The 72,089-nt window shown below is 34.5% G+C and overlaps 4 protein-coding genes, 1 long non-coding RNA gene and 2 pseudogenes across 13 annotated transcripts; 5 read left to right on the top strand and 2 right to left on the bottom strand.

Annotated features, from left to right (window-relative positions):
• The first annotated feature begins 1,913 nt into the window (after positions 1 to 1,913).
• On the top strand, positions 1,914 to 4,150 carry LOC120149104 (polygalacturonase 1 beta-like protein 3). Its single transcript, XM_039161998.1, has 2 exons — positions 1,914 to 2,049; positions 2,181 to 4,150. Exons 1-2 carry the CDS (start codon positions 1,999 to 2,001, stop codon positions 4,005 to 4,007), a joined length of 1,878 nt encoding a protein of 625 aa, XP_039017929.1. The 5' UTR covers positions 1,914 to 1,998; the 3' UTR covers positions 4,008 to 4,150.
• Positions 4,151 to 27,988: 23,838 nt separating this feature from the next.
• LOC120148920 lies at positions 27,989 to 29,970 on the top strand. Its single transcript, XM_039161880.1, has 3 exons — positions 27,989 to 28,217; positions 28,335 to 28,453; positions 29,754 to 29,970. The coding sequence occupies exons 1-3, from the start codon at positions 28,048 to 28,050 to the stop codon at positions 29,771 to 29,773; spliced, it is 309 nt and encodes a 102-aa protein (XP_039017811.1). The 5' UTR covers positions 27,989 to 28,047; the 3' UTR covers positions 29,774 to 29,970.
• Positions 29,971 to 30,434: 464 nt separating this feature from the next.
• Positions 30,435 to 32,650, top strand: LOC120149005. Its single transcript, XM_039161940.1, has 4 exons — positions 30,435 to 31,288; positions 31,368 to 31,556; positions 31,627 to 31,718; positions 31,808 to 32,650. Exons 1-4 carry the CDS (start codon positions 30,524 to 30,526, stop codon positions 32,457 to 32,459), a joined length of 1,698 nt encoding a protein of 565 aa, XP_039017871.1. The 5' UTR covers positions 30,435 to 30,523; the 3' UTR covers positions 32,460 to 32,650.
• An 8,886-nt stretch (positions 32,651 to 41,536) lies between these two features.
• Positions 41,537 to 51,458, top strand: LOC120149010 (RNA-binding protein 25-like). 9 transcript variants are annotated; one of them, XM_039161944.1, is made up of 8 exons: positions 41,537 to 41,554; positions 45,886 to 46,430; positions 47,560 to 47,807; positions 47,921 to 48,064; positions 48,776 to 49,124; positions 49,335 to 50,015; positions 50,111 to 50,700; positions 50,955 to 51,458. In XM_039161944.1, the coding sequence occupies exons 2-8, from the start codon at positions 45,950 to 45,952 to the stop codon at positions 51,204 to 51,206; spliced, it is 2,745 nt and encodes a 914-aa protein (XP_039017875.1). In that variant the 5' UTR covers positions 41,537 to 41,554; positions 45,886 to 45,949; the 3' UTR covers positions 51,207 to 51,458. The 9 variants fall into 9 exon arrangements, with proteins under 9 accessions (XP_039017875.1, XP_039017874.1, XP_039017877.1 ...); XM_039161943.1 differs by having other exon boundaries at positions 48,776 to 49,160; XM_039161946.1 differs by lacking the exon at positions 41,537 to 41,554 and adding an exon at positions 47,015 to 47,059 and having other exon boundaries at positions 46,277 to 46,430; positions 47,538 to 47,807; positions 48,776 to 49,160.
• A 4,156-nt stretch (positions 51,459 to 55,614) lies between these two features.
• On the top strand, positions 55,615 to 56,051 carry LOC120149023. The gene is made up of 3 exons (XR_005518422.1): positions 55,615 to 55,650; positions 55,752 to 55,793; positions 55,897 to 56,051. It is a non-coding gene; the product is annotated as an uncharacterized LOC120149023 (long non-coding RNA).
• A 7,344-nt stretch (positions 56,052 to 63,395) lies between these two features.
• LOC120148945 lies at positions 63,396 to 65,563 on the bottom strand (annotated as a pseudogene).
• A 2,509-nt stretch (positions 65,564 to 68,072) lies between these two features.
• On the bottom strand, positions 68,073 to 71,147 carry LOC120148987 (annotated as a pseudogene).
• Between the last annotated feature and the right edge of the window lie 942 nt (positions 71,148 to 72,089).

The following is a 72,089-nucleotide window of genomic DNA, read 5'->3' as shown; positions in this document are numbered from 1 at the left end:
TTTCATCTCATTAATATAAAATTTATAACTTCGTCAGTTTATAGCTGAAATCATCAATAATTTAAAATACAAACATCAGATAAAATACTTTGGGTCATTCATGCCCTAAAATTATTAATAAAACATTTATATAAACATTATAGAAATATTCTATAATCAAAATTAAATCATACTTTAAAAATAAATCATGTGAGGTTGGCTTATCGCAAGTATTCCTTAATCAGAATAATTAAATAAATAAATTGCATTCACCTGGTAATGTCTCACTAGTAAACCTTTTACTCTCGTACTTGATACTTTGCTTTCAACTCAATTTGATCACAATATTTATCACAATCTTGACAAAATCATACACAAACACAATATTTAACACAATCTTGACAAAATCATAAACAAACACAACATTTAACACATATGTTAGTATTGTATCAACATAATCCAAATCCAATACTAAAATCCACAAATTACATTCAATACTTGTTCGATATAAAATCACTTTACTATTCAATAACAACTTAAACATTTCCAAAATAAATTCTCAAATTCTTTATATTATCATCTTCATCACTAATCCACTTAACTTTCACAAACTTTACATTTTAACCACAACTTATAAATTCTTTTAGAATTCATCCAAACTTTTCCAATTAATTCATAATGATCCTTCACCATTTTGTTCAATTCAAATCAATTATTAAAATTTCCAACATTGAAATAACATATTCAATCTAGTACTTCCACTTTTACAAACTTACAATTAAATCCCAAACTTCTTAGCCTATTCGAATTAGCCACTAAAAGTTCCCAAACTTGCAAAGTTGACCCAAAACAATATTCAAACTTAAAATTCAGCATCCAAGTATTAATTTCTAGCATTGAACACTCAGAATTTCACTTTTACACATCAATGTCCCATAATTCCAAAAACTTGCAAAATGGTCCTTTTACTATCACAATTTTCCAAATTAATCCAAATCAAATTCCAAAGCATGTAAAATTCCTCTAATATCAATTATAGACTATAGGAAATTTTTAAATATTTTCCCCTTATTTCTCTTGGCATGGTCGAACCTACTTAGTGCAATAGGGCTTGGTTTTCATTCAATTTCAAGCATGAATTTAACTCCCTATGATTAAATTCATGCTATTATAAACATCCTAACCTCAAATTCGATCAACATGTAGTGTCAGGATATGGATTAATCAAGGATATAGATGTATCTAATTAGCAGGGTATAGTTGGATCAACTTTACTGTCAGGATATGGATTACACATGAATATAAGTGTACCTAATAAGCAGGCATTGTTCGATTCGTGATTGCATAATTGAAATTCATTGAAAAAGGTTTGAAATTAAGGTGCAATATTACATTGGTAAAATATTCATTAAAAAACTTTGAAATTAAGATGCAAATTGCATCAAATTAAAGTGGATGGGAAACGCACGGTGATCCATGCATATTTGCATGTGTCGTATGGACTCTAATGTGTCACCCTCAATATTATAGCAATTACCCTATTTAAGAAAATAATCTCACGCAAATATTATTCAAGCTAATAAAAAATTCAAATGCATTATCTAAAGTGTAAAGAATAAAAAATATTAGTGTATATTTGTATTAGATCTTGTCATTATTTAGAATGATATTTAATGATGGGATAAATTATTTGTAATATTTTTCTAATGATAATAAATTTTAAAATTTTAAAATTTTAAAATAATATATTTATTATTAAATTCATAATTAAATGATATGTGTGTACTTTAGCTTAACCTAAAAATTAAAGCAAATAAATAGTACTGGAAGTGGAGAGATTATAAGCAATCCACCGTCGTCAATCATCATCACTGTCTTCACTTCACTGAACCAAAGAATTTTCCTCCTTTCATTTTCTTTTTCCATAAGTTCTCTCTCTTTAAACGCAACAAAACAAAACAAAACTTACAAACTTTCTTTCTCTCCCTCTCGAAGACGCTGAAAAGAAAAACACTGAAAATGCTTAATCTATGGACTTGTTTCTTACTTTCCTTTCTCTCATCCTTCAGTGTAAGCAAATCTATTGTTTTCCCTTTTTTTTGTCTTTTTATTATTCCGGGTATTATGTTTATCTATTTTTGTCTGTTGATTGAAACTTCGATTAAGACAGTTTTTTTAATTGTAATTTTCGGACAATGCAGGTTTTGTTCGGCGGTGTCGGTGCTTCTTTGGTGTCGGAAAATCCATTTACTCCAAAGGCCTCCGTGATTCGTTACTGGAACAACGAGATCCGCAGTGAAATACTCAAAACCCATTTTTTGCTCTCCAAAGTTTCGCCGCTAACCGCCGTCGACTCGGCCGGTTTTTCTAAACTGGCTGCCCAAAACGACCTTGCTTCCCGTCTCCCTTCTTTTTGTTCCGCCGCCAAACTATTTTGCTTCCCTGATTTATCCCCGAGTTTCGAGAAGCACACCGGAGATGTAAAGTTCGCGGTCTACGCCATCAAGAATTTCACCAATTATGGAACGGACCGACTCTCTGGAGTTGACTCGTTTAAGAACTACTCGGAGGACAACAACGTTGTCGTCGACTCGTTCCGCCGATACAGTCGGGACTCGGCGGGCCACAAGGAACAATTCTCCAATTATGCTAGTGAAGCCAACGTCGTGGACCAGAGCTTCAACACCTACGCCACCGATGCCATTGGCGGTTCCGGAGACTTCAACAACTACAACAAAGAAGTCAACAATCCCAATCTCCGTTTCACTTCGTACTCCGACGACTCCAACGGGCACGGGCAGATATTCACACAGTACACCGAGAATGCCAACGCCGGGAACGGGCAGTCATTCACGAGTTACGGGAAAAACGGTAACGGCTTCCCTAACGACTTCAGTAGTTACGGGAAAGGAGCCAATGTGATAGGGTCAGGATTTTCTGGTTACGGGGAATCAGCCAACGGGGCGAATGACAGTTTCACTTCGTACGGATTCGACTCCAATGTTCCGCAAAATACTTTCAAGAGTTATGGAGACGGCGGCAATGCGGCGGTCAACAGTTTCTCAAGCTACCGCGATCAAGCCAATGTGGGTGACGATTCTTTCCAATCGTACGCCAAAAATTCCAACGGAGAGACGGTCGATTTCTCAAACTACGGCCAATCGTTTAACGAAGGAACCGATAAATTCACAGGGTACGGCCAAGGAGCGATGGGCCAGTCCATTGGGTTCAAAATCTATGGAAGAAACAACACTTTCAAGGATTATTCAAAAAAGGGTATCACTTTCAGTAGATACAACAACGAGAGTTCCTCTGAAACTGCTCAAGTTAAGGCCAGTGGCAGTGTCATGAATAAATGGGTGGAGCCGGGCAAATTCTTCCGGGAAAAGATGCTGAAGCGAGGGACGGTGATGCCAATGCCGGACATAAAAGATAAAATGCCAGAAAGGTCGTTTTTGCCCCGGACCATTGTTTCAAAATTACCGTTTTCTTCCTCCAAGATCGATGAATTGAAACGGATATTCCGGGCGGGGGCTAACTCCACACTGGAAACCCTAATGCTCGACGCCTTAAAAGAGTGCGAGCGAGCACCGAGCCCCGGCGAGACCAAACGGTGCGTGGGATCGGTGGAGGACATGATCGACTTCGCCACCTCGGTTCTGGGGCGGAACGTGGAGGTTCGTACGACGGAGAGCGTTAAGGGGTCGAAGCAGAACATAAAGATCGGAACCGTGAGAGGAATCAACGGTGGGAAAGTAACGAAATCGGTTTCTTGTCACCAGAGTTTGTACCCGTATTTGCTTTACTACTGTCACTCGGTTCCCAAGGTCCGGATATATGAAGCGGATATTCTGGATCCGAATTCAAGGGAGAAGATCAATCACGGTGTGGCCATCTGTCATTTGGACACATCTAGTTGGAGTTCGAATCACGGGGCATTCTTGGCTTTGGGTTCGGGTCCGGGTCGGATCGAGGTTTGCCACTGGATTTTCGAGAACGATATGACTTGGACCATAGCTGATTCGTAAGTAAATTTGGTTGAAAAAAAAACCTTTGGCTAAGATAACTTAGCCAATGATGAAATTATGAATTTGTCCATTTTGTTTTTTTTTCTCTACTTTAGTTTAAGATTATGGAATGCAATACAGAAATATGAATTATTTTTTCTTTTCCTTCTTTTGATGCTTTAAATATGTGAAGTCGAAGATCAAAAGATACGAGTGAATTTTATGAAAATTTGTAAAACATGTAAATGCATAATTCATTTCCATTTCTGCAAATATGAACAATTCCTCCAAAGAGACCCCATCAATCACTAAGAAGTGCACGTTTTCCACTCTGTTCCTTCGGCTTTTCACTTCTTGGATGAATTATCTACCACAACAATCAATCACAGTCCCCATCAACCATCTTCCCATAAACTTCAAAACTGGATGCCAAGTGTTTGCATAAATGCTGCTGAGATAGAATCTGGAAGCGAATCTCGGCCCTGTAATTCCATGGGGTCATTCCATTATTCTCAAGTTGATGCTTACAAAGCCTACATAGGTTGTGACTTTATTGAAGTGCTTTGGTTGCGTCCATTTGAGCCACTCATGGCATCGGTTACCAAACGGTGCAGTGTTCCATGCCATTAAATTGGTAGGATGGGGTTCATTTAAAACACCATCCTATACTAAGAAAACTTCACCACTCCTTTCCAACATTATTGTTAAAAACTACATGCATAAAAAAGCCAACGTCCCCATGCCCCACACTATCTTTACGGAACCTTTCCACTCTCTTCTCCAACCACTCTATTCAATTATTATCAATACAAAAAAAACCTCCTAAAAATTCATATTATTAAAATCAGGATAAATTATTACAATGCAAAAATGTATGAATTGATTATCAATATATATATATAATTAAAAGGAGAAACTTAGATAACTAGGCTAGATGACACAATAGGAAGGTCTCTACTACGAAGATCTTGATTGTAAACCGGAGAAGCATGGTGAAGCATCTCAAATTGTGAATGAGGAACGTATTTGGCCAGAGCATCCACTGGACGATTTGCTTCTCGTGGGATCAAAGTGAAGTCAATTACCCATCTTAGTTGTTTGAACATTGAGATAGCTCGAACTAGAGCCAAAGGGATAGAGTGAGCATGAGTAGCATTGAGAGCTGATATGGCTCGAGAGTAATCCGATTGTATCTGCACCAATTCGAAACTTATATCATATTAAATTAGTACAAAAAAATGACACAATATTTACATATAATGAAACTTCGACATAAACTCGTCTACTTTACCAATATAATTAAGGTCTCACATTATTTACACATGATTAAACTTTAACATAGGTTCATCTACTTTACCAATATAATTAAGGTCTAAAAGTTTCTAAAATAACAAACTAAAAATAAGGATATCCTGATGGAAAATTGTAACACCCCCAACCCGTACTCGACCCGGATACGAGTCCGAGGTGTCACATTGACCATTCAAAGCATATACTTTTATAAAAAAACCATAGAAAATTTAAAACTTCTATTCTATAAAGTAATTCTTTTACATAAATATGTTTAAAACCTTAACAGACTCCATCAGAGCGTACATATATAATGACTTAGTTACATGCCAACATACTAAATTATATGACAAGATATACTTTACAAAATATTTCTGATCTGAACTTTGCGCGGAAATATGCTGCTTTACGGATCCGAAGCTTGATCTTCTGACTTATCCACACCTACGTGTAAGACACTTACACGCTAAGTCATAGACTTAGTGAGACATGTAAATACATAAAGTAACTAACAAATGCATGAACATCTTATGTAATACACATTATACTTATATACCTATTGAACTCATCACTAATATGTTTATCCTTACTTATTTCCTTGTCATTAATTCAATTCCATCATATGAGCATATATTGAACATAAACATATAATATAATTTCAAAACACAACAATACATGAATGATTACTATGATTATATCATACATAACCATATAACATCTCATATCACCACTATACTTATGCACTTGTTACCATTATTATCATATGATCCTAACTTATCACTTATACATATCACATATCACATATCACAGGAAACACACATATCATTATATCAAATTATGTTTCTTTTCAAAGCCCATGCACACTATTGAGAACTTAAGGTATGTGAGTACCTAGAGGTTGTGCACAATACTGTCACCACAACTCGTATAAATCCCATTAGGGGTGCGTAGAATTTGTCCCGTAGGACCACAGTGTCCCGAAGGACCACGTAGACCTTCGACTCTTGGCATGCCAACTATACCTATAGCTCTCATATTATATAACATGGGCATTATTATTTATCTTCTTACATATTCACGTAGGCACATAGTTCACTTTCACATAGCATATTTCCATGTAATTCACATTCACTTATCACATAGCTTTTCACTTTTACTTGTATTCCTTTTCACATAGTTCATAGCCATGATTGTTATCTCACAACACATTTTCGCATATACATGTTCTCATACAACCCCTTCATTCAATTATAACATCTAATCTATCTTATTATACTAACATGTATTCATATCATTCATTTCACATACATAACATATCATATAACATTCTAATAGAAACACATATGAGTCATATTATTTTCACATATATTTTATCATATATCTCATGATCACATGACCTATTATCATAAATATATGCATTTACATAGTTCACACATAAATATGCATTCAACAATTAGACATATGCATTTACTCATATACCATACATCTAACACCATATCACTACATGTTTATGCTTTAGTACTCATATCGTATAATATCAAAATTAGACTCATCACAAGTCTTAATTCCTTAACATAACGTTCATTTACTATCATGTACTCACCTGGTCTCAATGAACACTCTTAAGTTCTTGTTTTCTTTGAGTATCTTACTCTGCCGACCTATCCGAACTTTGCTTTCGATCGATGTCTACACAATCATATATTTATACTATCAGTATCCCATTGATATACTATAATCTATAATTTCTTAGACTGAAAGAAAGATTTATTTCATTTCCTATTGAAGTGCATCGGTACATTCTACCATGTATCGATGCATCCCTTAATATGTGGATCGATACACTACCCATGCATCGGTACACAAATCACCTTCGATGTTTTACTCTTAAGGGGGTGCATCGATGCACTCCTCATGCATCGATGCACTAATGGCATTCGATGTTCATTTATTTAAGAGTGCATCGGTACACATTAAATGTGCATCGATGCACACAACCCAGAAATTACCTCTTGAGCATGAAAATGTCTTGTTTTGACCCCCAAATTCTACTTATTAATCACTCCTTATACCTTAAAACTTATCTATACATATGTAAACCTTCTTATAACACTATAACACTTTACCATCTCTCATAATTCACCATAATTCTTGAATTAAAGAATTTCATCAAATTTTCCATGTATTCTAAATTCAATTCTATCACCTTTAACTTCTTAATTAACCCATTGACAAGTCAAATTCATCCTTAGAACTTTAAAAACCTTTCTATAACAAAAGTTCATTTCTAAACTCTTAATAGAAATTTCTTTCTAATTCTTTCCTCTTGGTGTTTTAAGCTTATATAACGCCTAATTATTCCAACCCAACCTATAAATTCCATAAATTAACCAATTAAATCAACTTACCTTTGGGAGTTAGAGTTGGAGCAACGAGAGCAAGAAGAAGAAAGAAAGAAGATAAGCTTCTGAAGCTTTTTCCTCTTTCACACGTGTTATCTCCCTAAATAAGGGAGATAAAATATCTTCCAAGCTAAATTACCATAAAATCCTTGAACTATCAATTTTCCTAAATTGATCCCCAAATTTCTAAAATTCTCATTTTAGTCACTGACCCGGATTTCAGGATGTTACAAATCTCCCCCTCTTTTAAAGAAAATTCGTCTTCGAATTTTCACTTTACCTCAAATGAAGCAATCCTTTATAATACTCAACAATTCTTATATTACCCTTACTATTAACCTTATACTCATATACAGTTCTCCTTCGATACTCAATATATATATATATATATCTTTCTTACTTACTCCATAAACAACCTTCATACAACTTATTTACTTGGAAACCATATACTATTAATTCTTAACAATTCATTATTTTTTTCTTCTACTCAAATCTTTCAATTATCTCTCTAAGTACCACTTATTGGATACTATGTTGATTCCCAAATCTATTAACACCAAACTATTTTACCACGATATTGAAATTTACCTGCCAAAATCTCTGGATCATCGAAATCTTCATCAGTCCTTAAATTATAAACTTGTGCAGTTGGTTACATATCATGTTGAGTGAATGAATTCGATCGATTCCTTCTACGACCTCTACCTCTATTTTGTTGAGATACCATAGTAGATCTTTCTCTTTACATCGTCTTCTCAGTCATAAGTGGACAATCTTGTATAAAATGTCCAACATCCCCGCATCTAAAACAAGCTCCGGAGATTACTCTACATACCCCTGTATGATTCTTTCCACAATATGAACATTGCCTGACTTGACTGAGATTTGATCTTCTATCAATAAAAACATCTGATTCCAACATATCATGAGTTGGAGAATCCCATTCTCTATTTTTCTTGGATGGAGAGGAGCTCGACGAAGCACTCATTCTTTTGGACTTCTGAACTTTATGTTATTTAAATATTTCATTCTGAGCTCTCTCTAGAGCTTTAGCTCAATTAACTACTTCTTGAAACGATGACAAATTCAAGGCTATCAACAACTCTCTTAGCCTAGGCGCAAACCCTCCACAAACCAGTCACATACATCCTTCTCAGTCAGAATAAGCTCAGCAGCAAAATGACTTAACTTATTAAACTCGCATTCGTATTCATACACTGTATAATTCTCTTGCTTCAAATTTATAAATTCTTGCTTCATATGTCTAATATATTGGTCACCAATATACTTACGATTGAATTCTTCCAAGAAGAATAACCAAGTCACTTGATCACTTCTTAATCTCATGGTGACATTAGTCCATCATATTCTAGCTTGTCCCCTTAACAAAGAAACTATTCCATCTAATTTTTCCACATCAGAACAGTGGAGCCCATCCAACATAATCTTAACATCGTTCAACCAAAGATCCGCAGCAATCAGATCTTTCTCAACTTAACCTTTAAACTCAGGTGATCCTAAACATTTCAATTCTTTAGCTATATTCATTCGAGGAGCTGAGGGCACAGAGGGTTGAAAACACGACAAAATAACATTTAACGTCCTGAAAAATAACCCTCGATCTCTCACTGGTACTTCTGGAGGTGTTCACTCTTCACCATGCCTGGCCAGGGGCAGATGAATTGCTACTACCCTCAAGTCTATTACTTCTCATTTCAGTGCGAGGACTTTCATGATCAGACATCTATTATACAACCATATAACTTTATTAGAAAACAACATACTCATGACTCTATCAGATCAGAAACTTTCACTTTATGTTGGCATGTATACTTTTTCAAAATACTTTTGACTTCGGTTTGAGCCTAGAATCGGCTAAACCTTAGCTCTGATACCATTAAATGTAGTACCCCTAACCTGTACCCTTACCCGGATACTAGTCCGAGGTGTCACATTAATCATTCAAAGCATATACTTTTATAAAAAACCATAGAAAATTTAAGACTTCTATTCTATAAAGTAATTCTTTTATATAAACATGTTTAAAACCTTAACAGACTCCATCAGAGCGTACATATAAAATACTTAGTTACATGCCAACATACTAAATTATATGACAAGACATACTTTACAAAATATTTCTGATCTAAACTTTGAGCGAAGATATGCTGCTTTACGGATCCGAAGCTTGATCTTCTGACTTATCCACACCTACGTGTAAGACACTTACATGCTAAGTCATAGACTTAGTGAGACATGTAAATACATAAAGTAACTAACAAATGCATGGACATCTTATATACCTATTGAACTCCACTAACATGTTTATCCTTACTTATTTCCTTATCATTAATTCAATTCCATCATATGAGCATATATTGAACATAAACATATAATATAATTTCAAAACAAAACAATACATGAATGATTACTATGATTATATCATACATAACCATATAACATCTCATATCACCACTACATTTATGCACTTGTTACCATTATTATCATATGATCCTAACTTATCACTTATACATATCACATATCACATATACCATTTCACAGGAAACACATATATCATTATATCAAATTATGTTTCTTTTCAAAGCCCATGCACACTATTGAGAACTTAAGGTATGTGAGTACCTAGAGGTTGTGCACAATGCTGTCACTACAGCTCGTATAAATCCCACTAGGGGCGCGTAGAATTTGTCCCGTAGGACCACTATGTCCCGAAGGACCACTGTGTCCCGAATGACCACTATGTCCCGAAGGACCACGTAGACCATTGACTCTTGGGATGCCAACTATACCTATAGCTCTCATATTATATAACATGAGCATTATTATTTATCTTTTTACATATTCACGTAGGCACATAGTTCACTTTCACATAGCATATTTCCATGTAATTCACATTCACTTATCACATAGCTTTTCACTTTTACTTGTATTCATTTTCACATAGTTCATAGCCATGATTCTTATCTCAAAATACATTTTCGCATATACATGTTCTCATACAACCCCTTCATTCAATTATAACATCTAATCTATCTTATTATACTAACATGTATTCATATTATTCATTTCACATACATAACATATCATATAACATTCTAATAGAAACACATATGAGTTATATTATTTTCACATATATTTTATCATATATCTCATGATCACATGACCTATTATCATAAATACATGCATTTACATAGTTCACACATAAATATGCATTCAACAATTAGACATATGCATTTACTCATATACCATACATCTAACACCATATAACTACATGTTTATGCTTTAGTACTCATATCATATAATATCGAAATTAGACTCATCACAAGTCTTAATTCCTTAACATAACGTACACTTACTATCATGTACTCACCTGGTCTCAATGAACACTCTTAAGCTCTTGTTTTCTTTGAGTATCTTACTCTGTCGACTTATTGGAACTTTGCTTTCGATCGATGTCTACACAATCATATATTTATACTATCAGTATCCCATTGATATACTATAATCTATAATTTCTTAGACTGAAAGAAAGATTTATTTCATTTCCTATTGAAGTGCATCGGTACATTCTACCATGTATCGATGCATCCCTTAATATGTGCATCGATGCACTACCTATGCATCGGTACACAAATCACCTTCGATGTTTTACTCTTAAGAGGGTGCATTGATGCACTCCTCATGCATCGATGCACTAATGGCATTCGATGTTCATTTATTTAAGAGTGCATCGGTACACATTGAATGTGCATCGATGCACACAACCCAAAAATTACCTCTTGAGCATGAAAATGTCTTGTTTTCCCCAAAATTCTACTTATTAATCCCTCCTTATACCTTAAAATTTATCTATACATATGTAAACCTTCTTATACCATCTCTCATAATTCACCATAATTCTTGAATTAAAGAATTTCATCAAATTTTCCATGTGTTCTAAACTCAATTCTATTACCTTTAACTTCTTAATTAACCCATTGACAAGTCAAATTCATCCTTAGAACTTCAAAAACCTTTCTATAACAAAAGTTCATTTCTAAACTCTTAATAGAAATTCCTTTCTAATTCTTTCCTCTTGGTGTTTTAAGCTTATATAAGCTTTCTTTAAGCTTATATAACACCTGTCGTAACCGGTTTTCGTCCGGGCACGGATTTTTTTTACTCGGCGGGAAAAGTGATGTGAATAAATGGTTTTCAAAATATTTTGGGAGTCGCCATCGGCCTTTTGGGTCAGGTAGGTCGAATACCTAAAAATCATCTTTTAAAAGAGTTTTTAACAAAACATCGATTAAAAGATAAACTGATCTGCGTTTTAACCAAAAATTCGTTCTTTTTAATAATAAAAAAGGATTCGTGGTCGGTTACGTTTAGGGAAGGATTAGCACCCCTACAACGCCCAAAATTGGTACTTTATTAATTATAATTTGTCTCTATTATTAGAAAAAATTCAAGGATATATTTAATTTATAATTCTATTTAATTTAAATTTATTACTATAATTTTAAGAAAATATATTAATATATACCTTTATTTTTATAAATAAGATATTTATTTAGTTAGAAATATCAGAAAAGGGCTTCTAGTTGCTTTAAGACAGCTCTTTTCTTAATATTAATAAATAAATAAATGTTAATAAAACATTTATCTAAAAATAATTAATATATGATTTATAAAATTAGGACATTTATTTATTTAAGAATATCAGAAAAGGACTTCTAGATATTTTAAGACAGCTCTTTTCTTAGATATTGAAAAATAAATATATATCAAAATATGTTTATTTTTCTTAAAAGTAATTTATAAAATTAAATTTATAAATAGGATTTTTATTTAATAAACAAATAGAATAAATAAATAAATTATATAAATATATTTATATAACTTAATAATAATAAAATAATCATGAAGATAATAATTTAAACATATATTAAACGTAATAATAAAATAAAATAATAATAATTAAAATGAAAGAAATTAAAAGTAATAATATTAAAAACTAATGGATCATATTCATAAATATATGAACTTAAAAATGTAAAAATAATAAAACTTATGGTTAAAATTAAAATTATATAAAATTTAACGATCAAATTATAAAATATAAATATTTAAGAGACATGGTTAGAATTATCATAAAATATAAATACTAGTAGTGTAATTAACCATTATTTATTTAATCAGCGATTAAAATAGAAATATTAAAAGTATTAGGGACTAAATGTGATATTTATACTAAATATATTATTTAATACTGGTAAGGATTAAAACATAATAAAATAAAATTCGAAGATTGAATTAGAACATTCAGTAGTTAGTTTCAGTGACTAAAATGAATAATTACAAAACTCGGATGGCTACAGAAAGGGTTTAGCCATACATGTAAATTACGCATATACCCCTTCCCAAAATGACGTCGTTCGGGAAGGGATATATATACCCCTTCATAGCTGGCCCGAAGGGCCAGCGGCCTCATTCGCTCGTTTCTCTTCTCTCTAACTGAGAGAATTCTCTCTCGGTTCTCTCTTCAATTCCCTCATCTGAGGGAATTCCGGCAGCCGTACTCCGGCGCCGACTACCACCGCCGGCCACCATCTCTGGTGGCCGGAAAATAAAAAAAAACCTCAAAGGATAGATCGGCACTACCCAAAACTGTTTCTGCCCTCTGTTTCCCTTAAAAGGTCCCGGATTTACGTAGATCTAAAAAACTACCTTCGGTTTTTCGGTCCTCCGGCGACGTTTGGTATTCACCAGCAAGGTAAGTTTTTTTCTTTTTCTCGGCTGGTTGTTGTTGTTGTATATGTTGTTGTTTGCTCTCGTGTTTCTCTGTTTCCCAGGTTGCCCTCTCTATTTTTTTGTTCTCTCCGGTTCTTTTTTTCTTTTTTTTTCTGTTACAGGTATGGTCGATGGCTTTTATAGCCATCAACGGTGTGGCTCTCGGACCGGTCTCAAATGGTGACCCTAGGTGAGTCACCGAACTATGGTGGTGACTCACCATAGGGTTTCAACGTGGGCCAGAAACGAGGTGCTTCTGGAGTATTTTGTTGGTGTCGTCGTGGTACTGGTGTGTCGACAATGGCGGTGGAGGCATTGACAGTGGGGCATTGGACCACCTGGCAGTGAAGCGACGGTTGGAAGCTTGGAGATAGCTGAGGCGGCGCCGCGTGGTTGCCCTAGGGTATCATACCCTAGGGTTTTCGTCTGGAAGCATCAGGACCGTTGGATTTTGGCCAGATCCAACGGCTGTGAGCAATGGCGGCTGGGGCATGAGATGCGAAACCTTAGTTGGGTTTTAGGGTTTATGTTGGGCTTCTGTATCTGGGCCACATTATTTAGGCTTGCAAAATGGGCCTGAGTTCTTGTAATTGGGCTTTGTAATATTTAATAATATTAATAACAATAATAATAATAAATAATGATAATAATAATAATAAATGAAAAATTAGTGTTTACAGCTGCCCCTCTTTGCTCATTCTTATTTTAACAAGAATAGAGCAAAGACGAAAAAACAATAATTTTTCATTTGACTTCTTTTGAGTAAAACTGAAATGTTAAAAACATCATTCCAGAGGTCTTAAAAACATCATGCACTGCAGGACTTACAGATGACCCTAAGGCTTTGAAAACATCAAAAAGCTCCCGAAGGCTTTTTGGAAATATCATGCACTGCAGGACTTACAGATGACCCTAAGGCTTTGAAAACATCAAAAAGCTCCCGAAGGCTTTTTGGAAACATCATGCACTGCAGGACTTACAGATGACCCTAAGGCTTTGAAAACATCAAAAAGCTCCCGAAGGCTTTTTGGAAACATCATGCACTACAGGACTTACAGATGACCCTAAGGCTTTGAAAACATCAAAAAGCTCCCGAAGGCTTTTTGGAAACATCATGCACTGTAGGACTTACAGATGACCCTAAGGCTTTGAAAACATCAAAAAGCTCCCGAAGGCTTTTTGGAAACATCATGCACTGTAGGACTTACAGATGTAGGAAATAGTTTAATAAGTAAAAAAAAAACTAAGGAAATCGTTTTCTTACTTTTCAACAATTTCATTTTAGAAAAGATAAAATGAGAAACTATGGAAATCATTTTCTCATTATTTTTCAAAATAACAACATCAAAAAGCTCCCGAAGGCCTTTTGGAAACATCATGCACTGCAAGACTTACAGATGTGGGAAATAGTTTACTAAGTAAAAAACTAAGAAAATCGTTTTCTTACTTTTCAACAATTTCATTTTTAGAAAAGATTGAATGAGAAACTAGGGAAATCGTTTTCTCATTATTTTTTCAAAATAACATGTTGATTGGGTAAAATGCCCCAATCTCAAGATAATGCTCATTTTTGTGGATTGCATCCATCTCTTCTTCAAATGTTTAAATGATTCTTGTATTTGTGGTTTTGAATACCTTCTTCGTGTAAGGTATTTTTTTATCATGAATCTTCTTGTTCTTCCGAAGATCTATAAAACTTCATGTTTGAATGCACTCAGATGTATCAATGTAATGCATTGTCTATTGTGTAAATGATATTCTTATGAATGCATGAATGTTGATGCAATCTTCATTTGACTTCAAAGTGGTGAACTTGGTCTTCCTTCACTTCATCATTTATTGTCAGGGTTACCTCTGGATATCAGTATAGAAACTTATGCTATCAAGCTTGCATTTCTGTAGAATCATCTGATCAACTTGTATCTTTGCGTCTTCTTAACTTCATTTAAGTCTAAGAAGAAATGTTTCATTTGTGGAATTCTTGCCGTAGTCAGAGCTATGACCTTGATGTCCCATTTTGTCTTTGGTAACACCGACTTTCTTTGTCTGGACTTGTGTAGAAATCCCATAAAGCTTTCATCTTTGAAAAGAGAATATATCATCTTTAAAAAGAGAATCTTTCATCTTTGAAAAGAGAATCTATTATCTTTGAAGAATGTAGATGTAGATATGCCTGACTCAGCAGGGATTAATTAAGGGAGTAGAGTTTGTTCTGATTTGACTCATGAAACACATCATAAGGAGATTTATTCCAATTCCTTTCATGTCTCCACATTTAATTGATTCTCGAACAAGGCAACTTGAACCATATCATATCGAGATGCTTAACCACAACCTGTCGTTCAACTAGTTTCTTGTTGTTACAATTTCAGCTCTCCATCTGCGGAAAGAAATCTTCATCATATTTCATCTTATAATCTTGAAGTTGAAGAAGACAAACTTCATCTTGGATCAAAAATTGAAACCATATGATCACAACATTGGTTCAACACCATAATCACTGGTTCGTAAAACATTTGACAATACATTCATCTTTTCCTGTGGTTTCTGTCGAGATGTAAAACCTTTGAAAACACATTCTTCCTTTCTTGTAGCTTCTGCTCAGATGTTCGTAAAGTATTTGACAACACATTCATCCTTTTCTGTGGCTTCTGCTCAGATTTCTCAATTATTGAAGCTCTTTGCATAGTGTTCAAAGTTTTTTTATGATATCACAAGATCACTTGAGAACAAAACTCAGTGGGGATACAAGTGAGATGTTGGTATGACTAAAAAGTTGATCAAATTCACGATATATGCTAGTGTCGAGTTGAATAAAAGATACCAACTGATCTAGATATCATCTTGGGCAAGGGCAAGTGTGATATTGATCACATTTTCTTCTGTAATGAGCATTGTAGGAATTAGAAACACATCAGTTATAGGGGCCATGTACAGAAAGAGGTTCATGGAATTCTTGTCGCTGGGAATGAAACACCCATGATAAAACCAAAATAGATGAAAACTCAGTTCACTCTGGCTAGCAATGATGATCCCAATAACAACGGGAATAACAGTAATATAAGTGAGAGTCGAGTCTCCATTTTTAATGTCATTAAGTAAGCAAAAACTGATGTGAAAAACAGCTTCATAATCCCAACAGTATGGTTGAAACTAACTGCCAGGAACCTGAAAGAAATATTTTCAATTATCACTGATGAAAAATTCAAAGCTGAGATCTTGAGGAACTGAACCCTGGATCGAGTAGTCTACCTGGGGACCATCTTTATTCATGCAACCATGATGTAGCTTAATAAAGAACACATTGTTATGTGACACATGGTTAAAAAGATTAGGTATTTGAAACCATACTTGCTGAGTAGATATTTGTTCAACAACATGATCATAATGTAACTGTCTGATGAACGAAACAATTATGTATAGTCAACTTGACTGTTTATTGTTTCACCATTTTCATTCTTCATATTTTTCTGTCTCATTGGAAATATCTGCTCAAGTCAATGATTTTTAACACATGATGATGTGGGCCTTCAGCATGCCCCAACATTAGCTAATATAAGTGTTCAAAATGCATCAACAGTCCTGATTCTGATTGAAAGGGCTTTCAGCATACCCTAGCATTTTGTTGATAAATATTCAGAATACTTCAATATTCCTGATTCTGATTGAAAGGGGTTTTCATCATGCCACAACCTTCGCTTCTTGTTAATTTGAGCATTCAAAATGCCCCACATGGATCTGTCTGAAAGAACCTTTAAAATACCCCAACATTTGCTGATACAGATGTTAAAAGTGTGCTCAACATTATTTATTGTTGAGATGAGCCTCCAAGAATGCCCAAATATTCATATTGCTATGAGCTTTCAAAATGCCCCAATATTCTATTTCTGGTTGAAATGGGCCCTCAAGATGTCTCTCTAGATCCGTCTGAATTGGGCTTTCGAGATGCCTCAATTTTCTATTTCTGGTTTACTCTCGACGTCTGTTTGACTTGAATATCATGATCCCTACAAGGTTCAATTTTGACAATGCACTGTGGTGGATACTTGTGGCTTTATTCGTGCTCCAAATCTGTTTATTTTGAATACTCTCATTCTGGTGTCACTAAACAGCAGTATTGTCAGGTAACTGGAAGAATTCTCTTCATGTTGTCGCAAACTTAAGAAGTACTCAATCATTCTGACAGAAATGTCTGAGATATGTGTCTTCTAAATGAAGTGACCATTTTATGTATCTAGAGGGATTTAGTCAGACAGAGCAGTATAAATAGCTTGGTAATTCATTCCAGGCTGACACAGTGGCTTATCATCTTTCAGTGAAGCCATCTCTGAAATATACTTTTCTGTGGGAGAGAAGCCAATTTATGCAAACAGTAATCTGATACAATAGCAAGATTACATATACAGTGGTACAAGTTCATCAAAAATCCACACCCATGCAACATGTTGATTCTGATAACAACTCATCTGATTATGAAGCGATCTTTCATGATGATTTCACAGATATTTGATAGTTCTTCTGATACCGAGGAAATCCTGAATTCTGATTCTAATGAGGAGAGTAAACTGTTATACTTGACAAAAATGGGATTCTCAGAGGCTGAGGCTTCAATAGCCATGGAGATATGTGGTCCAGATTCATCAATTGCAGAGTTGACAGATTTTATATGTGCTGATCAAATGGCTAAGGCTGCTGACGTACTTCTTCTAGTAGAAGGTAGGAATTCATTATACAATGACCCCAATTACAAGCAAAGGCGAAACTTGGGCTATGATTTTTGAAAAGGGAGAAGCAGAGGAAGCTTGAAAAGAAGCTTCTTAATGAAGACGATCATGCAGTTCATCTTTCAATTTCAATGATTGGTTATGGGATTCCTACCGAACCAGATCAGATAACTCAAAGAACATTTCCAGAAGATGCTATTGGGTCTCCTTATTTCTACTATGAGCAAATTCATCTTTCAAATCCAGTGATTGGTTTTGGGGTTTATACCAAACCAGATCAGATAACTCAAAGAACACTTCCAGAAGATGCTATTAGGCCTTCTTATTTCTACTATGAGAACATGGCACTTGCTCCAGTTAATGTTTGGACTGGAATATCACAGTACTGATGTTGTAAAACCAAAACTTGTAGATTCAAAGTATTTTCATACTGCTACACTGAAAATGGGCTATGTTCATAATCTGCCAATTGAGAACAGATTTCCTCTTATTCTGCTTCCTTCATATGTCATACATGATGCTTTTTCATTGACAAAGAAATGATGGCCTTCCTGGGATCCAAGAACAAAGTTGAACTATTTATAAACATGTACAGGAAGTGCCAAATTGGCAGAAAGGGTCTGTAAGGCTCTTGAAGCTTATGACAATGAGCCACCTTCGAGTGTCCAAAAATATGTTCTTGATGATTGCTGAAAATGGAATCTGGTATGGGTTGGAAGGAATAAAGTTACTCCATTTGAACCTGATGAGCTGGAAATGCTTCTAGTTTCCCTAAAAACTATACACGAGGAGGAGGATTTGCTAGAGATATGTTCCCCAGTGATATCAATGTCCTGTCTCTTTTTGGGATCAGTGATGCAAAGGTCGCCTTCTACTGTCTTGGCATATCTTTGTAAACAGATGTGCAATAACTGAATGATAATCAGTTAGAGCAATTGATGAGTAGATTTAACGGACTCGACCTTGTTGTCGGTGGCATCAAGTGTAACAACCTTACTGGAAGAAATAAACATCATCAGGATGAACTAGAAGATTTTTTTTTGTTGGTGCATTTTCTTGCAATGACTGCTACGACAGCGGTCTCTTCTGCTGCTCCAATATATCCCACTCTTTTCGAATCATGGAACGGTTTAGTTGACAATAAAACTGGTTATCTCAACTTTTGGAATCCTGTAACCAATGTTATAAAAGGCCTATAAGGGTAGATTCTGTTCCAATATCTTGTTCTGTGCCATAAGTCCTTAAATTCAAATTCGGTAATCTTATGAAGGACATAATGGATATCATCTTGACAAAGAAAATGATCGGCATAGAAGAAGTAGCAATGATGTATCAAGACTTGAGCCAGCATCACGGTATAACCATAGTGCAGGTAGTGACTTGTTCATGGCTCTATGATGTAATCTTCTAGAGAACATGAATTGATGGTTGGGGAAAATAATCTTTCTGGTGATGCTTATCGCCCTCAGCATGAGATAAACGATAATCTTTCTTTATGAGCTGCTAATAATGTCATAGGAGAGTGTCACAAGTTTAATTATCCATACTTTCTGGCTTCTTGGACCACTTGCCTTCAAAAATGTGAAGTGTTTCATCATTCTGGCCTCGTTCATTCTTTTTCTACAACAGAGGTAGAATAAGCAACAATTACTTTAAGGACCTTCCTCATTTGAGACTGTCCTGTTTGAAAATGTTTTTTTTCTCCTTTCTTTATTGAAGAATGAAAGAATTTTGTGAAGTATTACCCCTTTCAGGTTCACAATATAATCAAATCATAAGCATGAATTCAAAGAATATCAAAAGAATCAACAACTCTGTAATGTTTGAGAATTATAATTCTTTGACAAGTATCAAGATTTGGTTTGATTTCAGGATGGCTTTCCTATTTTCTATGTTTACATCTATTTAAGATGTCACTCATCTCTCGCTCTTTGTGAACTTTGTCACATGTCTCACTTTGAGGACTTGGTATTTTAACCGGATGCGTACAAAATGACGCAACTAGGATTGCCAATCACTAGACGTTCTAGAATTCTTCCATTTCAATTCTCTGGAATCTTTCATTTAGACTCATCTAATCAAAGAAGTACGAAAATATCGGTCTAAAAATGAAATTTCTGAGTGCTTGTGTGAAGTTGACTAAAACAGGTGTTTCACAACTCCCTTAGTCCATTTGTTAACATATTTGCCATTTTGGCTAGCTGAATTCAACTTTATTGTATATAATAATATAATCACCTTTATCAGGTTAATTGAAACTTATCCATAAAGCCGGGGCGATTAACCAATTGCTCTAGAGGGACAGTTTTATTGCATATAATAGTATAATAGACTAGCTGAATATTATCCATAAAACCAGGGCGATTAAATAATTGCTCTAGAAGGACAACTCAAGCTTTATTGTATAATAATATAACATGGGTGTTCAAATCCAATTTCTTAAGCTTGTTAAGAAGAACCTGTTATAGTCTAGGTGTTTTGGTGGAATTCAGAAAATCTCTTTGTTAGAATTCAATTCTCGAGCAACTGACTTAAACTAGATTTACCTATTTGTGAAGATTAAGTTCATCATTGAACGTCATCAATAGAAAAATACTCTAGTCGGTTTTGTAATGTAATACACCAATGATGCCCCATGTTGTATGCTCCTATATATAAATACCAAGCCTTTTTGTAATTCCTTTCAATAGGAGTAGGCTAACTCATAATTGTAATAGGATAGTGTTTGGGTGTATTTCTTCTGAGGTAAGGTCAATGGTCCTTGTTTTTCTGGTTTTCAATCCTGATATTCTGTCAAAGATTATAACTCTAATCATGAAGAACTTTTTAATCCAGTTGATATTCAAAGAACTGCAAGATTACAAAATTGATTCAATGCTCATAACCTTAACATAAATTTATTTATTGCACAAAAGGTGTAGAAAGGAACAAAAAACAAGTCCAAACAAGATGCTGAAAATAGAAAGTACTACAGTGGTAGATAACACTTCCACTTGTTTATGCATCATGCCTCATTATTCCTATAATGTTGGGTATGTAATAGGATCAGGGTTCTTTTCTTCATTTGCCCCCCATTTCTTGATCATTTCTTATGTCAAAACCCCTTTGTCAACAAGCATCTCAATTTCTTTTAACAGTGGCCTACAATTGCCTGTAGAATGCCCCTTTACCCCCAAGTGGAAATTACAAACATTATTTTGATCATAGCTATGAGCAGAAGGGTTTGATGTCACTTTAGTTGGTCTTGGTGTGATGTATTGACCTTTAACCAAATGAGGATACAAGTATGAAATGGAAGTTTGGAACACTTCCAAAGTTTTTCTTGATCGCATGATTTTCTTTGGTCGATTCGAACAGTTACTTGCTTTTTTTCTTTTGCAATTGCGAGGACTCTGGATGCGATATTCATTCATATGATCAGCTTTCACTTTTTGATCCGTTGGGCTCTTGGATGTGACTTTTGAGTTTTCTTCATTGATTACATTTTCAATTAAATCTCCACTTGTCACAAGATTCTCGAATTCCTTTGTCGGATTTGCCTGCATTAACTCAAAGAAAGGCGCTGGAAGGGAATCACGAAACATACGTGATATCTCTTCTTCTAACATGGGAGGTTGAACTTATGCTGCCACTCTTCTCCATCTTAAGGCATATTCTTGAAATCTTTCATTGGTTTTCTTCTTTACTCTTCGAAGATCCATACGTGTTGGAGCTAAGCCTTTAACATACCGATATTGTCCCAAAAATGCATCAGCTAGATCTACCCATCTCTTGATCTGTTCTTGGGTCAACTGATTGTACCAGACTACTGTTGGGCCAACAAGACTATCATGGAAAGAGTGAATTAACAGATCATCAGAACTTAAATATCCTTCCATTTTTCTGCAAAACATTCTCAAATGAATTAAGGGACAACTGGTGCCATCATATTTTTCAAAATTTGGCATTTTGAATTCATGGGGAATAATCAAGTCTGGAACCAAGCTGAGTTCTCTTGCTTCTAGTTCTTTGTGGAAAGTATAAACACATTTCATATTTCTGATTGCTTCATCCATCTTCTTGAATCTTTCCTCATACTGTGAATAATTAATGAGGCTATTCTTTGGGTTCAATTGGGATGCCCCAGAGTATGTTATCTTTCTCGATTCTTCAATCTTATAGCATGGTTGCTCTTTATCAATTATCTCTTCTTTATCAGATGCCATACACTGAATAATTTGATTTAATCCATCTGGTACTGAATCTGATGTTTCTTTCCTTATATCCTGAGATAACCCTGTCAATTGTTCTGGACACTGATCTTGTAGTCCCTCATAAGATTGCTCCATTGTTTTCATGATGATGGTAAAGTAAAATGAATGAATGACCTTGGTTTTACTGTTACAAAACCTTTCATTAATTATTAACATGTTTTTATAATTAATGTATATAACAATACTAAAAAAAATGTAATGTAAAATGCGAAAATGCATAAATGCAAAAATAAGAATGCAAACTGTGTAATGCAAAGATGTAAAAAGTAAGAATACAAAATGGAAATGCACAGATACAAAAATGTAAATGCATGTATGAAAAGGTGTTACTCAAGAGTGATCATCTTAGAACAGATTTCATTGAACACAAAAGCTTCAGTACGTCAAACAAAACTTTTACATGTAGGTGACAACTTTCAATCCTAACTTCAACAAAACTTTACATATAGGGAATAACTTTCCCATTTTGTTCTTTAAAACCAAGTTAGTTTATCAGCTTATGGGCCATATTGCTTGTCTAGACTGCAGCTTCTTCCATGACATTCTGGTGTTTTTTCATCTCCTATGTCAATTCTCAGAGTTGCTCATTTTCCCTTGTGAGATAACATTTGTGTTCAAAAAGTTTTTGGACAAGATCTTCATTTATGTTGCAACTCTTTTTCAGTTTGGTGACCCCTGCTATCCACTCTTCTGGGGTGTTCCCTATGCCAGCGTTTTGAAAGGCTTGACGGATCTTCTGGAAATCTTCATGTATGGTTTCCATTTTGGTGCTCAATTTATCGTTTTCAATCTTCAAATGACGTATTTGAGCTTCAAACCTCAGCAAATCTTCTTCTCTCTGGGCGCCCCTACTGATATTCTTACCTTTGTAGACTTTTGGTATTAATCTAGCAGGACCCTCGGTTACCAAACTAGGTCGATCATTTACCATAAATTGTAAGGTTCCATGATCCAAAAGACTTTGGACTCGACGTTTGAAGGCAAAGCAATTCTCGATGGTATGTCCTTGAGCTCCGGCATGATATTCACAATGAACGTTGATGTTATACCAATTTGGATACGGATGTTGGAATGGTTTTATGTAATATGAAGCTACTTCTTGTGCTTCAAGTAACTTTTTATACAACTCTTTATATGATATAGGTATAGCATCAACATGAGAACCGCCTTTTGTCTTGGATTGAACCTGAGTTTTAGATGCTGGGTGCATACTAGACTTCGATGATTTCAAGTTACATGATTTCTTCTCTTCTTTGGGAGCTTTTACAGTGGTCACCATTTCTTTGGTATCTCCAGACGATTTGTGAATACGAATGATGACTGTCTGCAACTTCTCAAATTGGTTAGGATCAGAAGTCCCTTGCATATATGAAATTGCATGATTATCTTCATTAAGCTTTCTCTCTTTCTGCGCAGGAATCTCTTCTTTTTTTGCCAAAACAGATATTCTATCCATCATCTTGGACATCTGCTCTCTTATTTCTCGTATCTCCTTTTGCTCTTCAATGGGCATACGATCTTTGGGTGCATAACTCTTCTCTATCTTTAGAGTTCCCTCAGGATATCTTTTCTTGGCCGCATCATATTTTGTTTGATCATAGAACTTTTTGTCCATTTACGATTTCTTTCCAATATGATGAACAGTCTTTCAAGTAAACACCTTTTGGTTATGCCATGATCATGCAATGTAAACAAAAGAAATCAATGTGAACATATTAGAGCAATGTAACATGCATGAAAAATAAGAAAAAATAGAATAGTTAGTACCAACTAATGGAAAAAAAATCTATATATCAAGGTATAAATCTTAACCTCATGCTTTCTAGTTCTATGCTTTGTTTGAAAAAATTAACTTAACCGCATGATTTCTAGTTTGCATGCATTTATTCAGGAAAAAGAAAAGGAAATAAATTAAAGTCTGGAGCTTATTTCTCCTTTGTGTACACCTATGAACAGAGGTTCAGTACTATCTTAGATTAGGTGAATTTCTAGGGTTTATTATATGCAGGGTTTTTTAGTTCTAGGAGTAAAAGTACTCGAACTGTCCTTGTTGATTCCCCTTTGGGCTGTCAAACCCTCAATCCTAGTCCATTACAGATTTAAGCGGATCGAGTTCAATTCGAGGGGACACATTTCTCTATACCTGACACGGAGAATAAATTCTCACGAAGATATAGAGCATATGAACCCCGAAAGTTACTTGCTAGGTCTGACACGAAGAATAAATTCTCACGAAGACGTCGCTTTCACTCCCACTTAAAAGGGACAAACTCAATTATAGAGCTTTATGTTATGCAATGCAAGTGTTGTGTGTGAGGAGAAATAATCAAACCTCTAATAGACAAATAATGAAATAAAATACTTGAAAAATAAAATAAAATATTAATAAAATAATATACATATAAATATTATGAAAATAATAAGTATATATAAAAAATTTGAAAAGAAAGAATTAAAAATTAAATATATAAATTTTTAATTTTTAATTAATAGAGACAATTTATAATTGATTTTAAAGTTTGACTGTCCCCAGCGGAGTCGCCAAGCTGTCGTAACCGGTTTTCGTCCGGGCACGAATTTTTTTTACTCGGCGGGAAAAGTGATGTGAATAAATGGTTTTCAAAATATTTTGGGAGTCGCCATCGGCCTTTTGGGTCAGGTAGGTCGAATACCTAAAAATCATCTTTTAAAAGAGTTTTTAACAAAACATCGATTAAAAGATAAACTGATCTGCGTTTTAACCAAAAATTCGTTCTTTTTAATAATAAAAAAGGATTCGTGGTCGGTTACGTTTAGGGAAAGATTAGCACCCCTACAACGCCCAAAATTGGTACTTTATTAATTATAAATTGTCTCTATTATTAGAAAAAATTCAAAGATATATTTAATTTATAATTCTATTTAATTTAAATTTATTACTATAATTTTAAGAAAATATATTAATATATACCTTTATTTTTATAAATAAGATATTTATTTAGTTAGAAATATCAGAAAATAGCTTCTAGTTGCTTTAAGACAGCTCTTTTCTTAATATTAATAAATAAATAAATGTTAATAAAACATTTATCTAAAAATAATTAATATATGATTTATAAAAATAGGACATTTATTTATTTAAGAATATCAGAAAATGACTTCTAGATATTTTAAGACATCTTTTTTCTTAGATATTAAAAAATAAATATATATCAAAATATGTTTATTTTTCTTAAAAGTAATTTATAAAATTAAATTTATAAATAGGATTTTTATTTAATAAACAAATAGAATAAATAAATAAATTATATAAATATATTTATATAACTTAATAATAATAAAATAATCATGAAGATAATAATTTAAACATATATTAAACGTAATAATAAAATAAAATAATAATAATTAAAATGAAAGAAATTAAAAGTAATAATATTAAAAACTAATGGATCATATTCATAAATATATGAACTTAAAAATGTAAAAATAATAAAACTTATGGTTAAAATTAAAATTATATAAAATTTAATGATCAAATTATAAAATATAAATATTTAAGAGACATGGTTAGAATTATCATAAAATATAAATACTAGTAGTGTAATTAACCATTATTTATTTAATCAGTGATTAAAATAGAAATATTAAAAGTATTAGGGACTAAATGTGATATTTATCATAAATATATTATTTAATACTGGTAAGGATTAAAACATAATAAAATAAAATTCGAAGACTAAATTAGAACATTCAGAAGTTAGTTTCAGTGACTAAAATGAATAATTACAAAACTCGGATGGCTACGGAAAGGGTTTAGCCATACATGTAAATTACGCATATACCCCTTCCCAAAACGACGTCGTTCGGGAAGGGATATATATACCCCTTCATAGCTGGCCCGAAGGGCCAGCGGCCTCATTCTCTCGTTTCTCTTCTCTCTAACTGAGAGAATTCTCTCTCGGTTCTCTCTTCAATTCCCTCATTTGAGGGAATTTCGGCAGTCGTACTCCGGCGCCGACTACCACCGCCGGCCACCGTCTCTGGTGGCCGGAAAATAAAAAAAAACCTCAAAGGATATATCGGCACTACCCAAAACTGTTTCTGCCCTCTGTTTCCCTTAAAAGGTCCCGGATTTACGTAGATCTAAAAAACTACCTTCGGTTTTTCGGTCCTCCGGCGACGTTTGGTATTCACCAGCAAGGTAAGTTTTTTTCTTTTTCTCGGCTGGTTGTTGTTGTTGTATATGTTGTTGTTTGCTCTCGTGTTTCTCTGTTTCCCAGGTTGCCCTCTCTATTTTTTTTTGTTCTCTCCGGTTCTTTTTTTCTTTTTTTTTTCTGTTGCAGGTATGGTCGATGGCTTTTATAGCCATCAACGGTGTGGCTCTCGGACCGGTCTCAAATGGTGACCCTAGGTGAGTCACCGAACTATGGTGGTGACTCACCATAGGGTTTCAACGTGGGGCAGAAACGAGGTGCTTCTGGAGTCTTCTGTTGGTGTCGTCGTGGTACTGGTGTGTCGACAATGGCGGTGGAGGCGTTGACAGTGGGGCATTGGACCACCTGGCAGTGAAGCGACGGTTGGAAGCTTGGAGATAGCTGAGGCGGCGCCGTGTGGTTGCCCTAGGGTATCATACCCTAGGGTTTTCGTCTGGAAGCATCAGGACCGTTGGATTTTGGCCAGATCTAACGGCTGTGAGCAATGGCGGCTGGGGCATGAGATGAGAAACCCTAGTTGGGTTTTAGGGTTTATATTGGGCTTCTATATCTGGGCCACATTGTTTAGGCTTGCAAACTGGGCCTGAGTTCTTGTAATTGGGCTTTGTAATATTTAATAATATTAATAACAATAATAATAATAAATAATGATAATAATAATAATAAACGAAAAATTAGTGTTTACAACACCTAATTATTCCAGCCCAACCTATAAATTCCAGAAATTAACCAATTAAATCATCTTACCTTTGGGAGCTGGAGCCACGAGAGGAAGAAGAAGAAAGAAAGAAGATAAGCTTCTGAAGCTTTTTTCTCTTTCACACGTGTTATCTCCCTAAATAAGGGAGATAAAATATCGTCCAAGCTAAATTACCATAATACCCTTATAATCATCTCATATTTACCCTTTTATCCAATAATAAAATATTCCTATTTAAATCCTTGAACTATCAATTTTGCTAAATTGATCCCCAAATTTCTAAAATTATCATTTTAGTCACTGATCCGGATTTCGGGATGTTACAAAAATTATGCAAAGACATAATTGTATCATACATCATCAAATTATTCTTAGATTTTATATGATTGAGACTTCGACACGTGATTGAGAATAATACCACATGGAGAGGATGATACTAAAAATATTTTAAAAATAATTTTTATATTATAATGTAATAGAAAAAATAAATTTAAATTTTCAATCAAATATTTACTTGTAAATTACTTTTTAAAAGTAAATATTTTTTAGCTCAAAGACAAGGACCTTTAAGTTCTAAATTAAATGGACACATAGCCCTTCTGGGCATGTGGATCCAGCCCAAAAACAACTCTCTCTTCATCAAACTAAAACAAAGAAGAATATATCTGGGTTCAGGCTTCAGGGTTTTTGAGAACCCAAGGGAAACATGGCGGCTACTTGTGGAAGAAGAACCCTAGGATTCTCGTGCGCTTCGGCCAAGACCATTTTGACCCATTTACCGTCCTCAAGACCTGCAAATAATGGCCTTGCTGGCCTTTTCTCTCCTAGCAAAATATCTGCTTCTCGATTCTCTCTCCGCAATCTCACTTATTCCAGGTTTTGCCTCCATTTTCCAAGCTACTGTTTCATTTCTTTGTTATAAAATGTTATGGGTATTTCTCTGTTGTGTTCTAAGTTCTGAATAAGAGTTTGCTTGCTGTTTCTGTTTTATAGGCTCCCAGTGGAATTGGGTGTTGCAGTAACTTTGATTCCATTGCACAGTGCTACGGCTTCTGCTTTGTTCACTTCGTTGTTGTCTTTGCATAATCAAAGATGGGGGTGTTTGTCAGAAGGTAATTTCTGCTCGACGATGCCCCCTTTTGTTTTTATATTCTTCTTTAGCTTATTGTAATGCTTTGGGTTACATTATAGCAGTGTAGTATTGTCTGAAATATCTATTCGTTGCTGCATTATTTGTGTCTTTCTCTTTTTGAGGGGAGAAGATGTGCTTTTGTGTTTTAAGATAGTTTGTCCTTTGATGGGTAAATAGCTTGGGAAGGTATTTGGTGTTATAGGTACAATGGAACTAGAAGCTATTCGGGTTGATCGATATAATGAACATCTTCGTACCCAGCCTGTTCTTGTTTTCCATTATTTGGGTAGAGAGTATTCGATTGTAGGACAAAGTATGCTTCATGTTTATTTGTGAAATTATTGCTGGATTGGGGAATGGTGTAATTCGTGGCTCAGGGGCCTGTTCTCGATAAAACTTTGATATGTTTCTTTATCCTGGTAAGCTATTAGAGCGGGGAACTTATAAGGATAAAAGAGCGTGGTTGATGGGGTTGGAGAATATCAATGAATCTTGTTGCCTTATTTTCTACTAGTTACTTTGAATGTTTTCCAAAATTTATTTGATTTAAGATCCATTTATTCTCAGATTGTTTTATATCTATTGTAGCTGAAACCACTAACCCTGTACCTATTATACGGTTCACGTTTAAGCAATTTAAGCTCAACCTTTGATTATAAAATTATTGTAAAACGATTCCAGTTTGGAGTTCGGAAGTCCACTTTGATTCATCCAATGTAATGGTTGTCACTAGCGTTCTATGTTGCTGTCAACCATTTTAGTAGCAAAGAAACTTCACCGATGTCTTTTTTGTGCCACACAAGCTTATACCTTTTTCTCTTAGATTTATTGCATCTCCTTTGGAAGTCTTCGAGAGTGAATGTTCTTTAATATCGTGGTACTACAACACTTTGTTTTCAAATTATGTTGACGTCATTCCATATTTAAGCTCTTCCAGACTCATATTTATGCATTCTTTTTTCTAAATAATTTCTTTGCTTGTCTTCAGGTTTGCAATATAGGGTTTTGCTACACAGCATTTTTAGTACCTATAGTAAAGAAAATAATTTGGTTCTTTCAAATACACACACGCATGTATATATATTTCACGCTTAAGTGGTGGTTTTTATTAACCTCGATAAACGGTGCATGCAAGAGACATCGTTATCGGTTTTAATGATAAGCATTTCATTTTGAAGTGTATCTATCATTAGTTTCCATAATAAGCTTATAGCATGACAGCTTGAGTGATGTGGTTCTTGGGGTCTAAGTTACTGACCGATATGCTTATTCTGTGACAGGATTTGCAACTCCTCTATAGCATCGGCTATGTTTGTTTGTCGTCAATGTTGCTTGGACCTTCATCTACGGAATGCTCTGCTTGTTTCAAATCAAACATAATATTGAACCCTGAAAAGGGAAGTTGTGTGTTGTCTCTTGCCACCGTGTTGTGTAATAAGATTTTTTTTATCACCTGAAGTTTCTTGCATGTCGTAAGAAATTGATATTTTGATTGAAATATATGGGTTTCAAACTTTCAATCATGAGATTAGAGTTGGAACCAAATTTCATTAAAATGTTGCGATGGCTTATAACGTGCAGTCTTTCGATCCATACAACTTCTGAATTTGCCAAGCTTTTTTCAAATGAAAAATATTTTTTAATAAATTTATAAATTCAACTAATTAAAAACACAAATATCCTAGTCACTACAATTCATGTCAAATCATATAAGAATCCAAAATTAGACTGAGGGCCCATTTACGAGTTAATGAAACGACATCGTTTCTAAAGTTAAGCGTAGCAGGTGGCAACCGGAAACAAACGTAGTTACGTATTCCCCCCCCCCCTACAAATTTGTATAAACTAAAAATCATTATGACCTTGTGACCGTTGCCCCAACGTTCCAAAATTCCAAAATTTAAAAAACCTTTGCTACCTCAAAAACTCAAAACTTTCCGTTGCTAACGTCTTGTCCTACCGAAAACCTATCTCCCTTTCTTTCATTCATCACTTCTTTTATGCCTTGAAAATATCTTCTCGATTCTTTCAGATCAAAGTTCACGAAATTATGGCTACATTGGCTCCTGGGATTCTTCTGAAACTACTCAATGGGATGAACACCGGAGTCAAGCCAACGAGTGAACACAGGAGCTCGCTTTTGCAGGTCACTGATATCGTGCCGGCTGATCTCGACGAGAAGAATCTTTGGCCTACACATGGGTTTTACATCAAAGTCTCGGACTCTTCGCATTCGATTTACGTTAGTCTTCCTTCGGACCAAGACGATTTTGTTCTTAGCAACAAGATGCAACTTGGGCAGTTCATTTATGTTGATAGATTGGAGCCTGGCTCCCCTGTTCCCGTTGTTAAAGGTGCAAAGCCTCTCCCTGGGAGGCATCCCTTAGTTGGGACACCGGAGCCTTTAATGGGTTTAAGAAAGAGAGGGGAGAAAAGTGAGCAGAAACAAGATACTCAGTTGCATAGAAGAGGCTCTTGGGGGAAAGGTCCTAATGGAACTGATGAGATCTCTTCTCCTTTGGTGTTAAAGCCGGTGCCGTTGGATTTTGATCAGTGTACTCCGGTGAAAGAGCGGAGAACTCCGTTGATGTCACCGATGATTAGAAGAGGTGCGAAAGATGGGAACGTTAGAGCTGGTGGTGTAAGGTGCTCTTATGGTGGGGGATTGTTGGCTAAAATGATGGATACTAAAGGAGAAAGTCCAGCTTTGCTTAGAAAAAGCTGTGCTGCACCTTCTTCGGCGTCGAAGTTTCCGAGGAGCAAAAGTGTCAGCGACCGAGAGCCTAGGATCCCAGTTTGTTCTCTCAACTCAGCTGTAGGTACAATCTGCTATGTTTTACTTCATATGAACTTTCAATGGTGTTTCTGTCTTAATGATTCAAGTCCATTTTCAGCCATTGCAGGAAAAGAAAAGTTCAACCCCACCACCAAGTTTAAAGCGTGGAAGGGTGGCCTCGGCTTCGATAAATAACTCGAGTTTTACTACCCAACAAGAAGAATCTCAACTTTATAACGATTCTTCCATTGATAACAACAAAACTCTACCCATGATTTTACCTGGGAAACTTGGCATGTTGGGCAAGGTGAGTTTAAGTAAACCATTGTAGATTTCGTCATGGGTTTACTGTTAACGGACTTTTTGTGGTTCAACAGGAAGCTGTTCAGCAACGAGAAACGGCTCAAAAGATTGCTCTTCAAGCACTGAGAGTTGTCACTGCCACAGATAGTTTAGTTCGCTCTCTCAAGTAATAAAAAAATGTCTTTATTTTTGTGTTTTCCCTTTTGTTTTTATGCTTTGCTAATTGACATATACTTTGTCTGGTTGTGTGCTTAGGATGTTTTCCAATTTAAGCAAATCAGCAAAACCAGAAGCTCCGGCCGCATGCTTCGACCACTTTCTGGAATTTCACGCCCAAATTGTGCAGGCCCTGAGTGAGATAGTGTCGGTCCAAGCAGCTACTTCGGCAACTAATGGAACATTACAAGCCACAAAAGCTGAAAAAAGAGGAGAAGATGAACCGGCAATCTTGAATGAAATTGCGCACAATTCGATGGACCAAAGCAAAAGGCGAGCTGCATTGTACAAGTCAATCGCAGGGTTCCCCGAGAGAAGTGAGCAAAATAGGCTCCTAAGGTCAAATTCCAAAGTTCCATCAACCCCACTCAGGAAACTGTCCATCGAATCATCGGCTGCCGAGAACGACGAAAACAAGCCTGTATCGAGCAGTTTAAGCAGTACAATAAAATTGGGGAAGCAAATCGAAGCGGAAGCAGGGAATTGGTTCATGAACTTCCTGGAGAAAGCTTTGCACAATGGTATGAAGAAACCCCAAGGCGATGGGGAGGCCAAGAAAGTGCCTCAGTCTCTGATACTCAAGGTTATTAATTGGGTAGAGGTGGAACAGTGTGATGCCAACAAGCGACCGGTTCATCCAAATGCAACACAGATTGCCAGGAAGCTTAGGATTAAGATGAAGAATCCTTGAATTCGGTCTAAATATCCTATGTAAACATTATATTGCACTTCTAAAAGTAAATCTGTTTTTGTTGGATTGTTTGGTTCTCAGTTGGTGATTTAATGTTGTTGGGAAGCGTCTTTATGGAGATGATACATTGGCACATGATATTGATGTATGGGGAAACATTATATTAATGTTGTTGGGAAGCGTCTTTATGGAGATGATACATTGGCACATCCTTGAATTCGGTCAAATATCCTATGTAATCAATTCATGCCTCATTGTAAAATAAAATTGGAACAATATTATGAAGATAAACAATACCCTTTTCAGTCATGTAGGACAAAGGTATGTTCAATTTCTTTGCCCTATGTGATAAGATATCCGTTTCATAACTCTTCATTTCGTATATTAATATGAGTAGAATGATTCATTGACACGTATGAATTATACGATGATAGATGATGACCTATAAATACTAATAATTATGGGGATATCCGATTAACAATTTGATCACTGAATGAAATTGACAAAATTATAAATAATGATTTCAGTGACCAAGTCAACAATTGAGATTATTACAATAGATGAGCAATTTCGATCAATATTGATATACATACAACATACGGGATCAATAAGGATATTATTTTTCTAAATAATATTATTCGAGTGATATTTTCATAATTAAATTAAAATGAATATTATACCTGAAAATTAACCCAATAAATATATTGTTTTTTTTTTATTTATTTATTTATTCAAACCTCTATTTTTGTCCTTAATAGTTTCATTCGATTAAAATAAAATAGAGTTAATTACGTCATGTGTCCCTAAACTATGATCCTATTTTAAATTGGTTCTTAAATTTTTAAACATTTCAATTTCATTCTTAAACTACTATTCATATTTTAAATTAGTCCTTAAAATTTTGAAAAATCCAATTTCATCCCTAAACTAGGACTCTTATTCTAAATTGATCCCTAAACTTTTGAATCTTCCAAGTTCATCCAAATATATAATTAGTTTCAATCATAATTTAACCTAAATTTTATTTTTTAAAACATATAATAATATAACTTGGCTTAATGATTTTGTTAACAATGGATGCAATTAATATATACATATAAATTAGGATAAAATTGAAATGTTCCAAAAGTTTGGGGACCAATTTAGAATGAATATCTAGTTTGGGAATGAAACTAAAATGTTCAAAAGTATGAGGATTAATTTAGAATGATAGTCACAGTTTAATGATGAAATGAGAATATTTAAAAATCTAACACCATTTCAGAATAGGAGTCATAATTGAAGGCCATGGGATGCAATTAACACAACAAAATAACAATGAAGAAATAATAGCGTCATGGGCAAAACGTGCTTTCATCTCCAACTTTGTTTATATCATCTATGTTTGCAAGTTATTTTATAATCACTAAGTTAATAATACAAAAACGAACTTTATTACTTTATTATTAAAATTTTAAACAGTTCAAATAAATCATTAGCCTAACCTTTTTAATTTGTAATTAAATATGAACTTATTCTTTTATTTTAAATAAAATATCAAATCATATTAGTATAAAAATATAAAGATTTATTTAAATAAAATGATGAAGTTTAAATATTTTTTTTTAATATTTTAACTTATTACAACCGATATAATTCTAAAGCAGCTTATAGCTTTGAAAAAAATTTAGTTTCCTTTTACAAGCAACTGTTTCCTTTAATTAATCAATAGTAATTATAATTATTACACCATTAAAATAGTTAATTTATGTACTTGGTAACGGGTTGTGTTATAATTATGGAAAATTCTACAATGCATGCCATGTACAGAAATATAAAAATAATTTTAAAGGTAAACTTTTTAAATGGTCATTAAATTATACGAAAATACTCATTTTGAACATTGAACTTTAAAAGTTACATAATATCTCATTCAATCAATCTCTCAATTGTATTACACAATGAATATTTTTCAATATTTTGAAAAAATAATTCTTAAAAAATTATATATATATATATATATATATATATATATTCATGATTCATTTTTAAAATTATAAAAGTATTTTTTTTAAATTATAACTTTATAATTAGTTTTTTAATTCATAAAATTATAATTATTTTTTAAAAAATATGAATTTATTAATTCACAAAAAAAATTATAATTAATTTTTTATTTAATTGTGGTTACATTTGAAAATTTATAATTTATAATTTTTGAAATCCAATAACTTTGGTTATAAAAATGAAATCTTTTTTTTATTAAACAAGTGATTTAACTCTTTAACTTTTTAGTGGTTTTAAATATAATTTTAAAAATATATTTATAATTTCAAAAATAAATTTTGAAAATTCATATATTTAAAAATATTTTTCTAATTTTTTTTGAAATTATTACTTAAAATTATTGAAAAATATCAAAAACAAAATTTTAGTCACAATTGAAGAAGCAAATGAGATTTTTTTTATTTATTTAATACGCCACATTAGCTCTTAACGAAAGTCAAGTGTCAATACTTCTTTTTAACGAAATCTAAAATTTAATATTCATTTTATAATTTTTTAAAAGTTAAAAGACCAAAAAGATCATTTTATCATAGTTTAATGACTATTTATAAATTTATACTAATACATATCGGTGTGTGACGTGCGCTGTAGACTCATCCATATATTAAAATATTATTTTTAATATCAATTTAGTTGCATAATAAATTATAAAATGAAATTTCCTTTGTTTAAAATTTTACTAGATTTTGGTTTTATATAGAGCGTAAATATAGGTAATAGATTAATATAGATTATAATTATTATAATTTTATGTATTTATTTGAATTAGAACTAAAATTTTATATTCAGTAATTAATTGTTATAGTATGATAAAATATATATTATATGTTTTAAATAAAATAATTTATTTGAATTCGAATATTTGAGTGAAACAAATTAAATTCGAAGAATCATTTTCATAAATCGATTTCTACACCACTTTATTTGATTTGACCGAACAATAAATTAAATAAAAAATAATTTTTTAAGCATTTAATTACAGTAAATCTAAATTGATATATTAAATTATACATTAAATGAAACTAGAGGTATAATTTTTTTATTTGATCCCTTTTAATAAAGAAAAAGAAAGACGATTCCTAACGAAAATTAGCAATTCAATTTCAGTTAAAACCACATTTACCCTCAATTAAAAAGTGTTGAAAACATTTTGATGTTTCTATATAACAAATTAAATTAAAAGAATTTTGATTTTGAAAATAATTTTTCTAAGCATATTCGATATATTAAATCGAATATCAAAATATTACTCAAAGTATTTCAAAGTTCATTTTAAATCCTTACTTAAGTGTAAAATTAAGTTTTAATCTTAAAATAATTTCAAAACGTTTTTACAAAATATTTCGAACCATTTCAAAGCCAAAAATTCTAGATTGCTCAGAGGGAACCGATTACCCCCAAGGGAGTACCGATTCCCCCTGAATGGTTTGGCTCCGAGAATTCCAGTATGCTCGGAGGGAACTGATTCCCCCCAGGGGGTACCGATTCCCCCCCACTGTTTAACGGTCGAAATATTTGAATTTTACACCTAGGGAACCGATTCCCCATTAGGGGTACCGATTCCCCCCACGCTCCAAGCAGAAATATTAATTGTTTTCACACTTAAACGGCTCCAAAAACTTCATTAATGATCCCCAACGTCCAGAAGTGATTCAAGGTGTATTTAAGCAAGCTTAGAAGCCATTGATCAATAAGAAGAAACATCAAGCAACTAGAATCAAGAGAGAATCAAAGAGAAAGCATCAAACTTCAAGTTTGAGCATTTCAAGCCTATCTTTCATTCAATATTCATTTTGCTTTCAAGAACACTTATTGTGCTCAATTGTATTCATTCTTGAGTGTTCTTTTCTTTGTTCTAGAATTGTGCAAACAATCTACCTTGTGATGATTTCCTTGTAAGTTTGCAAATTTGTATTGTTCTCTTTGGGAGAGAATGTTCTCAAGAATTTGGGGTATAATTCTTGAGGGTTTGTAAGGTTACTCTTTGTCCTCAAAAGAAAGACAAATTAGTAAATTTGTGGAAAATCCTTAGTGTGGATAGCTAAGGTAGTGGACGTAGACTTTGGTTGAGAAAGTTGAACCACTCTAAATCGTTGTGCAAATTTCTTTCAATTTTCTGCAAAAGCTTCCACCAAAATTTTAATTGCCAATTCACCCCCCTCTTGGCCATATTCTTCAATCGATTAACTCAACAATTGGTATCAGAGCCTAACTCATTTGAAGGTTTAATCGCCTCTTGATTCGATTCGGGAAGAGTTACATCGATAATCAAAGTCATCAATGGCCTCTACTTCAAACATCGACTCTAGTGTCGATTCGATGCCCGTCAACAAGCCTCTTTTCTTCAATGGGGCTAACTATGCCTATTAGAAAAATATGATGATGTACTTCATTCAAGCAAGTGATATGGGAGCATGGAATGTCGTAGAAGAAAGATACATCAAGCCTCTCACTCATCTAAGATTGTGGAGTGGAGGAGAGACAAAAATGTTCAAGCTCAACTCCAAAGCCATCCATATCATATTTTGTGCTCTTGGACCAGATGAATACGTAAGAGTTTCATCTTGTACAACCGCCAAAGAAATATGGGACAAACTTCAAGTCACTCATGAAGGTACCGATGAGGTAAAGAAATCTAAAATTAGTATTCTAACGCATAGCTATGAAAATTTCAGGATGAAACCAAATGAAGATATTAAAGCTATGACGGATAGATTTTCAACGATTGTCAATAGTCTCAAGTCATATGGAGAGATCATTTCAAATGAAAAACTTGTGAGGAAGTTAGTCTACTCCCTTCCAAAATCATGGCAATCAAAGAAGATGGCAATCATCGAGTCTAAGGACCTAACATCCTTAACTCTTGAAGAGCTAATCGGTTCACTCCTTACTCATGAAATGATGCTTGAAGATGAGGTGGACCTTGATAAGATTGAAGAGACACCAAAGGACAAGGAGAAGAAGAAAAACATTGGAGTTGCTTTCAAATCCACAAACGATGAGAGTGATTCGGATGAAGATGATGATGATGAGGAAATGGCATTGTTTGCCAAACGATTTAGAAAAATGATGAGACCTTACCGAGGGAGAAAATTCAAACGAAATGAAGGCCTCAAAAATAAACCAAAAGAGAAGGACCCGATCATTTGCTATGAATGCAAAAAGCTGGGGCATGTCAAATATGATTGCCCACAATTGAAGAGAAATGGTCAATCAAAGAATAAGCACAAGGCTCATGTGGCTACATGGAGCGATGAAGAAGAACAAGAAGTAGCAAACTTGTGCTTGATGGCATTCGGGGAAGATTCTAAGGTAACCTCTAACTCATCTGATTTTGATGATATATCCTATGATGAGCTATTAGAGGAATATAATGGGTTGGCTTCGGATTATGAGAAATTGTTTTTAAAATATAAAAATGATGTTTCAAAATTGAAAAATTAAAATAAACTCATATCCAAAACCAACAACGATCTTGAAAGTAAAATCAAAGATTTGCAAATCAAACTAGAAGAGTTTGAAAAGAAAATTTTGGATTTGCAAAATTTACTTTCAAAGGTCAATGATGATCATCAAAAGAAAATTGATGATCTTAAAGCTTCTTTTGATAAAGTTGGAACAAAACGTTTTGAAAATGGAGAAAATTCAAAATCCAACTTTGTTAGAAAAAGTTTTAAAAACTACAATCATAGAGGTCCCCAAAGAACCTCTAATGAAAAAATCGTTAGAAGTATATGGGTTCCTAAAGAGCTCATTACTACTAAAGATAAGGATATCCTACACAAATGGATACCTAAGGGGATTAGGATTTTGGAAACTAATGGATATGGACCCAAAAGAATTTGGGTACCAAAAATTAGAAATTAATCTTTGTTTGTAGAAAAAGGAGCATTGCTACAAGGCACGGGAAACAAATCCAAATTCATGGTACCTTGATAGTGGATGCTCAAGACACATGACCAGAGACAAAAGCCGGTTCATTGAGCTTAACGCCAAAAATGGAGGAGAAGTGACTTTTGGTGATGATTCAAAAGGTCACATTAAAGGTATTGGTATTATCGGTAATACCTCTTCCATACAAATTAAGAATGTTTTATATGTGAATGGATTAAAGCATAATCTCTTGAGTACTAGTCAATTATGTGATAAGGGATTCAATGTCATGTTTGAAACTAATGGTTGTAAAGTCATTGACATTGCATCTAATAAGATTATACTTGTTGGTCATAGAATAGGAAACATATACATGGTGCATTTAGACTCTATAGAAATGACTAATTTATGCCTAGTTGCAAAGGATGAGCATGATAGTTGGTTATGGCATAGGAGACTAGGACATGCTAGCATGAGTGTTTTGCAACGGTTAGTTCAAAGAGAATTGGTTCGAGGGCTGCCTAAACTAAAATTTGATAATGATAAAATCTGTGATGCTTGTGCTAAAGGAAAACAAAAGCGAGTTTCTTTTAAATCCATTAATGACGTATCAACTAGTAGAGTATTACAATTGATCTATTTAGATCTTTTTGGGCCAACTAGGACTACTAGCTTGGGTGGAAAACAATATGCATTTGTCTTGGTAGATGATTATTCTAGATATACTTGGGTTCTATTTTTAAGCACTAAAGATGAAGCATTAAAACATTTCATCACATTTTCAAAAATAATCCAAAATGAAAAAGGTTACTCTATAACTAGTGTTAGGAGTGATCATGGCACTGAATTTGAAAATCTTGGATTTATTGAGTTTTGTAATTCTAATGGTATTAGCCATAATTTTTCATCACCTAGAACCCCTTAACAAAATGGAGTTGTTGAGAGGAAAAATCGAACTTTAGAAGAAATGGCTAGAACCATGCTTTGTGAAAATAATTTGTCAAAATATTTTTGGGCGGAAGCCACAAATACCGCTTGTTATGTTGTAAATAGAGTAATGATTAGGCCAATTTTAAAGAAAACTCCATATGAAATTTTCAAAAATAAAAAGCCTAACATTAGCTATTTTCATCCTTTTTGATGTAAATGTTTTGTTTTGAACAACGGTAAAGAAAACCTTGGCAAATTTGATGCTAAAAGTGATGAAGGAATTTTTCTGGGTTATTCCTTAAATTCTAAAGCTTATCGAGTATTTAATAAAAGAACTTTAGTTGTAGAAGAGTCTATACATGTTGTTTTCGATGATAATCCCCTTCCAAGGAAGGATTCTTGTGTGAATGATGATGTAGGTATTATAAATACAAATGAAGTTAGACATGACGTTGAAGAACCATCATCAAAGGAAGAAACAAAAGATGAGGTAACTCATAATCCTCTTGAGAATCCAGCCATTGAAGAAAGGGAAGTATCTTATCCAAGAGAGCACAACTATGTCAAGGATGGTGAGATTATAGGTGATCCATCCAAAGGGGTAACAACTCGATCTTCTCTTAGAAGTATTTGTAATTATGTTGCATTTATTTCATGCATAGAGCCTAAGAATATTAAAGAAGCATTAAAAGATGAACATTGGATTATGGCTATGCAAGAAGAATTAAATCAATTTGAGAGAAGTAAAGTATGGACATTAGTTGAAAGTCCTAGTAATAAATCTACTGTAGGTACTAGATGAGTATTTAGGAATAAGCTTGATGAGAGTGGTAATATAGTGATAAACAAGGCTAGACTTGTTGCTCAAGGGTATACTCAATAAGAGGGCATAGACTATGATGAAACATATGCTCCCGTAGCTAGGATGGAAGCAATTAGAATGTTATTAGCATTTGCATGTTTTCATGAATTTAAACTATATCAAATGGATGTTAAAAGTGCATTTTTAAATGGTTTTATAAAAGAAGAAGTGTATGTGGAACAACCTCCAGGTTTTGAAGATTCAAAATTTCCGGATCATGTTCTTAAATTGACAAAATCACTTTATGGTTTAAAACAAGCTCCTAGAGCTTGGTATGAAAGACTGTCAATTTTTTTAATTGAAAAAGGTTTTTCAAAAGGGTAGGTTGACACTACATTGTTTTTAAAGCATAAAGGTAAAGATTTATTAGTAGTTCAAATTTATGTTGATGATATAATATTTGGTTCTACTAATGATGTTCTTTGCCAAGAATTTTCTAAGCTAATGCAAAGCGAATTCGAAATGAGCATGATGGGGGAGCTCTCATTTTTCTTGGGACTCCAAATCAAGCAAAGAAAAGATGACATCTTTATCAATCAAGCTAAGTACGTCAAAGATATGCTCAAGAAGTTTGGACTGGAAAATGGGAAACCTCATGACACTCCAATGAGCTCTTCTACAAAGCTTTACTTGGATGAAGGAGGTAAATGTGTAGATGTTAAATTATACAGGTCAATGATTGGATCTCTACTTTATCTAACTGCAAGTAGACCTGACATTATGTTTAGTGTTTGCTTATGTGCTAGATTTCAATCATGCCCTAAGGAATCACATTTACTAGCTATTAAGAGAATCTTTATATACCTTAAGGACACTCCTAGCCTAGGACTTTGGTATCCTAGAGACTCTAGCTTTAGCTTGCATGCCTTTTCTGATGCAAATTATGGAGGATGCAAATTAGATAGGAAAAGCACCTCCGGTACTTGCCAATTCCTTGGAAATATTCTGATTTCTTGGTTTTCAAAGAAACAAAATTGTGTTGCATTATCTACCACTGAAGCCGAATACATTTCAGCTGGTAGTTGTTGTGCACAAGTTTTATGGATGAAACAACAACTTGTTGATTATGGAATTGAAGTAGGTACCATTCCTATCAAGTGTGACAATACTAGTGCTATTTGTCTCGCTAAAAATCCCATCCAACACTCTAGAACTAAGCACATTGAAATAAAACATCACTTCATTAGAGACCATGTCACTGAGGAAGATATAGTTCTAGAATTTGTTGATACTTTGCATCAATTAGCGGATATCTTTACAAAACCTTTAGACAAGGAAAGATTTTGGACACTTAGGAGAGAATTAGGTTTAACTGATCTATCTTCACTTAGTGTTTAAAATATTTTTTAGCACTTTTAAGAATAAATAAAAAAATGCTTATAATGGTAATTTTTGATTGCGTTCATTGCTATTAGTTAGGGGAGTTTATGATTATTAGTGAAAATTAATTGTTTGTTCAAATGATGTTTTAATGATAAATTTGATTGCTTGAACATGGTTAATTTTCGAAATATGAGTTGCCAATACCACTAAAGAAGATTAATTTAGCATATTGAATGTTTAAAATACAGATTTTTTAAATTATAGGGCAGAGGGAATCGATACCCCTTGAAGGGGAACCGATTCCCCCTAGGGGAATCGATACCCCCCTGGGGTTCTGGTTTTATCGGGCAGAACCCTTGTTTTTGCCTCAAATTCTCTCTTCTCTTCACGCCGTTTCTCCCCTCCACTCTCTCAAACCTCCACTTTGCCTCAAAACAACGTTTTTAATCGGAATTCTCTTCAAATATCATCTTCTAAACCTGCTAGCATCATTAAAATCGTGCAAACAACATCAAAATCCACTCAATCTCATATTTCAAGGTAAATTTTTCTAAATTCTCTATTTCATTGATTTTGAACATAGGACTAGTTTTAATTAATTCTAGATAGAAATAGTGATAGGGCATTGATTGTTTAGTGATTAAAAACTATATATTACAACTAATTTCATCAAAAACACAAGAATTTTCCAAAATTTTTTGAAATTTTCGAAATAAAAAAAAAGTTTTTCAAATTATTGTATTTTGATTGAATTATATTGTTGTTATGAAAACTATACATATATTGTTTTTCAAAACCTTATTTTTTCAATAGTTTTCAAAAACTTTGCTCATTAGGATTGGTTTAGAGAACCTTGAAATATTGAGGACTCAATTGAGTTTTGGGATTAACTGAATTGCATACATGTGTTTTCTAAATTGCAGGTTATCCATTCTATTCTGATTTTCTAAACAATGTCCAATCCTAAACGTGCTAGGTCATCATCTAGTCACTCAAACCGTCAACCAAATCCACCTCCAAATCCTCCTCTTATTCCTGAAATTCCAATTCCTAATCCTAATCCCATTGATATCAATTTTAGATATTTTGACTCTTACAAAATTAGAGAAGAACGTATCCCCTCTCGGTATAAAAGAAGGGATAGTGCGAGTGTCTTAGATCTTCATGATCGTTTTCTTCATCTAATGATTTCTTGGTAGTTTCGACCATCCGGAGGTCATTACTCTACTCTTCATGCTTTAGATCTTTGGTGGTTGCATTTTTTCCAAAACAGTATTAAAATAAATCTTCCTGAGATTATTTTTGATGAAACTGTAAACTTAGTGCCAAATAAGAAACTTTGTTCCTCTCTAGTTTATGGTTGCATTCTAAGTAATCTATTTTCTAAAGCCGAGCTTAGAATAGGTTTAGATGTCGTCTTTCCTCTCAAGAAACAAATTAATCTTCTTACCTTAACGAGAGCGGGATGGATAAAGAATAAGGACATCGGTGAATGGGTTCGATCTTCTGAAGATACTCTGGGAGCTAGTTTTTCACGAGCTCCTCCAGCAGATGACGACGATCCCGAACTTGAGCAATTAATGCAAGATATTTGACGAAGCCGACGATGAACCGGAACAACACGAGGAACAAGCTCAGCACGAAGAACAAGTGTAGCACGAAGAACAAGTGCCTCCATATTTTCAATCCTTTATGGAGACATTCGATTTCCGGTATGCTTCCATGGATTCTCGTTTCTCTTCCATAGAATCTCATTTATCCACAATGGGAGCTCAGCAATTAGAAATTCTTCGGGAGATGTGCACAAACAACGCTTCTATGAATGAACGCATTGATGCACTCTCACATGAGATGTCCGCTATACGAGCTCATTTTCCTCATCCCGATCCTCCTACGGATGCTTGATTCTGTGTTATGCTTTGAACTTAAAGATTATTGTTTCAACATTTTGAATTTTTGATTTTGTGGATTGTTTAACTTTGAATTTGTTTGGATTTATAGATGTTTGAACTTGTATATTTGGTGTGGTTAATTTTCTTCATTATTGCATCATTTACATCATGTTAGATATATGACCAATTTTGCCATATCACATTGTTTATGAATATTGATTATGAAACTAATGGCTAACGTTTCTTTTGATTGTGATCTTAGCAGCTTAAACTATATATATAATCAATTGGCTAAATGTTTTTAAATCCTTGTTTAAAATCTTTTCCGAATCTTTTTGATTTAACAAAAAGGGGGAGAAATGTTAAAAGCGTTTTGAAGAGAAGTAGTGTTAAAGTAAGGGGGAGTAGTATTTTCAAAATCAAAATTCATTTTGAAATTAGAAAATCTTAAAATGTTTTGTTATATCAAAAAGGGGGAGATTGTTGAAAACATTTTGATGTTTCGATATAACAAATTAAATTAAAAGAATTTTGATTTTGAAAATAATTTTTCTAAGCATATTCGATATATTAAATCAAATATAAAAATATTACTCAAAGTATTTCAAAGTTCATTTTAAGTCCTTACTCAAGTGTAAAATTTAAGTTTTAATCTTAAAATAATTTCAAAACATTTTTACAAAATATTTCAAACTATTTCAAAGCCAAAAATTTCAGATTGCTCAGAGGGAACCGATTCCCCCCAAGGGGGTACCGATTCCCCCTGAATGGTTTGGCTCCGAGAATTCCAGTATGCTCGGAGGGAACCGATTCCCCCCAGGGGGTACCGGTTCCCCCCACTGTTCAACGGTCGAAATATTTGAATTTTACACCTAGGGAACCGATTCCCCATTAGGGGTACCGATTCCCCCCACGCTCCAAGCAGAAATATTAATTGTTTTTACACTTAAACGACTCCAAAAACTTCATTAATGATCTCCAACGTTCAGAAGTGATTCAAGGTGTATTTAAGCAAGCTTAGAAGCCATTGATCAATAAGAAGAAACATCAAGCAACTAGAATCAAGAGAGAATCAAAGAGAAAGCATCAAACTTCAAGTTTGAGCATTTCAAGCCTATCTTTCATTCAATATTCATTTTGCTTTCAAGAACACTTATTGTGCTCAATTGTATTCATTCTTGAGTGTTCTTTTCTTTGTTCTAGAATTGTGCAAACAATCTACCTTGTGAGGATTTTCTTGTAAGTTTGCAAATTTGTATTGTTCTCTTTGGGAGAGAGTGTTCTCAAGAATTTGTGGTATAATTCTTGATGGTTTGTAAGGTTACTCTTTGCCCTCAAAAGAAAGACAAATTAGTAAATTTGTGAAAAATCATTAGTGTGGATAGCTAAGGTAGTGGACGTAGACTTTGGTTGAGAAAATCAAACTACTCTAAATCGCCGTGCAAATTTCTTTTAATTTTCTGCAAAAGCTTCCACCAAAATTTTAATTGCCAATTCACCCCCCTCTTGACCATATTCGTCAATCGATTAACTCAACAAAAAGGGTCACATTGAGGAAACTGAAGCCCATAATGATATAATACACCGACAACCAAGAAATCTTTCCCCCAATAACATTCACGATTGTATCAGGAAAGGCTGATTAATATACTATTAAGAAACGGTGTGACCGAATTAACATATTATTAAGAAATGGCGTGACCGGAAATTTAATAAGATAATTAATAAATTCGGTAAAATACTATCGAAAATGTTGACATGCTCATAATGTTGTAGGTAGAAAACATAAAAAACTATTAAAATTTGACAATCGGTAAACTTTGATTATCGGTAAGTATCAATATATATATATATATATATATATATATATATATATATATATAATTATCTATACTAATTTTATTGTAGAAAATATTAATTTAGGGTTAATTAATTTAATAATTTTATGTTACGATATATATTATTATTAAATTAAAAATAATAAAAGTATATATATTACATATTTATTATTATCTTTAGTTAAATTTAAATTCTAAATAATATTTTATAAAAATCTAAATAATCAAATAAATTTTTGTATAAATGAAATTATTAAATTAATGTTGTAGGTGGAAAACATGAAGAACTATTAAAAAAATTTGAAACAAAAATTACATAACTTATATATCAATGCTTACTCTAAAAATATGAATATTATTTCAACAGTAAATTATGTCTAACTATTATCTTAAAAAAGTGTTTATACATATATTATATGTATCAATATTTATATTTAAAATTTAATCAATTAAACTAAAATAAATGCTACATATTATATTAAATTATCTACCGATTTATTTGAATGCTATTAGTAATATAAACTATAAAATAAAATACTCTATCTATTACGTTAAATTACTTAATGATTTGGTTAAAGGTTACTAATAGTATAAGTTCAGGGCTCTTAGATGACAGCATGAAGTGAGTGATTTGAAGTTTTATCACAAAATACAAAATCTAGTTTAAATTAATGAAATTCTTTGGAAATCTTTACTGAATTCATCGCTTGATCACTTTCTTCTTCAATGGCTGATTCTCCCTCCTCTATAGCAACCCTAGATAACACCACCAATTCCCAATCTAAACCCGATTCTGATAACCCGAATCCGTCACCTGCCCAGTCCGATCCCGCTCCTTCCTCCACCACCACGACACACCTCCAACCAAACCCTAACCCTAGCGCTGCTTTGGTATCTCCTCAACCTCCTCCCTCGATTCCTTCCTACTCGACGCCCCAGCCGATCTCTGGAGCGGCAACCGCCGTCCCTCCGGCGATTCCTTCCTTCCGTCCGGTACCGCAGTTCTTGCCGTTACATAAATTTCCAGCTCCTGGCTTGCAGCCGCCCGGCGTGAATTCGGCTTCTGGTTCTGTTCCGCCGATGTTGATGCAGTACCAAGCTCCTCCGGGTCAGGTTCCGAACCCTGCCCTTAGACCGTTTGCTCCTATTCCAAATGGGTATGCAGCTGTACCGGGAGCTGTTCCTCCGGGCACCATGCCTCCTCCGGGTGGGTTATTCCTTCTCTTTTATCCATAATTGTGAATTTAATTCGAAGATTGATCTTTAATCTGACTTTTTATACTATTAAGTTGATTAGCGATTTCTCATATGTATGTAGTTGTGCTTATTCCCTTTCTGTGATATTTTTCTGGTGCAAATGTTTTGAATGTGCTCTGGTAAAATCATTAGTTAATGTAAGCGGATTAGGGATTGAATAATAAATAACTTTTGGAGATGTATTGAAAAGAAGGGGACGGACGGGATGTTTTATCCTACAATGTATGTATCTTGATTGAATAAGGCTGAAAGAAATCTTGGAGGGGCTTCAATTCAGATTTTTAATTCTGTTTTCCTCGACTCTCGTTTAGAGTTAAAAACAGATGTAGATATTCAATATCATATTCAAGTTAAAAGCACCTAGAGTTTTAGTTGTAATAGGGGGAAAATGTGCAGAAGAATTCAATAACTTAACAACTGTGCCATTTTGTTCTAAATAATGTCCATTCTGTCATGTTAATTTTTAGTAGGCTGTATACTTTCTGGTAGTTTTAAGGATAATTTCCCATTCATGGGTTTATGAATTGCCAGCAGCTGACCATGTTAACAACTGAGTGCTCCTTGGCTTTGTATTCTAAGGTATCGCAATCCTCCCAATTACATTTTTCTTTCTCGTCCTCTCCTCTTTGTGTTTTTCCCGTGGCACTTGGGCTCTAACAGTTGAGATAAATCTAAATGGTGGAATATGAAAGTAGAATTTTGTGTTAAATAATTCATTTGCAAGCATGAGATGCTGGAAGTCTCATGTTATCCAATCCTCAAAATTGTGCAATTGGTGCATGGGATAAGGCTATTAACAAGTGGATGTCTGAGGTAAGTGCACTCTACACAGCCATGATTATGAATTCGATGCTATTCTCTTGATGTTTCCTTCAGGTTTGCCATTCAGCTGGTGATAGTTGCCATGCGTGTGGTGCCATCTCTTTATAGTTTTAATGTGTGGTAAAATCATTTATTTATTATTTTAGAAAATTCTTTTCCTGTAAGAGTGCTTGGTTACATTGAAATCATTATCGATATGTTTATTTTGTCAACTTACTCTGATATGTTTGCATAGATATTTGTTTCTGTTTATGCAGGACTTCTTCGCTATCCTTCTCCTTACCCAGCAATGACTCGGCCTGCATTCCCTCCACTTCCACCTGGAACTATTGGTGTGATTCCAACATTTTCACGGCCTCCTGTTCCTGGTGTTCACCCAATTATTCCTCCTATCATCAGACCATCTATTCCCAATGTTACTCCAACAGAGAAGCCACAAACTACAGTTTATATTGGCAAGATAGCACCATCTGTGGACAATGACTTCATGCTCTCTCTTCTTCATGTGAGTTATTATTTTTGTATATTGATGTACTTTTTCCATTTTTGAAGTTGCTTTGCTTATGTTTAATTTTTTGCTTTGGCTCAGTATAAAGTTTTTATTTCACCTTTTTGAAGCTTTGTGGATCTGTCAAGAGTTGGAAACGTCCCTCTAATGGGGCTCCAAAAAGTTTTGGGTTTTGTGAATTCGAGTCTGCTGAAGGGGTTCTTCGTGCATTACGTCTACTTAGTAAATTTAATATTGACGGACAAGAATTAATGGTGAGTTCTTTTTATTATCCTTTTAAATCCCCATGTTTGTCTTAAAGTCTTTATTTTTTGATATTGTGTTGTGTGTGTGTGTGTGATGAGGTTTGCTTCTAAATTCACTATGATTGAATATCGTGAAGGTTGGATCATTATCACATTTCATTTACGTGACAAGCTGTTCAGTTTATTTAGAAACTGAATTTGATCAAACTACTATTTTTTACTTTAATTTAAAATGATTGTATCTTATAACCTGTATCATGTATGAAATATAAAATTGAATGGTATGATGAATGATATGTAAAACACCGGGAGAAAATTATGAATTACATTAAGGTGTAAGCTAGAATTAATCTTTCCTGGTTCAATGCAAGCTGTTTCATTATGATCTGTTTTCAACGATTGTGTTGCCTCCTTTTCTAAACGTTTCTAGATATTTTTTCACTTTAAAATTGTTTCAAATGGGCACTTTACTGGAACTTCTATGCCTTTTTATTCCTAAAATAGCTTATTTTAGGGTTGGCTAATGGTTCTGTGGAGTAAATGTCAGTCTGTAAGTAATATTCCTTTAGCGGCAATTGGTTCTGGTCTCTGCATCCTAGAATGAAGGGTAAAGCAATATATTATTCAGTGTTTGTGAGCTGATTCTTCTATTTGAACGGTTTACTTCTGCTTGTGGTCATTTATAGTTCTTGTTTCACAGATTCTATTTTGCACTAACAGGTAAATGTTAATCAAGCAACAAAGGATTATCTGGTGAAATATGTTGAAAAGAAAACTGAAAATGAAAAGAAACCAAATGAAGCTTCAGCTGCAGGGTCTGATAAAGAAGGTGAAAATGCAGTAGATAATGAGAAGAATGAATCCTCGACAATTTCTGTTGAGAACTCAAAAAACGGTGACAGTGACAACAAAGAAAAAAATATTGTTGACATTGCCAACTCTGGCATTGTTACTGATGAAGACCTTGAGGCTGATCGAGATGCTTCAGAGAAGCTTGCTGGCATGATTGAGGAGAGGTTAAAGACCAATCCTCTCCCTCCACCTCCTCCACTAACTGCTCCTGATGCTGGTAAATCAAATTCAGATGTTGATCTAGTAAGAAATGGCGAGTTTTTGTGGCTCCATCTTTGTGGTTTTGTTGACCTCTTTATTATCTTTATCATGCCATGTCATCAAAATCTATAAAAGTCATGAAATTTTATGAGAATTACACTGGAGGAAGTAATTATGCTTATTATTTTTCAAATAGAGGAGAATATACTGAGTGAATATTTTGCAGATGGAACTGAAGGTAAAAATGATGATGAGACTACCAGTGAGAGCAAAGCGACAACTGAAAATGATCGACCGGAGACAAGTTCACCAGAACGTAGGCATGATAGGAGTAGAGACAGAGAGCAAGATCATAAGAAGGAGAAGGAGCGTGAAATTGAAAGATTAGAAAGAGAGACAGAGCGGGAAAGGATGAGAAAAGAGAGGGAGCAGAGAAGGAAGATTGAGGAGGCAGAGCGTGAGTATGAAAAATTTCTTAGAGATTGGGAGCAAAGAGAAAAGGAGAAGGAGAAGCAGAGACAGTATGAGAAGGAGAGGGAAAAAGAGAGGGAGCGGAAACGAAAGAGGGAGATTTGCTATGATATAGAAGAGGATGATGATGATGATTCGAGAAAAAGGTTGCGCAGGGGTGTTTTGGAGGAAAAAAGGAGGAAGAGGTTGCGGGAGAAGGAGGATGACTTGGCTGATAGACTAAAAGAAGAGAAAGAAATGGCTGAGGCCAAGAAAAGGGCAGAGGAGGAACAGCTGCAACTGCAGCAGCAACGAGATGCATTAAAGCTTTTGTCTGGTCGCTTTGAAAACGGAGCTGAAAAGACTGCATTGACTGAAGAAGCTAGCAATGAGAGTAAAGATAAGGCAATTGAACAGCATTATGAGCGCGAATCAAGTCATGAAAACCAGATAGTTGGTATTTGTTCTTCTTCGTAACTTTGTCGAATCTAATTATTGTGTTCATCTTGTTTTATTTGTTTTTCTGAAATGAAATATGTTTTCGTATGATAGGTGATGAGAATATGCAAAATGCTTCTGTTGATGAATCAAACACAGCCTTTGTTTCTGCCTCGGATACACAACAGAGTGGGAATGCACCAGCAAGAAAGTTGGGTTTTGGTCTTGTTGGATCTGGAAAGAGGACGACTGTTCCATCTGTTTTCCATGAGGAGGAAGATGATGATGCACAGAAGGAGAAGAAAATGAGGCCTCTGGTTCCCATTGATTACTCTAATGAGGAATTGGGGGCTGTCCAACCTGGTGCACCTTCACCAAATTTGGTTGCAGCTGCTGAATTTGCAAAGCGAATATCAAATGTTAATCCTAAAGAGGAAAAGCCTGATTCAGAAAGAGAGCGAACCAAGCGTTCATATGATAAATCTAGTAGGGATAAGGACCGTAATAATGAGGATAGAAATCGCAACAGAGACAAGACCAAAGAGAAAATCCCTGATCGGGATAGAGACAGGGAACATGGACATGGTAAGGTGAAAACAACCGATAACCAGAAGCTTTTGGATGCCAAACAATTAATTGATATGATTCCAAAGACCAAGGAGGAACTATTTTCATACGAGATAAACTGGAATGTTTATGACCAGGTAATCATCTTTTCACATGTCAATTTTCAAACTGTTTTTTTCAAACATTCTGCCCTCTGGTTAGGGCTAACTAGTTAACATAGTGCATAATGTTAGGTTCAATTGCATTAGGCTTGTTCGTCCTTGGCATATGTGAAACTAACATGAATATTGCAGTATCCATATTTCTCTTCTGCATTGTCTGAAATAATCATCTTTGGGCAGCTATTTTTTACCTTATAATTTTAGTTTAAATGGTACTGTCACTTGTACAGCATGCATTGCATGAGAGAATGAGACCCTGGATTTCAAAGAAAATTACGGAGTTCTTGGGAGAAGAAGAGAAAACTCTGGTTGATTACATTGTATCGAGTACTCAGGAACATGTCAAGGCTTCCCAAATGCTGGAGCTGCTGCAGTCTATATTAGATGAAGAGGCAGAGATGTTTGTGCTTAAGATGTGGAGGATGCTGATATTTGAAATTAAGAAAGTGGAGACTGGTCTGGCTTTGCGGTCGAGATCCTGATCTATCTAACATTGATGTGTTGCTCTACGGGACTGAGATTTTTATTGCATGGTTATTAGTTAATCTTCGCTGGGGATACCTTTTCTTTTCGATCTGAAGTAAATGTAGATTGAACTTGGGAATAGGATTGTTTAGTTTGTAATATTAACCCTTTTTCTTTTTCGGCTCTGATTTCAACCTTTTTGGGCCGCTCTCAATTGACATTTGACAGTACCCTCCTACCATATGGAATGAAGTGATGATTTTGTTTTTTCCCATTTCTATTATATCAAGAACTTGTAGCGCTAGCCAAAAATGGTTTTCCATGTTTATATAAAGAGTGCAGTTGTATCAATCTTTGGGTTAACACATAAGTAATGGATGGAAATGCAACTAGTGAAGAGGGATGTATCTCTTACGTCAATTTCTTCTCCCTTCTTATTTTTAAGTTCTTTATACATCAAATATAGATTAACTTTGAATATTTTAACCCTTGTAATTAAATTAAAATTCAGATCGAGTAGGAACCCACTCCTTGTACTATTAAAATTTATTTTTGTAGTAATATTTGTGTATTTTATAATCATATTTACATTAAATGATAATTCAGTTCTGTTGACGAAAACAGGTAAAGAAAACAAAAGAACACGAGAATTTTACGAGGTTCGGCAATGTGCTTACGACCTCGGTGCCTAGGCGGCGCTAGAAGTTTTATTCAATGATATTTTAGGTCTAGGTTACATCTCTATTTATAACCTCACTCCGCTCCATCTCATGTCCTCTTTACTGGTATATTTATGAGCCATACCTAACAAATCTCCACCTTGGCGAATACCCTGCCCCTTGAAAACTTCAATGTGGGTTGGGTTACCTTGTTTCTTTAACAACTCGAAACATTCAACAAGTCCAAGCAATGCTTGAACTTGTCTGTCGTAACTGGCTTGGTGAACATATCAGCGGCATTCTCATCAGTATGTACCTTCTGAAACAAAACCTCTTCAGATGCAACCAACTCTCTGATCTTGTGGAACCTTACATCAATATGTTTAGTTCTAGCACGATACACCTGATTCTTAGCCAAGTGAATAGCACTTTGATTATCACAAAGCAACTGAACTCCACCTTGTTGAACACCCAACTCCTTCACTAAACCAGTAAGCCATAAAGCTTCTTTTGCAGCTTCAGCCGCTGCCATGTACTCAGCTTCAGTTGTAGATAGAGCCACAACAGATTGAACAGTAGACTTCCAACAAATAGGCCCTCCACCAAGAGTAAAGACATACCCTGTCGTAGATCTTCTATTATCCAAGTCACCTGCATAGTCTGAATCCACATATCCTACAACCAAAGGATTATCCCGCTGACTCCCAAAAACAATTCCATGTCCCACAGTACCCTTTAAGTACCGAAAGATCCACTTGACTGCTTCCCAATGTTGCTTACCAGGTTTAGACATGTACTTACAAACTTGACTAACAGCATGAGCTAAATCAGGACGAGTACATACCATCGCATACATCAAGCAGCCAACAGCATTAGAATACGGAACCTTTGCCACATCTTCAGCTTCCTTATCTGTCTTAGGGCACTAGTAACAACATCATGAAAAGTAATTGGATCAACACTACTAACAATAAGTGCAAAAGAGACCAAATCTTCAAAACACAATATATTCGGAGGCTTTATATTCGTCCGTCTCATCCTGTCTCTGGCGAGACTATAATCCTGCAAATCATCCATAGCGGAACCACCAGAAGTCGGTTGAGAAGTTTTTGTTTTCTCAATTGGAAACTACTCGAAATCCACCAATGTCGTGTTTTTCTTCTGCTGCAACATGAGTTGTTCATAAAAAACAACATCTCTACTGATCACAATTTTCTTTGCAACTGGATCCCAAAACTTGAATCCTTTGACACCTTTCTTGTAACCCAGAAAAATGCACTCTTTAGATTTTGCATCAAGTTTGGATCTCTTATCAGCAGGTACATGCACATAAGTAGGACAACCAAAATTTCGTAAGTGATCAAAAGTAACATCACGACCAGGCATATCTCTTCTGCAACTTTCTCAGCCAATGATGCCCTTGGCGATCAATTGATAAGATAACACACCATGTTAATAGCCTCAGCCCAGAAGTGTTTGGGAAGCCCCGCATTCAACTGCAAACATCTGGCTCTTTCATTCAACGACATATTCATCCGTTCCGCAACACTATTATGTTGTGGTGTCTTACGCACTGTAAAATGCCTCTTAATCCCATGCTTCTTACAGAAGTTTAGAAACTGTGAATCTGTTTACTCCGTACCATTGTCAGACCGCAAACACTTGATTTTTCGTCCTGTTTGGTTTTTTACCTCAGCTTTCCACAGCTTTAACTTCTCAAAAATGTCAGACTTCTGTTTCAAAAAATACACCCAAACTTTCCGTGAAAAATTTTCAATAAAAGTAACATAATACCTAGATCCACCCAAAGACGATGTCGTGGAAGGCCCCTATACATCAGACTGCACATAATCAAGAATCCCTTCAGTTGTGTGCTTCCCAGTCTTGAAACGAACTTTAGTCTATACAATACTTGCAAAAATTGAGCTTACAACTTTTAACACCATGCAACATATTTCTTTTATGTAATTCAGCCATACCACATTCACTAAGATAAGCAAGACGCATATGCCACAATTTGGTAGTATCATCACAAGACTCAACACAATGAACTCCACTTACAAAGGTACTCCCTAACAATCTGTAAATATTCCCTGTAGTCATCTTTCATTTCATCACAGTCAAAGCTCCTTTAACAATCCTAATGGTTTCCCTATCCTCATCAGCATTAAGGATAAAACCATTCTTGTGCAAAGTGCTCAGAAAAATCAAATTCTTCTTCAAATCTGGGATATGCCGAACACCACACAACGTCCGAATAGAACCATCATACATCTTAATTCTGACATTACCAATACCAACAATATTGAAACATCAATAATCACCCAAATAAACAGAACCAGAATTAACCGACTTGTATGTCGAAAATCGTTCCCTATTTGGCGTGATGTGATAAGAACATCCAGAATCAAGAATCCAAGCATCCGTCAATTGAGTCGTTGAAATAGAGAGCATATCACCCTCACTGCAATCAAAATTGTCATCCTCGACCACATTCACAGACTTGGATGAGTCATCACGCTTCTCATCAGTCTGCTTTTTCAACTTCGGAAAGTCTTGCTTCATATGTCCCGCCTCCTTGCACTTGTAACAGTGAATTGTCTTCTTAGCCCTAGATTTGGATATGAAATTTCGCTTCTCAGACCCTGCATTCTCTGGCTTTCGTTCACGGTCTCGATTACCCTTGACATATAAGCTATCAGCTTGAGAGTTTCCCCCTATATTCTACTTCCGCTGGTTGTGAGCCAACAAGGCTGCAGTAATCTCCTCAACTTTGATAGTCTCTTTCCCATATGTAAGAGTAGTCACCATGTGTTCGTAAGAGGGAGGCAACGAACATGACAGAATTATCGCTTTGTCTTCATCCTCAATTTTCACATCAAACCGAGTCAAATCAGAAACGATTTGATTAAAGACATTCACGTGCACCAAATCATGATCATCATGCATCTTCAGCCCATACAGTCGCTACTTTAGATACAATTTAGTCGTTAAGGATTTAGACATAAACTAACTTTCTATCTTCTTCCAAATTTCATCTAGAGACTAAAGATGCATGACGTGATACATAACCTCGTCAGGCAAACATAATCGTATGGTTCCTACCGCTCACTGCTGTAATTCTTCCCAATCTTCCCCCTCCATCGATGCCGGCTTTGTAGGTCGCAAAGCCTTCAGGATCCCTTGCTGCGCCAACAGATCATTCACCCTTATTTGCCATAATCCAAAGTTACCCTGACCATCGAATTTCACAACTTCGAATTTGGCTCTTGACATCTGATACCAATTGTTGAATAATCGGGTAAAGAAAACGGAAAGAACATAAGAATTTTAACGAGGTTCAGTAATATGCTTACGTCCTCGGTGCCTTAGGCGGTGCTAGAATTTTATTCAATTCAATGTCTCATAGGTTTATGTTACATCTCCTTTTATAATAAATAAATCATGATACATATTTACAAAAATAACCCTGTACCATACCGCGGGGCTGCAGCCCCCGCACCCCAACCCACATAATTGTAACCCCACTATGAGACTTTCTCGGTATATTTATGAGTCATTCCTAACAGAGATAGATTTCAAATCTTACAAGAGGATTGTTGGGTGTTAGGTAACGGATCGGATCAATCGTGTCGTACATTTTTTAGGAGCTGGGAAGAGATTAAACTTGTGGTACATGTTACTGGTGATGCTGATGTATGTAGATTTGTAGCAATGGTATCCATGGTAAGCAATAGGGTTGATGATGAGAATTGGGTCTTTGCAGTATTTCAATGGCTAGGAGAAAGGGCTTATTCCTTAGGTAAGACAAGACAACTGCCACTGCCTCCTGAATCCCCTTTTTCGTCATAATTCACCATAAAATCAATGATTATAACTATGCACTTTCCTTGTAATTTGCAGATGAACATGGAAGCACAACTAGCCACAATATCCATAAAAAAGGTAATCGCAACTGCAATCATCGACAATCTCGACTCCCAACCAAGTTTTGATGTTCTAACATAATTATTGAATGAAAGGTGTAAAACATTATTGACCATAATAGGTTTATGGGTTTTAATTGGAGGGTTAGCGACAGCTTTGATAATAGTAGTCATTTCTACATGGATCTGCTACAGAAAGAGGAAAGAACAGATCATTCCTGCTAGGAAAAATGGTAGATTTTTCTGCTTAATAATTCAACCAAGCTAAGAACAGATTACTAATAGCTATTGCCAATCATCATCTTCTTTGTAATTAATAGAGTCGGACGAGTTGTTCTCGAAGCATTCCTCTTCTCAGAAAATTTCTATCAAAGAAGTTTATTCAGAAACAAATTATTTAAATGAATCAAAACTTCATTGGCCAAGGCATAGCTGGTTAGACTCTAACTATGACTGTTTCAGATTTCTTTTAAAGTCCTTACTGGGAGATCTCCGATCCTCATTTCGCTTCATTATGAGCAGGAAAAATATGCAAGGGTCTTCTCTCAAATGGCCAATACGTTGCAGGTAAGCATATTATCAACGATGGACAGATCAAAACTTTTTATCGGGGAAGTCAGAAGCTTATCTCATATTAAGCATTCGAACCTCGTAGCTCTGGTCGGCTATTGTGAAAACAAAGATGAATGCTTCCTAGTGTATGAACTGTGCCATCATGGGAACCTATCAGAGTGGCTATATTGTACGTGGAGTTAATGTCATTTAAGTTTTTGTTACATAGAGAGCCATTCACACAAACATTTTGAGTTGGAAAGGATAAAGCTCTTTCATGGATTCAAAGACTCAAGATTACAATAGACAGTGCAAGGGGACTCTGGTTTCTCCATACTTATCCGGAAGGCTGCATCGTTCATCGTGATATCAAGGTGCATTCGAGTACAGAGGAATCGTTAGTCTTCTGTAGTTTCAGTGCATTTACGGTTTTTCTGTTTTTCAGCCAACAAACATCCTAATTAATGATAAATTTCAAGCAAACTAGCAGATTTCAGATTGTCTAAAGTTATGGATATAGGTCAATCCCATGTGAGCTCAGAAGTGAAAGGAACGTTTGGTTATGTCGACCTGGAGTACAATAGAAACCATCGTGTGAACGCACCCGGTGACGTTTACAGTTTCGGTATATTACTTCTACAACTTTTGTCTGGGCAGAGGGTGCTCAATATGAATCTTCACACACCACTGCCTCTAAGTAAAATGGTAATAACAATCTCCATCAAGTTTATAATAGATGTCCATCCTTCCTATTTACTAGGATCTCAAATGGAATCTTCTATCACTTCTCAGGCAAGAAAACTCACCAAAGATGGGGACATAAGCAAATTTGCAGACCCGGAACTTAACGGGGAGTACTCGTTAGAAGTTTTCGACATCGTACTCAAGCTAGCATTGTCATGCATAGGGATACATCAGGAAAGGCCATCCGTGGAGCAAGACTTAATGAGCTATTACTATAAGAATAGACTTATCACAAGTCCAAATTTCCATATAATCTTATACAATAAGATGCACTCACCTGGGCCTCGTTGTTTTGAATCAATCCTAATCCTTAGTTTGTTCCAGAACAAGCTTTCATTCTATATCTACATAATAATACATTAATACTTATCAGTATACTGATTGACATATTCGAAACTATCACTCCTTAGGCTCAGAGAAAAGCCAATTTCATCTTTTAATGAAGGTATGCATCGATGCACTATTGATGCATCGGTGCATAAAATGCATTCGATGTTGTATTATTATAGGGATGCATCGATGCATGACTTATGCATCGATGCACTAATTGCATTCGATGTTTCTATTTCAAAAGAGTGCATCGATGCATTACCAATGCATCGATACACCTTCAAACAATTTCTGGGTTTTAACCTTGATGCATCGATGCACTATGAATGTGCATCGATGCACTCTGCCCAGAATCCTCTTTTATGCCCGAAAATCCACTCTTTTCAGCTTAATACTTCATATATCATCCCCTTTCTTATTTTTAACTTACATACTCATATTCAAACTCATTCATATTCATTAATCACCTCTTTAACATCAAAATCCTATTCTCCATATGTAATTCAAGAATTACACTAAATTTTCAACATGTTCCAAATTCAATTATATTGCCTCTAGCTTCTTAATTATACCCTTGACAAGTCAAATCCATCTTTAGAACTTCAAAAACCTTTCTATAACAAAATTTCATTTCTGCACCTTTCATATCATTTCCTTTCTAATTCTCTATTCTTGATGTTTAAAGCTTATATAAGCTTTCCTTAAGCTTATATAATACTCCAAGAATCAAAATCAACTTATAAATCCAAGAATTAAACAGCTGAAATTAAACTCACCTTTAAATGAGGCTTACGGGGAGAAGAAGAAGCTGGAGAAGAAGACTCTGGATAATTCTCTCCTTTCCCACGTGGTTTCCTTAAAAAGGAAAAATAAAAATCTTCTTTTAGAAAAGACCATAACACCCTTGTTATTTTCCAGCTTTACTACTAAATCCATGAACTTTTAACTTATTTTGAAATCAAGCACATAGTTTTCAAATTTTGCAATTTAGTCACTGACCCTGAATTTCGGGATGTTACAAATCTCCCCTCCTTTAAAGAAAATTTGTCCTCGAATTTTCACTGAACATATCAATAAGAACATATCTTCTAATGTTCTCATACTAACTCTTTCACTTAATCTTTCCTTCCTTTATTTCTTCAGTTGCCTTTTCCTTTATACATTCATGTACTGACACTTATCATATAAACAGTAACTAGTAACTTTAATCCATTTATGTCTTCTCTCTCCTTCCTTTATGCATTTTCCTTTGACCATTTCTGAAATTTCATATAATGTCACTAATCACATAGACGGTAACATCAATTTTCATCACTTAACATCATAAATTCATCTCTAAATACTTTATAATAACCAAATTCATTTTCCATCATCATTTAACCAAGAATACGACCTTAAATCTTCTTAAATACGATTCAACATACACTTTAAAGATTCTTTTCACATCACCTTGCACACTTGTCTTATTTGTATATCAAAATTGTCATCTGTACTTCCATATTTATCGTATTTGATCCTTTAAATCAATCCCTTTCATTTCTTTATTCCTTATTCCTTATACATAAATCATATATTTCCTTTCATGTTCACATACTCTTGTATTATCACTTATACTCATCTTTATGTACCAATCTTCATTGCATCCTCATTACTCTGATAACCCATTTCTTATACATAACTTCATTCTTTATCATTTCTTATACTTGTATTTTCCTTCCTGAAGGTTTCATGCAAATACTTATCTCCGTTTCTACATCATAGCTATCTGCTCAGAATATACAACTATATTCAAATTCACATCATAATCAATTAACTCAACTTTATCTTTTCCTTCAATCTTATAACTCTATCACCTTTACTATGACAACTATTCAATAACATCTGTTCAATCTAGGGCACAAGTCCTAATCATCCAATCATATACATCCCGAAATTTCCGTTGTTCAAACTCAATATTATGACTTTCTTTGTCTTATAAACTAATTATCGATATACACATTCTCAAACTCTTCTTATCAATTCTCAGCTTTACTCAAATATACAACTGTATCCAGATCCATTCCATATTTTATTATCATATCCCGACAATATCTTACATTCTTATACTTCCCGTACATTCCCATCACATATTCTTGTTAGCCAACGCTAACTTTTTCTGTCTTAACTGCAAACCCTTATCATATAAACACTCTGGCTTATACACAATGTTATCCCTTCATTTCGAACTCATAAGCACTGACTTATACATCTTATACGCTTATCACTAACATACTTATTCTTGAACTCTTCTACCAAATCTTACTACATCATTTGATCTTTTTAACGCTCTTATGGTGACATTTGTTCACCATATTCTATCTTATCCACATACTAACAAAACTAATTCATAAAACTTTTCCGATTCAACACAATAAAGATCTTCTATCACTATTCTAATATGATTTCAACTTTCTGAAATCAACCTTTAATCTTATAAGACACTTTCTGAGGTTTCTGCTCTTCATCCTGCCTGGCCAGGGCAGGTGAATTGCTATCACCATCAGATTTGTCAATTATCGATTTACTTTACTTTGACAATTTCTATAATCAATTCTTACTATCTCATACAAATCTTATTCTATTAGCAAGACAGTATACTCCTTACACTATCAGATCAGAAATTTCCACCTTTAGTTGGCATGTACACATTTTTAAACCTCCTTTGACTTCGGTTTAAGCCTAAAATCGGCTAAACCTTAGCTCTGATACCATTAAATGTAACACCCCCAACCCGTATCCGACCCGGATACGAGTCCAAAGTGTCACATTGTCTTTTCAAACATTTATTCATATAAAATAGTGAGTAATTTAAAAACTTTTATAACATTGAACTTATTCAAAACGTTTACAAAACTATTCAGAGCTTATACAATATATTCTTTTGATTACATGCCAACTAAAACTTTATTTATTAAAATACGTATTATTCACCTCTTTTCTGATCTGACATTTGGTAAGGAGAACTGACCTGTCTTGCTCCTTATTGCTCTTTACTCTTCTCGAAACCTACGTGTGAAACAATCACACGCTAAGTCGTTGACTTAGTGAGGCATATAAACATATAATAAAAACCATAGAACATTTCATATAACAAAAACACATACATGTACAAATACTATCATTATCATTAACATATCTATCATATAATATCATACATTTTTCCAATCAATACCCATTTTCATCCGATGAATATGTATTCTAAACATTTGATCATGACATTTCAATATTCATGTATCTATTACATGATAACATATATAATCATATCATGCACATACGAAACTTACCTTCTTGTACCACTTTCACTTTAAAGTTTGTATTTCAATTGCCTATGTATATTATTAAGAATAGAGGTATGTGAGTACATTGAGGTTGTGCACTAATGCTGTCACCACAGCTCGTATCAATTCCCTCATGGGGCACCGAACCTTAGTTCAGTATTCGTCCCGTAGGACCACTATGTCCCGAATGACCACTGTATATGTCCCGTAGGACCACTATGTCCCGAAGGACTACTCCTTAAGAACCACATACATAATACAATGGCTCCAATAAGTGTACCGAAGTACTACATATAGGTTCCACATAATTATATACATGTCCCGAATGACCACGTAGAACCCTCGACTCTTGGCATGCCAACTATACCACTAGCTCTCATATCACATAACATGGGCATTATCATTTATAACAGTTCATATCACTTGTTCCTTTTCTTCTGTCACATACCATCTGTATATGTAAACATATTTCTCATATCATATAACATTTATCACAAGTGCAGGTAATCACGTATCACATAGCTTCTTTTCATATTATCACATAGTCACATAGTTCACTTACACGTAGATCATTTCCATATAATTCACATGTCACATATCTCATGTTCTTGTATTCATATAACATGTAATCATATAGATTACTTTCACATCACATAATTCATAGTTATGATTTCATATATTTACCTAATTACAAAGCTAATTCACATATACATGTTTTCATATAATTTCTATCATTTCTCACCCAATCACATTTATTCATGTAAACATACTTATCATATCTTGTTAATATATGATCATATACTTCATATAACATATAGAAACACCTAGAATACTTTCACATAGCTTATATCGTATTTCTAAATATATATCATTTAATAGTATTTTTATTTAGGTAATAATTTAATCTATTTACTTAATTCAATTTCATAATTTCATTATAATCTTTTCATATAGCTCTATAGATATTTAGCATATAACTTATCTTGTATATTCGTATCGTCCCTTTATATTCAAGTTTCCTAATTGATATACTATTCCTATTTCATTCTATAATTTAATCTTATTTAGTTCCCTTAACTCTCATTAAATCAAAAAGCTCTATTACACCAATTACCATAATGGATCATACCACTATGTACTTGTCCAACTCATGTTTACCTAGTTCATATCACTTCTCATGAACTCACTCTCATCATATTTTCCTATTCTTACATATTTTATCTCATAACCATGTATTCACATAGCCTTATATTTCATTATCATATTACTTATATTTGTTCTCCTATGACTCTTTATAAACATCTATTTTCATTTCCCTACATCTCTTGACTTATCTTCTATATTCATATAATTTCATAACTTATTTTATATTCTCTCATTAATACTTAACCGTATTTTTACATAAATCACATAGCACATACAAAACAAAACATATCAATTCATATAATCAAACATACATACATTTCATATCGTTAACATACTTATAATCAAGACTTAATGAGCTATTACTATAAGAATAGACTTATCACAAGTCCAAATTTCCATATAATCTTATACAATAAGATGCACTCACCTGGGCCTCGTTGTTTTGAATCAATCCTAATCCTTAGTTTGTTCCGGAACAAGCTTTCATTCTATATCTACATAATAATACATTAATACTTATCAGTATATTGATTGATATATTCGAAACTATCACTCCTTAGGCTCAGAGAAAAGCCAATTTCATCTTTTAATGAAGGTATGCATCGATGCACTACTGATGCATCGGTGCATAAAATGCATTCGATGTTGTATTATTATAGGGATGCATCGATGCATGACTTATGCATCGATGCACTAATTGCATTCGATGTTTCTATTTCAAAAGAGTGCATCGATGCATTACCAATGCATCGATACACCTTCAAACAATTTCTGGGTTTTAACCTTGATGCATCGATGCACTATGAATATGCATCGATGCACTCTGCCCAGAATCCTCTTTTATGCCCGAAAATCCACTCTTTTCAGCTTAATACTTCATATATCATCCCCTTTCTTATTTTTAACTTACATACTCATATTCAAACTCATTCCTATTCATTAATCACCTCTTTAACATCAAAATCCTATTCTCCATATGTAATTCAAGAATTACACTAAATTTTCAACATGTTCCAAATTCAATTCTATTGCTTCTAGCTTCTTAATTATACCCTTGACAAGTCAAATCCATCTTTAGAACTTCAAAAACCTTTCTATAACAAAATTTCATTTCTACACCCTTCATATCATTTCCTTTCTAATTCTCTATTCTTGATGTTTAAAGCTTATATAAGCTTTCCTTAAGCTTATATAATACTCCAAGAACCAAAATCAACTTATAAATCCAAGAATTAAACAGCTGAAATTAAACTCACCTTTAAATGAGGCTTACGGGGAGAAGAAGAAGCTGGAGAAGAAGACTCTGGATAATTCTCTCCTTTCCCACGTGGTTTCCTTAAAAAGGGAAAATAAAAATCTTCTCTTAGAAAAGACCATAACACCCTTGTTATTTTCCAGCTTTACTACTAAATCCATGAACTTTTAACTTATTTTGAAATCAAGCACATAGTTTTCAAAATTTGCAATTTAGTCACTGACCCTGAATTTCGGGATGTTACAATTATAGTCTTGCGACCTTTATTTTACTCAACTTCATTAAAAAAGGCAGAAGCTGAGTGGATGCTCTTAAAAAAAGAGATGATAAAGCAAGCAAGCAGTGTAGACACTTATGAGTATTTACATTGGAAGATTGCAGGTATGAACAAATAGAAACCTGATAAACAGATACTTGAAAAAGATCGGATCACGAATTACCACACATTAAAGAATAGTTCATGTGGAAGAACTGGAGTCATTGAAGCTAAGGGGTTGTTGTTTTCATAGAACTGGTGCATAATCTTGGTGATTGCACTGACCTTTTTGCGAGCTTGAGATGTGCCTTCACTGAGTTGGGAATCTTCACCAATCGATCAACGACATCGAGACCGTCATTGACACACAGAGCCAACAATATGGAAACGCAGTATTCCTTAGCTGTCTTAGAAGTTGAGGTATTTAGAATCTCCACTAACAACCACAAGCCTCCACGACGTAAAATAGCAACAATGCCATCGATTTCTCAGCTAGAGTAGCTAAAATTGCTAGACAATCCATAACAAGATCTTTCCTTTTTGAATCTCTCAAAAGATTCGCCAATAAAGGAATAACCTCATATACAAGAACCCTCCAATGGTTCATGGGATGCACTAAAAGCCAGGAAATAGCAACCAATGCATTCTTTTTGTAATAATGGTTTTCATTCTTAATAAACTCTACTAATCCTGGAATAGCCTCCCAATTTTCATCGATCAAAGCTCTGTTTTCCTCCGTTATCCACTATAACACCTTTGCCTTTTGAATGCTTTGAAAGATTCAAGAGTGAAGCAATAGAGTTTTCTTGGGTGTTGAGATCTTCAGATAACAACATATTCAATAAATGTGGGATCGTGTCGGATTCAACCAAATAAAGCCTGTGAAAAATGCTTGTTTTCGTAAGAACCTGAGACTCGAATGCCTTCTTGTTCATCTCTTCACCACTTCCATTGACAAGTTCGTTGAAAAGAAAACCAGCCAATATCTTTATAGCTCCTTCTGCTAAACTCCCAGCCATGGTTGTCCTCGAAATATCTCGATTCTTTCCGCTGGATCCAGCGAATGCGATGCCTTTTCAGCACAATATTGCAGGATCATCCTTTAAATACGAGATTGGGAATCAATTCCATGCTGGTAAGCTTCTCGCCGGTCTTGGGACAAGTGGTTTTCCCTGACCTAAGCCATTTTAGAATCGAACAACGATCTTAGGTGTGCCCCGATGATAAAATCACTGGATCAAACATCATTTCTAATGAAATCGGACACTTGAGATCATCAACGTTGATCTTCTTAAAACCTTCGCTACCGCTGTTGTTATATTGGCCATTAAGATATTGACTTTCGAAGTCAACGCTGTCAAACATAACACATCTGCAATAGATCACGAATCCCATTAAACCACTCAGAAGCTCTGTTTCTCTTCCCTTTTCTCCGTTGGAAAACTCAGTCCCGATTTCTCAATCCAAGAATTTCACTTTCTTATTACAACTGCTCCATTCATGAATCCCGAGATGGTCCAAGATCCGTCTGATTTCAATCGGGTCGGGTGGGTTTCCTTCCTTGAAATGGTTCAGGATATGCATGAGATCTTTTACAGCCTTTTTATCTTTCGGGTCTGGATCAAATGCTGCTTTCCTAGCTTGCCTTATGATTAACTCAACCAAATCCATGGCTTCATTCGACATGTCAACCGTTGAAAGCGGGAAAACATCCAGACCCGTCGCCAGGCCCGGAACAGGATATAGAATTGGTTCGCAACATAATCCGAGTTCACCAGCATCAACGCTCGAGCCCTGTTGCGAGTGCAGTCTTCCAGAAGGTACCGACTTTTCTGGAGAGTCAGATGGAGCTCCGACAAGTTGAGGACGACCGAGTCAGGAAGATTCGACGTCATATCTCTAATCTCCCAAAGGAAAATAAGAAGGTTCGTGATTTGACGAAACGTTTCACGAGCATTTCTCTTGTTGACGGAGAAAAACTTGGATTTGCAGCTGCAAATGTCTCCACCGAGATTGATAAGCGAGTTCAACAGAGTTAATGGAGAAATGGAATCGCATGGATGTATAGCCGGGTACGTTAGAATCCGACGACCCGATCCTCTCGACTTTTGGATCATTTACCAGATAATTTTAAAAAAGACACAAAGGAGATCGAAAACAAAAGGCTTGATTTTGAAGTTTAGCTTTTGAATTTTGATTGAGCTTATGATTTTTGGGCGGTAAGTAGAGGTGTACAAAAAAATATGAATATTCGATTTTGTGCAAAAAAATATATGAAATTGGATTTGGGAAAAATCGTTTTTTTTAAACCGGATCGAATATTTAAAAATCGGATAGTATAACCGGTTTGGGAAAAAATTGGACAATCAGTTTTTTTACCGGATTAAAAACCGGTTTGAAATCCAATTTTTTTATCCTAAAAAAATCCAGATTCCCTCGGCATACAAGCTATCCATGTCGGACGGCTCATAATCTGTCCTTAAGATCTCAACAGCCTGAGAAGAAGATATCAGAGTTAGTATGAAACCAAAATGCAATTAAGTGAAGAGTAAAATGCTCGCTTTATGTCTGTTACTAAGAAACTAGCAAATTCAGCTTACCCATTCTAGGAAATAAGTAGCAATTCTAGGCAGCATTTCTAGTTCGTGCCTTCGGTTATACGTGGCCTGAAAGGCTGCATCATTCCAGAGCTCCCCAATAAATGGTGCATATTCACGAGTAGCAACGGGGAAGACTTCCAAATTTCCAGACACCATCACTTGGACGAGCCAATCTGAGAAAGCTTTCAATCTTGGGGAAATGGAATATTTTGTTTTGCCAATAAACCGGTTTTTTATATCCGATTTTTTTAAAAAATCGATTTTTTTAAATCGAAACTGGTTACACCATTCAATCCTCCAAACCAAATAGGATCCGAACTAATTTTTTTAAAATCTGATTTTTTTGACTAGGTGAAAAAACCGGATCGATTTTTTATTTGACTTTGTGCATGTCCAGTGGTAAGCATCAGGTATATAGAGCAGGAAGCTGGTTGGACACGTGTAAGAAGATTACTTGATGAGAGGGTTTTGGAAGTAGATGGCACGTGCAGATATTGGAGATTGGAGAAAAAGGTCCTTCGTAGATACTTTCGAGCAGTGTGGATAAGCAAATGGTGTTTTGACACGTGTCGTCAAATATGGAACGAAGGTACGTGATGAGAGGAAGCCGACATGGGGTGGCAAATATAACGTGAAATTATTGCAAAACCTAAGTACACCAATTATTGACGTCGCTTACCTAATTGAAAATTAGGTATCGTATTATACATAAATATCAAACCTAATTTTCAAAAGATATATTATCCTATAAGATATGATAATATATAAACTAAGATATATTTTAATTGAAAAACGTAGGAAATGGTATTATGGCAAGTATCATTATATATAAAAGATAATTATATTATTATTTTATGTTGAATCGAGATTTTTTTCATTTTAAATTTGACTTAAGTTGATTTTATCTTTAAAAAAATCTAATCCGATCCGAATCAAACTTAATATATATATATATATATATAATCTTATATAATCGAATTAAATCAAAACTCGAATGTTCAAATATCATAATCATTCATATCTATCGTTGTAATATCTCTGAACGTTTAAAGTTTTACATTTATGTACATGTTGAGAAATAAACCTCTCTTTTAAGTTATAAATTTTCAAGTTAAAATCATATGTATGTTATCATTTAATTTAGAGTATTAGAAAAGGACTTTTAAGGTGATGTTTCTTTATTTTAACTCTCAGATTTAATTTTTTGGATTAATTATGAAATAAAAAATTGATTCATATAAAAAAAATGTTACAGAACATTGAGGTGACATAATTATTGTGTTTCTTCCATTAAAAATAACTTCTAGATTATTAAATAATAAAAAAATATATACAAAATCATACAAACACCAAGAGTCGTAAACATTTTCAGTAAAATAAATTTATTTTTCAAAACATGTTATTTTAAATAAAAACAACTATTTTATTAATAAATAAATAAATATCTAAAATTACAATAAAAATTTACGATAAAAATCTTAAATTAGATACATAATTGGGATATTCTCCTAAAATCATTGATAAACTAGCATCGTGAGATAATTATCTAAGGAAAATAAACTACAACAAGAGATTTAAACTACTGAAAGATCACTAACAAAACACAAATCAGAGCCAAGCATCGTGAGATAATTATCGCAGGTCATGTGTCCAAATCCAATTCGAGAGTCTAAAACAAGAAACACCAACGATATAATAAATGAGCGTCATCTTAATTAATCGCAACGACATAAAATTCAACCTTAAGAAAAAATAAACGACATAAAAATAAATAAATAAAACGTGTCAACTGGTAGAAAAAAATATACTATGAAAATAGAGAAACTCGTGTTATAAAAAAAACGTTATTAGAAACAAAGAAAAACAAAGATGCGAGATAAAAGAAAAAACTGGTGACGGCAACCAGCACTAAAGCTGGTGCCGCCGCCTGCTAATGAAAGAAAAAAGAAAGAACCAAAGCAGAGAATATCGAATGGCAGCTTGATTGTGAATTGCAATAAATATCTTTCACATGGCCATTGCTGCCTTCTTCCATTGCTCCCTTGGAAAAAATCGAATGGCAGCTTGCGTGAAAAGGGTAATTACTCCATGGGTAAGCTAACAAAAGTTGTGCTAAAGTCTATACACCACTTATCAAAGGTAATTACAGTATAACCAAACATTGGGTCAATTACAACTCATCAAAGACGCTTTCGCAATTGTCGTAAATTCCCTTCGACCAATCTCAACTAATCATGTCCGCTTTATCTTTGAAAAAGTTCCAGTCTCCGAGAAGTACTCTGAGTTCCACTGCCAAGCTGATGTGCATGAGCTTGAGGATTTGTGAGCTCAATACCCTGTTGAATAAATCATTACCACACATAAAAAAAATACCAAAGAAAAAATTATGATTCACGTAAAAAGTTCAACCCAAGACTTTCACAAATTCTCTCCATCAAAAATAGAGAAAGTTGTTAAAAAAACATGCAATGCGCTTTCTTATCATTGAAGTCAAAATTGCAAACTTAAACAAATAGTTCATCTGGATTTTCCTGTAATGCCACCTCTGCTTCAAGCACAGCCTTAAGCTAAACATTACCTATTTTGAGTCATAGATGCTAAATCCTTTCTTGCACCTAGTAAAAGGTTTGTAGGTGAATTTCTCAAGTCTTTCCTATGTCAAATTAAATGCAACAGAATAGTGGCATCCCATTAGTTCATTGTCAACTTAGAAGAAGCTATAAATACCTGCACAGGCGTGAATGCCAAACTTGAAGTCAGACCAGAGGTAGCGCCGCTGCTTCCATAACTCTTTTCCTTGAACCTGAAGGAAAGGGAAAAAGAGTATCACCAAGGTGATCAACATGCAAAGTTGAATTTGGGAAATTAGCAGAAAAAGTACTGAATTATGTTAACCGATCAAAAGGGGGGGAAAAACAGGAAAAACCTACTACTTAGCAACTTTGGCTGCAAGTTTGCTCTGACCAACTGAAACACGTAGTTTGCCACTCCCAGCCTGACCAAGCATTCCATAACCTTCTCCTAGTCCATCACCTAATATCAGACGGTTAAAAAACAGTTAGAAAATAGTGGGAAATAGGCTATTTTCTTTTTCACTGAAAAGTGAAAAATTTATTCTTGGTCCTCAAATTAAACGAATAAAATCCCCACCTAGAAAATGCTACATGAAATTAACTCATGAGTCAGATTCAGACCGAGACATTTCATGAGCAGAAAAAGATGATAGTTGAGCATGCATGTATTTACATAATCAGAAATTGCAAGCCTAATGAAGACCAAAATCATGGTTTATTCAAATATAATACTTCAAAAAAATAAGATTATTCAGAAATTGGAAAATTGAAGTTTTACCTAAAGAGCTTTCCTCTGTTACACCAAATTGCATCCTGTTTGCCAGCTTCCTCATGTCCGTTATAGCATACCTAAAAAGAAAATACATAGATACATGCATTTCAGATAAGCAAGGTGCACAATGCACAAACAAAAAAATTGCTACCATTTCTTTAAAAAAAAGGATAAAGTAATCAAAATAAAAGTACCTTTCTTTCATCTTCCTTAAGCGACGACCACCCCTCTTTTTCTTAGGTTCAGAATCAGGAACAGGAAGCGGTTTAGGCTGTTTTGCAGGAGGTGGTTCTTGCCATTTTTAATTTTCTTATGAATCTCTTCCTTTAAAGTTTTTCCAGCATTACCTGATGGGTCTCCTCTAGTAGAATCTATACGTGCTGCAAGTGTTGCTTTTGAAGCCAAGAGACGGCAAGCACGACTCCTCAAAGCAGGGGGTGTAGTTTGAAAAATCTCAGTCTGTTACAATATAACCAACACGAAATTGTGAGGTTGCAGAGGAAAACCCTGCAAGGGTCTTTTTCTTTGCACCAAGCAGCTGAACATTACAAGCAGGCATCTTAGCTAATGCTGAAAGACCACCTGCAGTACCCATAAGTTTAGCAGCAACAGCACTCCCAACAATAGTAGAAAGATTTGGTGCAATATATCCCATTCTGCTTTCTACAAAATCAAGAACCTTTTTCTTTGCTGCATCCAGATCAAGTGCCCGATCACATGCATCAATAGTTTTCTGAAGAACTTCTTCAGGAAGTGGCTTGCCACTAGTAGCCGATGCTGTAACTGAAACAACCATAATGATGGCTGACGGCAAAAGCCCTTCCAAATCAATCAGGGTTAAATCCACCTCATTCCCAATCTTTTTCACGACACGAGTGTAATCGATCAGATGATGTACAAGAGATTCAAGCTCAGGAAACTTCAAACGGTACTTGTCTCGTATGAAATTATGGATAATAATAATCTCATTCTCAATATCAACCGAAAGTCCATTACAGTCCACGATCAGCTGATACTCAGGATCATCTTCCAGTACCATTCCCTGGTTCATTATATCAGAACCTTTCTCAAGCGCATCTTCCACTTTCTGCAGTATGGTAAAAAAAATGGGAATAGTGAATCTACTTTCTCAAGCACACAAAGATTCCATAAACCTTTATATACGCGCGCGCGCGCGCGCGCACACACACAGAGAGAGAGATTATAAAGCAATCAAATATGGGAAAATATAAAGATTCAATAACCAATAAGAAAACAAAAGCAATTGCTTCGACATGAAACGAACCTGCATTATATCAATGTATCTCTGACTTTTTTGTAATTTGGAAACACTGTCCAGATCATCGTAGTTAAGGTTTTCGATATCCGCCTGGTCACCATCAATATCTTCTTCCATGTTTGTAACATCATCGTTTGTTTCCTCCTGCGAGTGTGATATGAACATCAAGATTCAAATAATTATCAAATTTAAAAAACTTAAATTCAAAAAGGAGAAGAGAAGTATGGTTTCAACTTACGAGAACATTAGCTTCGTTGTCTGATAATTCATCAAGATCCGCAAGGAATGAATCAGCTAAAGTTGCCTGAAAATCATAATGCGGTATATGAACGGACGGTGGAATGCAATCATTTTGTTGAAAAGAAAAACGGAGTTATTAGAGAAACTATAAAAAGCAGAAAGGAAATTACAAGGAAAAAGAACTAATCATCTGGAGTTTTTGCGGGGAATCTTCTAGGGTTTGAACTCTGAATCGAAGAGGATAAACGGTGACAAACAGCAAATTGAAATTTGCCAGTTAGATGAACGATGAAACGAAACCCTAATCGAGGGAAAAGGACAATAATCCAAGGAAAAGGGATATATATGATTTGATTGAGAGGGGGAAAAGAATTCTGAGGAAAACTTCTTGGATATTGTATGGGCTGGATTTCCAGCTCCTTACAGAAATCTTTTATGTTGGGCCTGTGTCATTTATGCATTCATCCTCCGTTCCCAACACCATCAGTTTATGCATATGGATAAGCTCACACTGCTCACTTTCTTCTTGTTCTCACTCCCAGCTGATCCTTATAACCTAACAAAAGCAATAGTTCAAGTTCATATATAGAAGCTAAGATGGTGCAAAAACAGCAGCTCCTAAGACTTATCTTGTCCTTATATTTTTCCAGGACTTATGCTTATAACCATAAAACCATTATTTATTTATTAGAGCAGATTCTTTTTATATTTGATGTAATTTGAATGTATAAAGTACATGATATGTTCTTTTTTTATGTTTGAAATTGTTCTTATGCTTTCTGTTTTGATTCTTGACACTCCGTTTTCAATCCTTGAGTGATGCTTGATCCTAGCGTTTCGTGTTTGGTCCTATGCCCTACTACAAGGAAATTGTTTTGTTCCTTTGCAGGTGCTTTGATTCTGCAACTTGCGAAAAATATTTAAAATATAGGTTTAAGATACTAATTATATATTAATTATCTTTTCAAAATGTAGATAGTGTAATTAAAATAGTTTTAAGAATTTTCATGTGAACATTTTTATTTTAATGATAAAAATTTAGTATATTAGAATAAAATATATATCACAAAGATAAACTGGGAAAATTTTTAAATAATGTTCACATCAAACGCAATAGTTAATATATCCCACAAGTAACTTGTGAAAGCACCATCTTCCATGCAAATGCAATCATGGACCTGTTGTTCATCTTTTAAACAATAACCATTCAAAACCTGTAAGTTTCCACGAGTGATAAATAATGTCAAACAT

This window comes from Hibiscus syriacus, unplaced genomic scaffold (assembly GCF_006381635.1).
Source record: "Hibiscus syriacus cultivar Baekdansim isolate YM2019G1 unplaced genomic scaffold, ASM638163v2 tig00110988_pilon, whole genome shotgun sequence".
NCBI lineage: Eukaryota > Viridiplantae > Streptophyta > Magnoliopsida > Malvales > Malvaceae > Hibiscus > Hibiscus syriacus.
This window is presented reverse-complemented; position numbering and strand designations above follow the sequence as displayed.

Bases quoted from the DNA above. Each gene is read 5' to 3' on its own strand.
- LOC120149104 (XM_039161998.1), top strand. From the start codon at position 1,999: ATGCTTAATCTATGGACTTGTTTCTTACTTTCCTTTCTCTCATCCTTC. The intron at 2,050-2,180 runs GTAAGCAAATCT...CGGACAATGCAG, and splicing joins CCTTTCTCTCATCCTTCAGT to GTTTTGTTCGGCGGTGTCGG.
- LOC120148920 (XM_039161880.1), top strand. From the start codon at position 28,048: ATGGCGGCTACTTGTGGAAGAAGAACCCTAGGATTCTCGTGCGCTTCG. The intron at 28,218-28,334 runs GTTTTGCCTCCA...TCTGTTTTATAG, and splicing joins CGCAATCTCACTTATTCCAG to GCTCCCAGTGGAATTGGGTG. The intron at 28,454-29,753 runs GTAATTTCTGCT...ATTCTGTGACAG, and splicing joins ATGGGGGTGTTTGTCAGAAG to GATTTGCAACTCCTCTATAG.
- LOC120149005 (XM_039161940.1), top strand. From the start codon at position 30,524: ATGGCTACATTGGCTCCTGGGATTCTTCTGAAACTACTCAATGGGATG. The intron at 31,289-31,367 runs GTAGGTACAATC...GTCCATTTTCAG, and splicing joins TTTGTTCTCTCAACTCAGCT to CCATTGCAGGAAAAGAAAAG. The intron at 31,557-31,626 runs GTGAGTTTAAGT...GTGGTTCAACAG, and splicing joins AACTTGGCATGTTGGGCAAG to GAAGCTGTTCAGCAACGAGA.
- LOC120149010 (XM_039161943.1), top strand. From the start codon at position 45,950: ATGGCTGATTCTCCCTCCTCTATAGCAACCCTAGATAACACCACCAAT. The intron at 46,431-47,559 runs GTGGGTTATTCC...CTGTTTATGCAG, and splicing joins GGGCACCATGCCTCCTCCGG to GACTTCTTCGCTATCCTTCT. The intron at 48,065-48,775 runs GTGAGTTCTTTT...TTGCACTAACAG, and splicing joins TTGACGGACAAGAATTAATG to GTAAATGTTAATCAAGCAAC.